Genomic DNA, 72,089 nt, shown 5'->3' with positions numbered 1-72,089 from the left:
AGAAAATACAAAGAGAAACTCATCAAAGAAATAATTCAAGAAAAATTTCCACAGTTTCTAGATTAAAAGGGCCTATTGAGGTCTCAGGACTATCCCTACAAGTATCACCAAGGCACATAACAGAGAAATTTCAGACCACTGTGGGAAAAGGAAATATTCCCAAAATTTTCCAGGAGGAAAAAGGCCACATGCAAAGGATCAAGAATCAGAATGGATTCAGAAGTCAGCTACAAAGTGTAACTTGAGAAATAGCTTCATATTTCTGAAGGAAAACTACTTCCAAAATGCTATTTTACTCACTGAAAACTATTTTTTCTGTGTACATTTTATTTTTACTGTTTATGTCTTTTTAAATTTATTTTTTATTGAAATATAGTTGAATCACAATATTGTTGATTACTGCTGTACAGCAAAGTGACTCAGTTACACATATATATACGTTCTTTTTTTCATATTCTTTTCCATTATGGTTTATCACAGGATATTAAATATAGTTCCCTGTGAAAACTATTAATTAAATGTGAGTGCAGAAAAACTAACTGCATTTTTCAGGGAAGCAAAGCTTCCAAACAATTAACCTCCATATATGGTTTCTTATGAAGCCACTGAAGGATGTATTTAGTCATCCTTTTCTTCTTTATTCACACAAAGACAAAACAAAAGCAAAACCCTAAACACCCCAGGCACTCAGGAACATCCTCAGGGCCAGCTGTTCCTCCTAGCAGCTGCAAAGTCTAATATTCATCCCAGGAGACCAACTCTGATTGTTCCTAGAACATTTGCCATGAAAAGCAACCTCAGGGCATTACTCTGTTTCTGACACAGCCCATCTATCACTACTCCGTGTTGGGGAAGCGACTCTTTTATCTAATTCCCCTCCCCCCCCCAAGACTGGTGAGAGAAGGCTGGAGGCGCTGCAGCCACAACCCCTTTCCAGAGGAAGCCTGAAATTGCAGGATCTCGGGAGATTTACCGGGCTGCAGAGGAGTCCTGGGATAAGAAACACCTGGGTGCCCCGGTACTAAAGGCTCTTCCTTCCTTATGCATCCTTAGGGAGTTTGGCTCACACCACAGAGCTCGCAATCCCCAGTGCTTGTGGACTTTTCACCACCCCCTCACTCAAATTAGAGTCACTTTGGGTGGCACCTAGTGCCATAGGCCCAGCGAGGTGCGGAGGAAACTGTGGTACAAATGCTGCTCGTGGGGCGGACCGCAAGGAGCCAGACCTGTGAATGAACTAGGCATGCACAGACCTAAAACTAGCCTTTCAGGAGCCTGGGAGGCCTGGCACCAGGACAGGGGCTTCTGGCCGGGAATCCTGGGGCCCCAATACAACGTCTGCCAAGGTCCTGGGCCTGAGTAATGCAAGCAAGCTGAACTATTTATGAGGAACTCAGCATCATATGTAAAATAACTTTTTTTTTAATTCACTCTACTATTTGTATCTATACTGTTAAAATACAGAATCAGTTATTTATCAAGATATATAAAAGAGATTGGTTCAGGCCATTGATGGCGAACAAGCAAACTTTCCCTTTTATTTAATTTTCAAAAGAGATTCACTAGAGATTTTACTAAAGTTACTAATCATTCTCTCATATATTGAGTGACTCATGTGCCAACTTAGGTCACAGACACCTGGAATGCGAAGGTAAATGATATAGATATACAGCATCTAAGAGTTTGGAGCATAGTAGGGGAGGCAGAATGTAGATGATTGTAAACATGGTATAGTAGATATAATAAAAAGATATATACAAATTATAGTGGATGCTTAAAGGAGGAAAGGACCCTCTCAAATTCAGGAGTAGGGAGTTTTTGGACACTTTACAGAGCAGTACTTGCATAGTTTAAAAAAAGACCAGCAATTTTCCAGACAGATGAGGTAGAGAATTTTAACTGGGAAAACAGAACCTACACAAAGGCATGAAACAACTAGTTTCCTTAGTCAAATGCAAGTAATTCCATATAGTGCTTACATACAAATTGTACATTGGTATGATTTGAGTAGGGCTTAGAACAAAGAAGCAGTGGAAGGCAGGTTTAGATGTATATATCAACCCTATGTCTGTGAAGTCCTGAAAAACTCAAGCATTCCATGATGAATAATCCTTAAACCAAGTCTTGGATAGCTAATGTTTCAATGTAGTTATATAATTTATCCAGACCTCTTTTGATTATTCCTAACTTGTACACATTTCACTCTTATCCTCCTTCAGTATTCTAGATTCTTGGTTCTGCTCTCTCATTTATAATTTTCATAACAACTGTTCCCATTTTAACTCTGCTGTTTTTTAAATTTTTTGTCTTTTATATATTTGACTGGATCTTCTGGATTCAGGGTATCTTGGGGCTGCCTTTGACCATCAGACGTTTAAACTAGGCGACCTGTCAATATTAAGCTACTTTTTTTGTTTGTTTGTTTTGGTTTGCTTTGGTTTGGTTTTTGGGTTTCTTTTTTAGAAGTCCAATGTGCTATCCATTGTGCCACAGAGCCACCTTGGGTTTCTTTTTTAGCATTAAAGCTGGCAAAGGCAACTTCCTGATCTATACAGGAACCATACAGAAACATTTAAAATTGCTACTGTGCTTTCATCTTGTGAATACCAGAAGCATACCTGGCCATTCTAATTGCATGAGAAATTACATTTCCAATTTACATACAGGACAGATGTTGATTTAGACGAGTGTTCTTGTTTTTCTATTTATCGCTATTTTCAAATTTTAAAAGCATATTGTGATTAAATTATGAGCTTTCCAAATTAAAACAAAGCTCGAAAGCTCTCAAATATTATTAGGCATAGTTCCAGTGTCAAAGCTGACATATAATGAACTTCATTTAGTGGTAATATATTTTATATGATTAAATAAAATAACTATCTAGCATTTTTAACACTCCACAGAATAAGGTATACATTATTTGCCAACTGAAAGCTAATAGGTGCCACTAATTAATTATTAGCTAATTGAGAAGTACAACAATCAGGAAATATCAATTTTGACAATATGCTTTAATTTAGCACAAAAACATAAAGAAGTCTTTTTAAAACAAAATAAAATATTTCAAAAGATAAAGGTTTTCTGCCATTTATATAATAATTCTCAATAAAGTCATTATCTTCACTGCTCTTCTGAGGAGAATATTCTTGTTTTAGGATCTGAAACCATGGGTGAAATTGGTGCAGTAGAGTACTCTGCATTTAGTGAAAACTCAATAAATAGTAATTGATTGATGGAGTGTCAAAGCAGCTTTCTTGCCTCATGTATCAGGTTGCATCTACATTAAAACAACCAATGGAAAATGCAACTATTTAGTCACTACATTATACCCATGCAAAAAATTAAATTCAAATAAATGTAGAAACCAATTATTTATCAGAATTGAGTCAAATTGATTTGTTTATGTAGATATCTCCAGAATATAGGACAACTTGTCTTTCATTAGGATGCATCTGGTTATTGGATCATTTTATTACTTCCCAAACTGCATCTTAGCTTTTTATCAAAGAATTACCATTTGGCAGGGGTTAAACTTTGCAGATCTTGAGAACAATGCATTGGAGATGATTGATTACTGTAATTCTTTTCATCAGAATTCTTTTTTATCTTTTATTTTTTTATAGGAGAAGGATCTTTTTTATTTTATTTTATTGTATTTTTTTAAAAATTTTATTTATTTTTTGGCTGCATTGTGTCTTGGTTGCTATGTGCGGGCTTTCTCTAGTTGTGGTGAGCAGGGGCTACTCTTCGTTGTGGTGTGCTGGCTTCTCATTGCAGTGGCTTCTCTTTTTGTGGAGCATGGGCTCTAGGGCACTTGGGCTTTAGTTGTTGTGGCACGTTGGGCTCAGTAGTTGTGTCCCACGGGCTTAGTTGCTCCGCAGCATGTGAGATCTTTCTGGACCAGGGATTGAACCCGTGTTCCCTGCATTTGCAGGCGGATTCTTAACCACTGTGCCACCAAGGAAGTCCCCATTGGAATTTTTAAATGCTGACCTTCCCTATTGTAGCTTTTTACATCACTTTTTAAAACTAAATCCTTTATTGAAATGGTTTATTAGCTTCATTTAAGTATAGGAGGTAGAGGTATAGTCTTTGGAGCCAGGTGCCTGGGTTCGGATCCTGGTTCTGCCACTTTCTACGTGTGTGACCTTCAGCAACATACTTAACCTCTCTGTACCTCATTTGTATACCATATATATCATTTGTAAGAAATGGATATAATAATAATAATATTTATAGTGTAGTTATGAAAATTGAGTTAATGTTTGTAAAGCACTTAGAATGGAACATAGTAAGCACTACATAAATGTTTTCCTTAAAATAAAATATATTAATTAATACATTCTCAGTGAAACAAATTGTTACTATACTGAAAACTGCAAAGAGGGGAGCAAAGAATTACATACACCAAAAAAACAAACAAACAAACAAAAAACAGAAAGAGAGAGACAGAACAAAATCTCATCACCAAGAAATAACTTGTTTACATCTTGTGAATATTAATATCAAATTCACTCTTTAAAAATGTATAAGAAGAATAATGGATAAATACCTATGAAAGAAAATAATTTTATAAGAAATATTATTTTACACGCTTTTTAAAAATAAAGTATTAGATATTAAGTTGGCAAATTTCATATAGATGTTTACTCAACACAAGTTAATACATTATAGAAGGACTGTTCTTTAAAGAAAAGAGATGATAAAAACCATTAAGATTTTAAAATTGTTATTTTTAATCTCACATTTTAAACTACTTGGCATGAGAGGTGAAGTGATTAACATTTTATACATTTTTATATTATATTTCCCTTCTTCAACCATACTTCATCCTTGTAATTCAATAATTTAATCAGAATTTATCTCAAAATCAATTAACATACCTTTGACTAGCACATTCTATTATCTTATATTTTGTAATTTCAGTTCTCCCTTGTTTCAATGGGCATCTCTGGTCGCTTTTCCTGTTAGATGTATTAGTGACCCTCTGTTTAAAGTACTATTGACCCTTGGACAAAGCAGGGGTAAGGGATCACTAAACCCCTGAACAGTTAAAAATCCATGTATAACTTTTGATCCCCCAAACTTAACTACTAATACCCTATTTCTCACCAGAAACCTTATCAATAATATATAGTAATATAAACCTTATCAATAGTCTATTAACACATATTTTGTTTGTTATATGTATTACATTCTGTATTTTTATAGTAATTTAGAGAAAAGAAAATATTAAGAAAATCATAAGGAAGATAAAATGCATTTGTAGTACTGAACTGTATTTATTGATACTGTAACTTTATGTCTTCTGTTTATAAGATGAATCGTCTGTTGGTACCTACATCAATAGTGTCTTATACGATATAAAATACTGTAGATGTTATACATATCCTGACACTAGACATCAAAAAAAAAAGGATAATGTGAAAAAGAAACATATTTATTTACAGGTATAACAATTCATGCATAGATAATGGAGAAGCAGCAATATAATTGCTTTATGATAGTCTAGGCTTTATACTAATGGATGAATCATTATAAAATTTTAATGGCATAGAGTATTATGGCCATATTCATAATACAGTATTGGAAACTCACATACAAAGATAGGCTGATATTCAGTTTCTCCAATTAAGAAAGAGGTAGGCATATTGTAGGTAATGTAATTATTTGAAAGTAAGGTTATAAAATGGTGAGAAAACTGATACATAATTAATTTTATGTTAAATATCGTCATTCACCTTATGCCTATGTAAGAATAGGCTTTCCACTTCAATGCAAGTTCTTATTGAATACTTAGTTAAAGATGATGATGATGTAAAATGTTTCATACAGTTTTTGCTGTACAGCCACTAAATTTTCACATGAAGACACACACATACCCAACAGAGAAATTTGTTAACAATACAGCATGATGATTACTTACTATTCATTAAGTGGAACTTGGATCATCATAAAGATCTTCATTCTCCCCCATCTTCACCTTGAGTAGGCCGAGGAGGAGAAGGAAGAGAAAGGGGTGGCCTTTCTGTGTCAGTATGGCAGAGGGGGAAGAGGCAGAGGAGGTGGAAGGGGAGGCAGGGGAGGCAGGGGAGGCAGGGGAGGCAGGCGAGGTAGGCACTCTCAGTGTATCTTTATGGAAATACATAGCAATTTTTTTTTGCAAGTTGCAACTTTTTATTAGATTCAACACACACCAATGTTTTAATAATCAGAACAAACAAAATATAGGGAAAGAAAATAAAAACTGTATACATGTTTCATTGCAAGTGTAAACAAAACTAGAGTGAAATAGCTATTTCCCTATGTTAAATGCCTAATACAGTTTTGAACAAACACCATATGTACCAATGTTTGTTTTGTACCAAGTATTTGATATAAATATATACCAATGTTTGTTATGTAGAAATAATAGGTTTTTAATGTGTTAAATAAACTTGTTTCTCATCTGTTAAAATTTATCTAATCTATTATAGATTGAATTGATGACAATGTTACTGACAGGGGTTAATGTATATGTAAACTGTTTCTATGTTTTGTTTTAATAACATATACAGAAACCAGTTTACAGGGACAGGTTCAAGATACTGATTTTTTTTAAAGCTCTTTATTGGAATGTAATTGCTTTACACTGTTGTGCCAGTTTTTGCTGTACAACAAAGTGAATCAGCTGAGGAAATACTTAGCAATTTCTGTCTGACTTCTTTGCTTTTTCATTTCTCTAGAAATGTTTCCATACAGTACCAATCCTTCTTCCACCATTTGCTTTCATTTCTGTGCTCATGTCATAGAAGGGTCTGCGTTGTAAAAGAAGTCAAAAAAAGTTTTGAATGATCAGAACCCTTCTGCCAGACTGTCTAATGTCACTTTGTTTTCTGGCACTGCTTCTTCTGCAACTTCTTCCTCACTGTCTGGTTTGAAAGCACTCATCTCCAACAAGTTGTCTTCTGTTAATTCCTCTGATGTGGGCACTATTAGCTCTTGAAATTCTCTAAGATCCATATCTTCAAATCCTTCACCCCCTACCTTTTTTGCCATAACCATAATGTCTTTCATGATTTCCTTGATTGGCTCTGTAGTAAATCCTGTGAAGTCATGAACAATATCTGGACCCAGTTTTCTCCAACAGAAATTTACTGTTTTGAGCTTGATTGCTTTTATGGCTTTTCCTATAGCAACAATGGCATGTTCAATAATAGTGTAATCCTTCCAGACTTTCATAATGTTCTGTCTACTGGGATTCCCTTCCGTTGTATTGACAGTCCTTTCCATAGAGTACCATGTGTAATGAGCCTTAAAGGTCCTTATGACCCACTGTTCTAGAGGCTGAATTAGAGACATTGTGTTTGGGGGCAAGCTGACCACTTAAACTCCTTTGGTATTGAATTCATGGGGTTCAGGGTGATCGGGGGTATTGTCCAATATTAAAAGAACTTTAAAAGGCAGTCCCTTACTAGGAAGATATTTCCTAACTTCAGGGACAAAGCATCAATGGAACCAATCCAGAAAAATATTTCTGGTTATCCAGATCTTCTTGTTGTACAACCAAAAGACTGGCAGCTTGTGTGTATCTTTTTCCTTCAAGCTCAAGGTTTAGCAGCTTTACAGATAAGGGCAGTGCTGATCATAAACCCAACTGCATTTGCACAGAACAGTAGAGTTAGCCTGTCCACTTCTTGCCTTAAATCCTAGTGCTTGCTTCTCTTTTTTACTGATAAATGTCCTTTGTGGCATTTTTTTCCCAAATAGGGCACTTTTGTCTTCATTAAAAGCCTGTTCAGGCAGATATTCATTCTCCTCAGTGATTTTCCTAATGGCCTCTGGGACATGTCTGTTGCTGCCTCTTGGACAGAGGAAGCTGTTTCTCCTATTATCCTGACATTTTTAAAGCCAAACCTCTTTCTAAAATTATCAGACCATTTTTGTTCCTATTTAACTCTCCAGCTTGCTATCCTTCACCTTCCCTTTGCTCTACGTTTTCATATAATGGGTTTGTTTTTTCTCAAATCATATTAGAGTCTATATAGGTATGTCTTTCTTATAGCAATCCTGCTAAAAGCTGCATTTTTAATATAAGATAAAAAATTATTTCACAAAAAGTGTGTTTTCACACCTCATGGTGTAGCTACAGCAACTGCTTCACACATTTTCTTTTCAAGTTCTTTTTTTTTTTAAATGAATTTATCTTGAAGTGGCAGGCAGCCACAGCTGCAGATCTCAAGCTACAAAACATATCTAGCAATTTAGCTTTTTCTTGTCACGCCATGATTTTTCTCAGCTTCTTGGAAACACTTCCAGCATCACTAGTGGCACTTCTATGGATTCCATGGTGTTATTCAAGGTTTACAGAATTGCACCAAACACGTGAAAAATATGGAAGAACTGCAAGAGATCACTTCACTGTGATATGCAATTTACTGGAGAGAGGAACTGCTCATGCAGTCACATGACATTTTAAGCAGATACAACACTTGAGCTCACCACAGTAGCAACAGGAGGAGGTTATTAAATTATTTCAGTAGTACCATATTTACTACAGTGCATTTTAGGAAGTTATGATTTAATACCTCATCTCTATATTTGCTTACATTCCTCTCAACTGCGAACGGTGCTGCATATGGTCTGTAAGTGTTTATGTGCATATGTTTGGAAAAATTTTAACTGTTTATAATAGATTTGTGTATATTTTATGATAGTATATGATAAAATAGACTAGTATCTACACATATTTTATACATCCATGACATACCTATCTTTCAAAATTTTTTTGATATTTCTAAGGTTTGTGGTTTGTCTGCAAGTTTTTTCAAATTGTCACGAATCAAAAAATTTTCCAATGTATTTATTGAAAAAATTCCTTGTACAAGTGGACCTGCACAGTTCAAACCCATAATGTTGAAGGGTCAAATGTGTATTAATTTTCTTCATGTTGAGTCATCCTGAGTCTGCCTGCCTTAGCAGTCTATCCAGCCTAGCAATTGTCATCTTTACAGTAGTTTTGTTTTTCTTTTTCTTTTTTTTGCCTCTGTAATCATTATTTACCCCTACCTATTCTCTATGTCATTTATTTGGATTTTAGAAGTATCTGTTGTTTCTTATTGTTTCTAACTTATTAGGTAAGACATGGTGCTGTGTTTTCAACATTTCACCTTAGTCTACAACTTACCTTGTCATTCCTGTTTTATTATTTTTTTTCTTTCTTGAGATCTATTTTTGCTTTATCTATATTTTTGAGAAATTGTCTAACATGAGGCAATTGCAAAATACCTACTTCTCTTGCTTGAGTTATTTTTCCTTCCAGACTGGTTCTTCATTTATTTATTTATATTTTTGCCTGCTATTTTATTTTGACTTACTTCTGCTGTGCCATGTGTGCAATTGGCATGCCACTTATTTTCATGTTGTTTATGCTTAATTTGGATGCTGATTCTAGACCATCTTCTCTGATAAAATCATAAGTTAGTTCTCCTTGACACAGTCCCCACCTGGGCTGTGATCAATTTACCATCCTCTTTTGAGCTGTAAGAGCAAGGGCTGAATGTTGCTTTCAAGACACTCTCCAGTAGTATGAGGGTATATGATTGGGGAAGGGAAGAGCTAGGCTGACTATCGATCTGGTATCTGCTCGCTCTTCTGAGATCCTGTTGGGTGTCACTCCACACAGTACTTCATGAGGGCACACAATTGGAAACATGGCCCTGGAAGCTGGCAAGTGCTGGTTATCATTCATTTACTACTAAGATGCTTCTTTAACTTGTAGTGGCTCCTAATGATAAGGGGCTTGCCTTATTTATTTATTTATATTTGGAATTTCCTATTTGTTCTCTTGGTTTGTTTCTCTACAGATTGGAGGATATTCATGAAAACTCTCAGGATTTTGTCAAACTTTTTTTTTTTTTGTTCAGCATTGCTTCTGGAAGCGGGGGTGAGATTGTTCAAATATGGCATAGCTGAGTTTTACCATTTCTTTTTATGGTCACAATTATAAACCTTTTGCCTGAAGATGCCTTCCCTTTCCTTGTTTAAATTGCTGCACATATTTTAAAAATAATTTTATCTATCTATCCATCTATCTATGTTTTAATGAAAGAATACTGATTTATTTCATTATTTTTAGGCTCATTTTGTTTCTTTTTAATTTACTTGTCCCCCCTTTACTTTTTCTTAATTGCCACTGTTATAAAATAACCTGTTGTCTGGCCTATTTGAAATAAACAATGTAGCCATGCTTCATATATCTTGACTCCAAAGATTTATTTACAATGATACAAAGATGCCACTTTTAGCCAAAACTTATAAACAACTTTGAACCTGGAACACCTGTGAATTATTAGTGATACCTCTGTGACATCAGTGTGATAATCCATTACAGTGGATTACCCAATTTGTATTGGGTACGAATCATGAGGGTACTGGGCTGCTAAGTTGTCCCTGACAGGTCTTTCCAGGGAGGTAGATTGCACCATCACTCACGCTTCAGAATATAGAAAGAACTACTTCAATTCATGACTTTAAACACAGATGATGATAACTTTTGGAGAACCATTACAGACTTTGTTCTGATGCTTTCAGTGTTTAGACTTCCAGATAAGCAGCAGTATTGTATAATTAAGTAATCAAAGATTTTTTCTTTTTTTGGAGTCTTATTGACCTGAATTTGAACCCAGAATTTATTAGCTATATAATCCTTTGTAAATGATTTGATCTTTATTTTTAAAATGTCATACACAACATAATGATAGCTATTTGTAAGGATTAAATTAATTAAATGTATATAGTACCTGAAACATCATAGGTGCCCAATAAATATTATCTTTATCACTATTTGTTCATTTATGACTCTTTTTAGGATTGTTAATGATTGTCTATCAGTTCTATTATAATGTGGTAGAGAAAAACAGAAATCGATCTTTTATCTCAAAACTGTATTAGGCTGTTTGAAAATAGATTCTACCATGAAGGATAATAAACACTTTAGCTCTGATCTGTTCTTCTGCCTAATCACCTTGCAGTTACAGAACTCAGGAACAATGTTGCCACTTATAGTTTGATGGAGTCTCCATATAAACTCTTGTTCTAAAGGTATAGTTAAGAAAATAGGAGTTAAGAGCTCAGATTCTGGAATTAGACTTCTTGGGTTTCAATCTAGGCCCCACCCCTTCATACTCTAGTAAATTAATCTTGCATTCCATACCTCAAATTTTTCAGCTATAAAATGGGCAACTAGTTCTTAATTCATTTGGTTTTTATGGGTACTAAATGACCTAATTCATGTGAAGAGCTTGGAATAGTGTGTGACATAGGGACACATTCAATAAATCTTATTGTCTTTTACTAAAGGCATACCTATATTAATAGGAGGACTTAGTTTGATGTTTAACTCAAGATTTTCTTGACCATCTCCATTTTATATAGGTGGAATGAACTGCTCTCTCCTTTGTAGCCCCATCTAACCTAGCATATACTGCTATGATAGCATATTTTACATTTTATCACACCTTAAACATTACCTACTGTCTCTTACTGTAAGACTGCGTATCCTTAAGGGCACATATTACATTTATTCTTCTGTGTATCCTTAATGCTTGACATAGCCTAGTACTTAATAGGTGATGTGTAATGATTTAAAAACTCTGGAGTCAGATTGCCTTGATTTAAATACTGATTTTATCATATACTAGCTGTATGACTATAGGCTAATTGTCTAATCTCCCTGTGCCTCAGTCCCTTCTTTGATAAAATAAGGATAATTATATGCCTATGATATAGAGTTTCTATAAAAATTAAATGAATGCGTACACATACAGTGATTAGAACAGGGCTTGGCCTATGGTGTGAGCTCAATAAATAATAGTAGTTTATAAAACGATTCTCCACTGCTGTTCTCTATTGTTGTAAAATTGAATTTATAAATGAAAAGAAAATGGTAAATGGTATCATGATCTTACCCACAAATACCAAAAGTTTCAAGTCCCTACTGTCATGGGACTATTAAAGAGAAGAGATTTCCCTATGACCAGAACAAATAAAGATTTCATTGAAAAGACTTTTTTTCATCTTTTTTTTTCTTTTTCTGGGAAGAAGCCATTTTTATCATTTAAAAATTATATGAACCAAGGCAAGTAAATTTCCTCGTATACTTTCTTTTGTCTACTCTCTGAATACCCTACTGAAAATTGTGTAATCACTCTGATTATATCTGGTTGCCTCTTCCTATCATTAGGCTCTCCTGATATCAAGACTTAAACATTTTCCTAGAAACATTACTTTTTCCCATTGCATTCTTTATTGACTTCACAGATTGGCCCTTACCCAACCAAGAGACCCATTGGCTGTTTCACTTTGCTGAGCTTTAATTTCATGGCCCACTAGGAAGGAGATTCTTTGATGTTATTCCTAGTAGCCATCGGAATAGAGTGAGGCAGGGTGAACAGAGCAATGGGGGAGACTTACATTGACTTGCAATTTCTAATAGCTGGCAGTTTGTGACAAACAATAATAGACAATTCCTTAGTGAAACAATTTTAATCAAAAGCCAGCTGTATTACCCTCTGATTTTTTTCCTCCTTGACTGTCTTCAATTTATATATGTTCTTGGCATCAATGAGTCAATTTAAAATATTGCAGTTTAAACACTCATTCATATTACAAACCTGTCTCTCTTATTTGTACACATATATAAATATACATGCATACCTTTTTTTTTAACTAAATGGGCCAAAAGAAGTGAATCATCTTGAGGGCAAAAATCATACCCTGGCATGTAGCACAGTACCTGGCAAAAAACAGGCACACTCAGTAAAAGCTTATTAACTCAATAAATACAAAATTTCTGTAAGGTAGTACATTCTTATTCACCTAACATTTATTCAACATTTTCTATGTTCCAATCTCAGTGGTAAGCAATATCTCACTCATTTACCCATTCAGTACCCATTATAATCTTCTCATGAATCAATAATGTTAGTCTTTTATAGAAAGGGAAAACTAGATCATATGGTTTAAAAGAACATCCCCAGAACATACACTAGGGCATATTCATAAATGAAAATGATGATAGAGCCCCAAATTTCTTATGTTCTTTCTATAACCTAAAACAACTTCAAATACATATAGGAAAGGAAGGCTCAATTAGAGCTTTCATATTGCATGATTTGATTAAACAAATGAACACATGAAAATTATGAAACATGCAATATACCAAAGTAATGGGAATTAGTGTGTGTGTCTATGTGCATGTGGGCGTGTTTGTACATGTTGGCATGTGTATGTATTTTAGATGAATGGGCTTTGGTAAGTAAATAATTTTGGTTGGACTAGAGGGAGGATCCAGTTGGATGTAATAAATTATGATGGATATACAGAAAGAATGTGAATAAAGATCTTAAGTTCTAGGTTGAAGAGTTGATATTTTATAAGAAAGAGTAGATTCATGATGGGTACTTTGGTAGCATTAACATAATGAATAATGTATCAGAAGAATGTTCTGATCCTTATGCACAGTAAATGTTATGAGGGGAAATTTTTTCCTTCTGCTACTGCTTGACCTTGGTTTGCTTCTGGCTCAGTGTAGTTCATAGCACTATGCTGACTTAGCATGGAGGTCTTTATTCTCTTGCATATCATTATTTCAAGTATTTGGTAAGCTTTTACATATGTTTGGCCCAGTATCTGCTGCAGCTTGCATTTCCAGAGCATAGTCATAAGCAATCAGCAATTCCTAAATGATTGTCTCGGGAACTTACAAGGATGCTCATAGCCCAGTGAACTGGAAGAATTTCCTTGAGGACTAGAAACATATTGTAAGACCAGCTTTCAGGATTCTTGTGGTTTGTCATGCATTCCTGAGTAATACAGATTGCATGAAATATTCACTTAATACAACTTTCCTTCACGCCTTTGGGGAGGTTATAACTCACTGTAATTACTATCAGCAGACTAAACATCATACCTCAAATTTGATAAACAAAAAGGCAATTATAGAAATAAAATATTTAAAATTAAAGCTCAAGGTTTGTCTCACCAAAACTAACAGTTGTCAGGCAGTAGTTTTGAGGCCACAGATAGCTGTTAACCCAACAAACCCTACCAAGGAAGACCTCTGTAATTTTTTTTTTTTCTGTTGATGTTGTAACTAAGTTCAGTCTATGCCCTAACATAATCTTGTAGTTCTCCCTGATTTAGTCTTTTCTGGTCCCATCACTTACCACCTTCTCTCACACTTTATGTCCGAGTAAAACCATATAGAGGTTTCCATAACTTCTGTTTCTTGCATTACTATTGATTACCATGCTGTCTTTATGCTGGGAATGTTCTCTCTTCTACTCATTATTTTAAATTCAACTCAGTTTGTTATCTTCTCCAGGAGCCTCTCATGGGCATAAAGATTGGGTATCTACTCTCCGGACCCAATAGTCAGTTCTCACTGATATACTTGTAATTCTGTACATTACTTTTCATGTGCTTTTCTCCTTTGCCAGGTCAGAATCTATATCTTATTCACATCCTAATTCTCAATGCCTCAAATAATCCAAGGCACAGTATTGGGGCTCAATAATTTTTATTGACTTATTAACTTTAGGCAGTCCCCAGTGCAGGTGGAATTCCAACTTGAATATTCAAAGAAACATTTCTGGAAAACATAATAGGTAAAGGAAGATTTTGTCCCATCTTAACCAATCAGATCCCAGAGGTCCATTAGAGAGACAGCAGGTTATGATGTTTGCATAGCAGAATAAGGCTGTTATAATTTGTTAGTTTTTAGAAGGGTATAGTAAAGACACATTGGCATAGGTGAGGGTCAGATACAAAAGAAGTTGGTCAAGGCACCAATATTTAGTCTGGAAAATAAGATATGAGTCTTTGGGATTCTGGGATTCATTTGTGCATGATAACTGTGAAAGTCAGACCCTTTTAAAAAATCGAAGATCAAAAATATGGCAGAAGTTAACTGGGAGACATGGATGGCAAGGCAGCAAACTGATACAAGGCAAAAGGAATACAGTTTTGTGGAGAGATGTTTTTTGAACATTTTTTAAAGAACTGGTGTCCCGATCCTGAAGCGCTGAATATTGTGCTGCTCCTTGAGCCTCAATGTGGCAGGATTATGGCAGGCCGGAATACGCCAGAGTATTCTCCTTCAGACCAAAGTACATTATAGGGTTCCATGGTTCAGGGCTCCAGGGCAGTAAGAATGCTAGCTTCTGAAGGCACACTTGAATGATTAGTGTGGTAAGGCTGCATTGGGGGTGGGGGGTGGGGTAGAAGAAAGGAACTGATATTCCAGATAAAATTCTTCAATGGTCATTTTCTTGGGATCTGTCCAACATCAATGTTGGGGATGTGACCATGAGTTAAGACTGGATAATACAAGCCATAAATAGGGAGACCAGAAGAAACACAACTGGAGAGGTTCATTCAGTATGTGTTAGAGACAGTGGCAACTGACGTGGACCTGCTTCATTGCTAAATTTTACAGTTGTAGATAAATTGTCTTTCCTTTTTTCAGAGCCAGGTTATAAAAGAAAGTCTTTAGCAAAACAATTCTATGATAGCACATGCAGATTATTTGAGAAGGCACCGTGACATATATCAGCTTTTATGATAAATGTCGGAAGGGACAATTCTTTTGAGCTCAAGGGTAACTCTAATAGGACAGGTAATTATTGCTTGACCGTGTGTCTGTTGAAAAGCGGGAGCGCCTCATCCGTATGATGCTCCTCTCTTACTGCTCTGGTTTTGACATCATCTTCACTTGCTTAGATCATTCAGGGACATTGTTTCTTCAGTCTATCTCCCTATTTCAATTCAAGCTCCAAATTTTCTTCACAACTTTTGGGAATCTAATTTTATTCTACTGTTTAAAACTTTTGATGACTACAGGGTGGCTTTTAATTCACTTAACAATACTCATTAAACACTACCTCTTCATCAATTTCTGCCACTCCCCTGCATCCTAGGACTACTTGTTTTGTGTAAGCTATCGTCCTTAGGCAGGATAGAAAATCATAAACTAAAGAGAATCTTGGGATGTTAGTGATTTGGTGAAATTTAGATTGATTCTGATGGTTAATATTTTGATAAGTTATGAGGAATTCTCTTGAACCATCCAAAATTTATGGAAAAATTAATGTAAATAGAAAGCGCAAAAAAAAAGAATTTTGTCTAAGTTTTTAAATCCTTTTTTAAAAGCTCTTTCTTCATGGAAAGCTCTGAGGCCTAGATTTGTTAATTGAGTTCTCCTGGACTGAGCAGTTAGTCAGAAGTAAAGGCAAACTGAGACAGCAGGTTCCTGTTTCCAAGTTCTGTAACCAAAGAGGTAGCCAGAGTCCCTTTATATGTGCTTTGTATGTTTGAACTGCTAGAGTGAAAGAAATTTCATTCTTCTAAATGAAAGAGTTTGTTTCTTTTGTGTGATGTTACAATTCCTTTGCAGCTCTAAGAATCAGTTGTAGAAAATATATCATTCCCAACAGCAGGAGTATAAAAGATAAAATACATTTCATTGTAGTGAAAAGCTGCACTTTTTCTAGGTTACCTGAACAGCTGATGTGCACAACTGGAGTGGACTTGATCTTTGGGTTTAAAACCTGGGTTTTATAACATTCTTGGATTGCATGTGTCTAACTGAGCTTTAAAGTATGCAGTGTATATACTGAGATGCATTTCTGTTCCTCTTATAGAGGCCTTTTAGAAAATTTTGGAGACATTAATTCAGTAATTTAGGAAGCACAGTAGTACTTTTGAAGATAGATTTGAAGATCATTAGAAATTTGATTTGTCATTAATTCACGTATGTGAAAAAAATCTGGAAAAAAATAATGCCCAAATAATCACACATACTAGTTGCTAAGTCATTTTAATTTTCAGTTTTATATTATTCTTAACTCAAAAGCTGTCTATCTTATGATTCAACCTATTTCTTTAAATGCCTTTCATAATTTTTTATTCCTGTTTTCAAAGGTTGGGCAAAAGAAACACTAAGTAGGCGGATAGACTGTCTTATTTGTTAAGCTTTATTAAGCTTTACGGCTTAATAAAACTTAATATATCTTATTTTATGCCTTAGCCCGAAGCAAACGTTAATGTGGGACTTTGTTCTTTTATTGATAATATACAAATGGTATGTCTACAGGATCCACATATCATCACAAATAATGTTGCATTATGCAAAAAAAGTAAAAATATAAATTTTACATGTCTGCTGCTGTGGGACACAAAATAACCACTTATATTGCTTTCAATACCTGCACCTTTGATTATAAAACCATATTTGATAGAAATGATTTAACTGAAAAAATAATTTTTACAGTTGAATGGCAAATTAGTTTAGGACACATGTTTTGTTAATTAAACAAAAACTCCCAGGAGGTAAGTGCAGAGCTTGCCTTCTTTTATCCTCAACCTTTCTTGTGATTCTCCAAAAACCTTCAATCTTGCCTTCCTAATCCCACAACTACCCTTCACTTCTGTGACTGAACTAGGGTGACTGTATTACCTCAAATATGGATGATTTGGGAGATACTTTCAAGAAAATATTTTCTGTATAGCTTATTTAACCAAAATGTTACTTCTCCATCATAGATTGTTTAAATTTTTACATATCAAAACAACAATAAAATGAACTATTAGGATCACAACCCTATGCTACTTATTTCTTCTAAGTATTTTAATACCGTAATAACATGGAAATAATTTTATATACTGCCTAGTCTACTAAAGTGCATTTAAAAAAATTCAGCTTGACCTATTCAGATATGACTATTTCAGTTATTTCTTCAGTATGTCCTAGTTTAGTTGTCTATTTTGACATGTGAAATAACTTCTTATTGTTTCCATTAATTATTTTACAAAGAAGCCCTAAAATAAAAGTATCAATGGAGATTTCCGTTGAATGGAAAAAAATGCTAATCTTCATAGGAATGAGAAAAGAAGAAGTAAAGTCTGTGATATTCATCCTAAAGACAATTATAAAGTAAAACAACAAATTTTATAGCACACTTCACCAGATTATTTTGAAGGCTTTAACAATTTAAATATAATTAGGTATTTCCCTGTGTCTATAAGCATGTCCATGGTTCACAGATTTTACACACCCACTCCTGCTGTATCTGGAAATAACTTTTCACTTCAGATTGTATTCTAATCCCCTATCAAATTGTTTGACTTTAAGATAAATTATGAAAGTAATAAAAACAGCAGCTGCATTACAAAATCAATTTTTCTTCTTGAAGAGAAGTGGACATATGTACAGGGAGTTATGCCAGTCATATGCGGATTTTAAAATTATGGGATATAGACAAAGTTGATTGGCTGTAACTTCTTAACCTAATTGATGATCCTGTTACTTTGCTTCTAGTGCCTCTTCTTCAGGCTGGACTACTCCGCCAGCCCAAGCTAGGAAGCAACTCCAAACACTCTATCTAGCTTGCCCCTTCATGCTAACCAAAGATATTTTCAATGTTTTATTGTAAAATATTGTAATGGTTAGTGATATGTCAAGTATAGCAATAATAATTGAGTAAGCAAATATCATGTGTGGTCATTGTACCAATCACTATGTATTATTTTAATTAATCATCACAAAAATTCTGAGATGGTTGCATTATTCTCATTTCTCAATGAGGAATCTTAGGAAAGGTAAAACAACTGGCCCAAGATCATAAGACAATGAACTCCAGAGCTGGGATCTGAATTCAGAACTGTGTACGCCAAAGTCCATATTCTCTTGATTTGTGATTACTGAAACTCTAGGCTAATTAAATCATCTAACGGCTATATGAATTGCTGTATGAAATAAACATAAAATGACAGTTTCGGTCTCAGATGGTGATTTGTAGACATGTGGATTGCTTTTTGCTTGCGACAATGATTATGAGGGATGCATCTGACATTTGGTGCTGTTGGTGGTTGTGGAGATAGAAGGGAGTGTTTGGCAAGGATGCTAGAATTTCCGTAATCTTTGGGACAATTTTACACAACAAAGAACTTCCATGTGACCTGCTGAATTTTGAAAATCAGATGTAACATGAATGTGAAAACTGTTTTCTCTTATTATCCGAGCCTAAAGCTTAATTCCACTTTACATATGTGTGCCCAATGTTTTTGTTTTTTGCATGGCTTTGATATACACTAAATTTTCAAGGATGCAATCACCATACAAATTGAAGGGAGAGTGTACTCTTTTTGAGAGGTTGGAGTATTGCCAAGAATTGTCCATGGATAGGAAGCCACTTGTGGCATTTGAGTTGTCAATAAGACTCATTTATATTATTCTGTGTTTGGAGCTGTCACTTCCCTGTGACTCTGTGTATAGGTACAGGAATCTGACTATTCCACAGTTTGTCTAGGATAGTCATTCCCGATAATTTATACAATGTAATGCATATTATTTTTTCTAAATGGTTTTTATTTATTTCTCCTGTAGGTTGCAATAAAAGCAAAGTATTTATTTTCTTAAAAAAACAAAGTAGTTAGTTAGATTATATTATCTACTAACTTTATTTCAGCACAGGAAAAGAGGTTATATGGATTATTTGATGTGGTAAAGGGTGCCACGTCTTATTAGGCTGAGAACCACCCATTTCTTCATCAGTCCTTCCATAGGAGGACCTGGCAATCAGGTAGTACTGGCCTGTGGTTATAAAAGCAGTCTCTGTCTTGTCTTCAGCTTTCTAGAGTCTACATTGTTGTCTTTATCTCTATTCCTCTTAGGAATGTCTCAGGGCCCTTCAATACTCCTGCTGCTTACGCATTGTGCAGTTGTTTTCTAGTGATTGTGATGGTCTGAAGCCTGAGAAATGAAATTTACGTCCTGGTTCTCACCCTTCACTTGGGAAGCTGTACAATACCTTTTGCTCTGACAAAGCTTGTGTTTTTCATTTAAAAGCTAGAAGTCAATTACTTAGATGACAAGATTGTGGTAAACAATAACTGAGGAGCTCTCTCCCTTTCTCTTTCTCCATGTATATCTATGTAACCTGACACAATGTATGTTTTTATATACACATATACTCATATATATGCATACGTTCACTCTGAAAGCTCTAGTTGGTTCATTGTAAGTTAATTACATTACACAATCTCTTCTGAATCCAAGGAATGGTTCTATGTTTTCTCAGCTCTGAATAGCATGAATATGTATGGATTTTTCCTTTTTTCCTATTCCATTCTGCAGGCTGTGATCGGCTTTTGGCTCTCATGAGTTACCTGTCTTTATTACTTTGGTGTGGCCAGCCTGTGCATTTGATTCCATCCCTTTTGCAGTTCTTCTGATACTCAGGCGTTTGCTAACATTTAGGCGACAAGCCCAAAAGTTTTCCCTAAAACTTTGACATTTGGAAGAGGGGGTGGGGGGGTGTTTCGTCCTCCTGACAAAAGAGCAGGATACCCTCTTCCTTATTCTCCATTCCCAGGCTGAAAGGCCATTTCCTCAGGATTCAAGGTAGGCTAACTGTGTCAAATGTAATTGATACTCCAGTGGCCTAGCCCCAGGAAAGCAGACATCATTTGCAGTCATTTATTGGATGTGGAAGGAAGATATAGAAGTGGGGGCAGTGTACAGCAATTTTACTTTCTTTAGTGCCATTTCATATGAGGAGAATATACATAAAATACCAATCAGCAATAATAATGATGACAGTAATAATAATGACAAAGCATGTGATCCTTTACTGAGTCTAAGTGTCAGGCAGTTTGCTAATCACTATAAATGTGTTAGCTCAGTTACTGTTTAAAATAATTAATATATAAGGCAATGCCATTGCCCTCAGTCTACAAGTAAGGAAATGTGCCTAAGGTCACTAGGTTTATAAACTACAAAACTGAGATTTGAACCCTGGTCTGTCTGATTCACTTTGAAACCCATGCTTGTCACAATTACAGTGAAAACACAGAAGTTGTTTTCTCTATTGTATAAAAATTTCAAATCTATAACTTTGGTCACATCACTTACAAATGAATGAATTCTTCCAGTTACTGAGTTTGGGAAATAAATTGTTCACTGACCTTTCATTGATGTCTCACGGTGACATTACAGACATTTCCCAAAAAACAGCTTTAAGTGAACAAAATTTCAAATGTCTCAGAAAAACGCAGTGATAAAGCAGCACTTCCAAAACTCAGTGCACTGACATAACAGAAAATAAAAAAGAAAATATCAATTTTGATTATAAAAGCATAAAGAAATTGAATTCAGCTTCAAAATGATGTTGCGAAGGACTTTAAGAGTACAACTTTGATTTTATTAGACCACAGTGATCTGCTTTAGAAATCTTTGAGGTTAAATACCCCTAAAAAAGTTAAAAATAATGTAACTTAGAACCCAGAATAAGCTACTTGGGGCCTCTAATCATCTACTTATATGAATTTTTGAATCACAAAGGAAAATTATATGTGGACCTTAGCACGTGCATTGCTCAGAACAAACCAAGAACTGAGAAACTGTTGAAACTTAAACTGAGTCTCTCCATAAACAAGCTAGTCTTCGTTAGATAAAACATCTTTATCTCCTTAAAAATGAATACACGTGCCTGAAAAGCATGGGCTTAAGCCTTGACTCTACAGAGAATAGGCTGTATGTCTTGGGCAAATTACTTCAAGTCTTAGAATCTATAAATTCACATCTTTAAACCAGGGTACTTAGTCCCTACCTTCCAGTATGGATAAAGATTAAGTGATATTGATAACACCAAGTGCTTGTGATTGTGAAGAGCACACGGTGTATCTTCAATAAATTGCCATTGATACAAAGTATGCTCTTTCAGATCCAAAAATTCAGCAATAAAATCAGAAAATTAGAGATGCATCTGAGTCCAAAGAAAACTCCCAAGTGTCATTTCTTATGATTTTATTCTTAGAATTCTTCCTTACTTAAGAATTGTTTTTCATCCTAACATATTGCATCATAGAATGACTTTCATTTATTTTTTTTTCTTGCACTCCCTCCTTTATTTGGGAGATTAGCTCATATATATTTTGAGACACAAAGTATATTTTTGTATTACAAGCTCTTGCTATGGAAACTTGAAAAAATTGGAAAATACAGAAAAAAGTAGAAAAAAATCCTATTCCCATTACTTCAAAATAACTCTTTTTAAATACTTTTGTGTACTTCTTTTCAATTCTTTTTCTGTATATATTTGCACATGGTTAACTCAATAAATATGTTATTAGCCATTTAATAAGCACTAACCATTAACCTAGGAGAAATCATTCAATGCCTTGTTTTCACTTCCCATTTTCACACTGTAAGTCAAGCTTCCCTTGTAATCGATGTAGTTGCTGACAATGTAGGAACATAGATTTAGCACATTCCTTACAAGTTGTTCATATAGTTTCTTTGGATTCCTTGCTTCTTCCATCCAAATGGGATTAATTTCCTTTGACTCTTTTTGGAAATTTCACATAAACTGTCTTTTAGCTGTGATTCTGTGCTGCCTCCAGGTTTCTGTTGACCTGGGGACTCCGGAATGTGTATCTTTGATCTGGCCAGCCCACCTCTTTCTGTCAACCAGCTCAGGTACTAGCAAAAAACATTATTTGCTTAGTGAAGGCCTGATTCAACCCCCCTTAATGCTACTGCAAAACCTGAAAGATCTCTGAGATTCTTGACCACAGCTGGAAATTTCACAGTTGCTTTTTATGTTTCTTCTATGGTCTGTTCATGATTTACCTTATTTTATTATGATATATGAAAATAATTTCATTCCAATAACATTGATCTAGCCAAATTGATTTTTCCCCCCGAAATTTTTTTACCTGAGCATTGAGCTGTGCCTTAGGAAATCTTTTATTCTGATCAAGCTAGTAATTCCCCTGTTTGTAGCCAAATAAAATCTTCCTTCTGGAATTATATTATAGATCTCTATCCTCCTGGTATCAAAATCAAGGCACTTTATAGGACATGAAAAGGAGCAGCTGTGAGATCATAAATGCCACGTTTAATTAAAAACCTTTTCATTTTCTAGTACTCTATATACATGATTGTGGATTCTGTGGAAATTGAGTGGTTTCCTAATTACTTTGCTAAGTAATGTCAGGGCAGGATTAGTTTCCACCTGGAAGTGTAGGCACCAACCCAATTACTGTTGTTCTGCCAGTAAGAATTATTAATCTACTGTATGATAGTTCTGCAAGCTAAATGTTTGGCTCAAAAATTTGATTTCCATATAGGTTTCACATTTATAGTCTTGTTTACTGAAAACACAGCATATTTAAGAAATATGTCACAGCAAATAGACTTGGGTTATAACTTGGTAAGCAAAGTTCAATTATAGGAGCCCCAGTTGTTCAGATTTTGTAGAATGCTGGTGTTGTAAAGCACCATAGAGATCATCTATTAGAGTCCCACTATCAGATTGCTTAATGATATTGAATTCCAGGTCCAATGTACATTCCTCCAGTTTCATTTACTTTGATTATACTTTAGTGTAAAGATTCTGGGCATTGTGGTTGCTTGCATATTACTGGTAGGCCAGGAAAATATGTATGACTGCATTCTATATCAGAATTTCAGAGAGCTAGAGTAGCGTTTTGTATTTGATTTGTATTAATGTGGCACAATTGCATAGTGAAAAATAAAAGGGTGGTAACTGAAAAAGATTTAGTGTTCTTGAAATGTCTTTCAAATTTTCTTCACAATACCATAAATGAACCATTTGCCCTTTGTTTGTGATAAAATTATGCAATTTGCATTATAACAGCCTTATAAGTGAGGCAGCTGAAAGGTGTGATCACTTTGATATTTCAGCTACTCAACACTACACATGTTCTTGTAAATTCCACTTATTAAGTGAACAGCAGTCAGACACACTTACTGTATTTGGCCTTGACACAGGTAAGTCACAGCTGCTTTAAAGGTATTTTTTTGATGACAAGAATTATACTTTTATTTACAGAGTAACTATAAGAGAGACAAACATACATTTTCTGATTTCTTCCAAAATTGGATCTTCATGCAGTGGAAGAGTGAATATTGACATAGTTTTCTTGGTTGAAATTGAAGCCTTGTACCACTAGATCACTCTTACCTTGTAGGTAGGCAGGATTGGTTTAGTTTTCAGGGACTTTGTTAGATTCATCAACCTAGAACAATTTCTGTTGATTTTCCCGCTTTCTCATTATGGTATTCACTAATATAACCCTCTTAAGAAAGTCCTAATTGACTTAGCACAGTAAGGAACATGAGTTATAGGAGGAGAAGGGAGTCATATGGCATTGCCTAATTGGGGTCCCTGCCTTCCTGTGACCATCACTCAGGTTTAGACTCTGGAGGGATATTGCACATGGGCTAAATAGGCAAATATCCTAGCATTGTTCTAAAGCAAAGTTTATGCCTTAAATCCCTAGTACTTTCTTAACACTGTGACAGATTCTATGATCTAGAAAGAAGCCAGTGTGATGTAGATGTCAAGCAACAGAAGTTGAATCCCAGGTGGAGAGTCTGAATTCCAATTCTATTTTGTTTTTACCATTTGACTTGCATGTGTTAACTAACCCCTTGAGCCCAAAATAATAATATAACAACTTCCTCAAGTTGTTATGAGAATTAAATGCAATAATCTATGCAAAATGCTTAGCATCTACATGGAACATGGTAAATGAGCAATCACAGTAAGTTATAATGGGATGATCATGATGCCTAAGGAAACCCTCCTACATTTAAGCATTAAATTTCAGGGAACTTGTTGGGTAAAACCACCATTTTGCTCTTGGAAGTGGCCCTAGTATGTGTCCTAAACTGATTTCCTGGACCAAAAATAAAAGGGGCATGATAGGAGAGGGAAAGGTGAGACTGGTGAGAGAGAGAGAGAGAGAGAGAGAGAGAGATTTATCAAGATCTATAAAACAAAACTTCTTACTTGAGTCTTGATATAAATATTCTTTATCCTACCTGTGAGAGTTACATTTCTCTAGGGAATACTGTGGTGAATGAAGATCTTAAAAATTATATTGAGTGACCTTTCTACTTCTAAAGAAAACTGGGGAGAGAAAAATAAAAGAAAACCTCCATTCATCAATAGGACCTTGATGATTAGTAGCAAATAGTAACTCACTGTACCTCTCAGTCAAATTGAAAAAATGCAATTTAAAAAGCTTTGAAAGGCTTCCAAAAAGCAAAAAGATAAATCCTAAAATTTAGTTTTAAGAGGGACAAAGATTAGTATGTATATATATTTTTTAAAAATGTACTTTTATTGTTCATAATCTCAACAAGGGCATGGAGTTATGTATATACACTTTACATAGTTTGGTTTATTTGAACATATAAACTGGATTCAGCCAACCAAGATTTTGTTGTATATCATTTGTTATATCATAAGGCTTACCAGGAGGGAAACCTACAGATTTGTTAAATGCTCAAACATTTATTGAGAAAGATGTGTTACAGGCACTGTTAGATGCCTGAATCCAAAAACATATAAGCAATTTACCTTCTAGAAGGAGCAACACATATTATGTTCCCACAGAGTTTTGTACAAGCTTATTTCAGAGCATTTAACGTATAATATTTTCAGGAACTATTTGTGTGTCTGTTACACACAATGAACTCTGTGTTTCTTAAGGCAAGGTGTTGTGCTTTTCTCATTGTCATTTCCCAGAACCTGGCACAAAAGAGCTTCTTGGTAAATTTTTGTTAAGTACTGAGCTGTGCACTTGTAAGAATAAGAAGAGTTGAAAACTCTGAATTCCTCGTTCTTCTCCTATCTAAAATGGAGTAACAGGAATCAGATTTACCCTCCTATAAGGAACAACTGAAAAAAAGACAAAATATATGAAGCCATAGTTTTCCAAACATTGGATGTCAGGCATTGAAGAATAGTGATCCCTGAGAGATAAGAAACAAATAACGTATGCCCTAAAATTGTCACAGGTGAATGCCAGAAGAAAGTTCTCAGGCCACAGAATGGGGAGACAGAACTTCCCTGGACAGAACTTTCTTCTCCCTAAGTTGAGGAGAGGAAGCAGGAGGATGTGGAGACCAAATCACCTCCTTGCAGCGGTAGACTTCTAGAGTCCAGGGCACAGTGAAGAAGAGAGAGCTGCGTAGACAGAAGACTTCGGCAGTCTGCAGAGAATCCCCCTTGAGTCTTTGGCAGAATTCTGATCAGTGCTCTGTGTAAAGATATTACCTGGGACCAGGCCAAAAGTTTAGCGGAAACAGTACATACTTCCCCCACAGGTGTAATAATACCTATTCCCACCACTCAGAGTGGAACCTCATATTCATGGGGCATCAAGTATAAAGCTCCAAAGGGTCTTGCCCCACTAGGAGGGTAAATTAATACTAGATTAAAGGACACCCAGTTTCCTCCTTATAAGTCTTGAAAAGAAGACCCCAAAGAACCAACCTGTTTCCAAGGAACTTAATTTCATCTCAGTTAAAGCTATCTACCATCTATCTATCTATCTACCTACCTATCATCTAGCTATCTACCTATCATCTATCTATCTATCTATCTATCATCATCTATCTGTAATCTATAAGCTGTTTATATTTATGTATATATGTATGTGCATGCATATATAATTCTACAACGTGCTAATAAAATTATATCAGTAGCTATTGTGCTTCCCTTTCTAGTCAAACTCCACATTTTAAATGTCTGTAATTATCATGGGAAAAATATTTTCCCAATGTAAACTGAAACATTCTAAGAGAGAGAAAAAATTTTTGGATGAATATTGCATAAGATTTTATAAACTTTAGTTGTGCCAATAATATGATACAGATACAGAGTTTCCTCATCTGTAAATTGAAGAAAGTATGTGGTGTGATCATTTCTAAGGTACTTTCTAAAAGTTGGTAACACTTTTGTGTTCTTTTCATTTGGAGCTCATTTTTAGACACATTTACTCCAGAAAGTTGCTTTTGAGGGTGCATGACAATGGGATTAAATCTACCTATATATATGGTGTCTTTTGCTGGTGGTGTTGATGTTTTCTCTTTGAACACTGGAAAAAGCAAATGAAACATGAGCAAGCAATAGCAGAAAATGGTTCTTGATTATGTGACCTCAAATAAATAGGTTTGCAAACCATGAAGCCCTGAAAAATGTAGACTCTTGAATAAAAATATTTCCAGGTAAGGAGTTTTTTGTCTTGTTTTGTTTTGTTTTGTTTTTTCTGTAAGTGAATATAAGGATTGACTGGGCAATGCAGTGTTTAGCACAGTGACTTGAGTATAGTAACTGTTTCTTGTAGATGTATCCTACAAACAAAATCATTATTAGTCATGACTTAAAGTTATTTTATAGACTAGCAAACTTTAATTAGAGATTTGCAATTAAAAATTGATTTCTCAAATAAGAAACTTTCACAATAGTTTTTATTTTCTATTAGAACCATGTATTTATCACTGAATAAGCAAAAATGTATATATAAATAGGTAAATAAATGAAATTAATACCTGGTTATGAATGATATTTAACCAAATTTTTCCAAAACTTTAAAAAATATTTTCTCTAAATGGATATTATCTAATTTGTCCGTAATGTTTTGCATTTGGAGTATTTACTAAATCAGTTTCATGGTTCTCTTCTTAGTGTGATCTGAGTTGACTTAATCTAGAATTTATACATTTCTCATGCAATGAACTATCCAATATCAATATTAGCTTTGCGGAGGAATGAGCCTTAATCCATCCAAAGCTAATACGAATACTTTTAGAAACTTCTTATGCAAAAAAAAAATTCAATTATTTAATTACTTACCCTAGTTCTGCTCTAAATGTTTGTACTGCTCCCACTGAGATTAATGATCTGGTAAAGAAAATTTGCACTTAAGGAACTAGCAGTAGAAGGAGAAAATGTAAAAGCAAACTTTGGGTCAAACTATCTTTAGTCATAGTCAAATATGACATGGGTAGCAAAGGATCTGTGGTGAGAGTCAAAGACTGATAAGTTCTTTTCAGTAATCATCATGAGGTATCCTAAAAGCCCATGGACCCTCCTACCAAGAAAACTAAATGTCTTGCAAAATACAAATACGAAAGAAAGAAAAAAATTAAGGTTTTTTTTCTTTTTTTCTTTTTAAGAAATTTTATTGATATACAATTGACATACAATAAACTGTGTATGTCCAAAGCGGACAATTTGATATTTTTTCTTATTAGTAATGTATATATGGCAATGTCAATCTCCCAATTCATCCCCCCAACCTCTCGCCCCCCCCAACCGTTTTCCCCACATAATGTCCATATGTTTGTTCTTCAAATCTGTGTCTCTATTTCTGCCTTGCAAACCAGTTGATTTATACCATTTTTCTATACTCTGCATATATGTGTTAATATACAATATTTGTTTTTCTCTTTCTGATTCACTTCACTCTGTATGACAGTCTCTAGGTCCATCCATGTCTCTACAAATGTCCCAATTTTGTTCTTTTTTACAGCTGAGTAATATTCCATTGTATATATGTACCACATCTTCTTTATCCATTCATCTGTTGATGGACATTTAGGTTGCTTCCATGTCCTGGCTATTGTAAATAGTGCTGCAATGAACATTGGAGTTCATGTGTCTTTTTGAATTATGGTGTTCCCTGGGTATATGCCCAGTAGTGGGATTGCTGGGTCATTTGGTAACTCTATTTTTAGTTTTGCAAGGAACCTCCATACTGTTCTCCATAGTGGCTATATCACTTTACATTCTCACCAACAGTGCAAGAGCATTCCCTTTTCTCCACACCCTCTCCAGCATTTACTTTTACTGTTTGTAGATTTTCTCATGATGCCCATTCTAACTGGTGTGAGTTGATATCTCATTGTCATTTTGATTTGCACTTCTCTAATAATTAGTGATTTTGAGCAGATTTTCATATGCCTCGTGGCCATCTGTATGTCTTCTTTGGAGAAATGCCTGTTTAGGTCTTCTGCCCATTTTTTGATTGGGTTGTTTGCTTTTTTTGATATTGAGGTGCATGAACTGTTTATATATTTTGGAGATTAATCCTTTGTTGATTCATTTGCAAATATTTTCTCCCATTCTGGGGGTTGTCTTTTCATCTTGCTTATAGTTTCCTTTGCTGTGCAGAAGCTTTGAAGTTTCATTAGGTCCCACTTATTTATTTTTGTTTTTATTTCCATTACTCTAGGAGGTGGATCTGAAAAGATCTTGCTGTGATTTACATTGAAGAGTGTCCTTCCTATGTTTTCCTCTAGGAGTTTTATAGTGTCTGGCCTTACATTTAAGTCTTTAATCCATTTTGAGTTTCTGTTTGTGTGTAGTGTTAAGGAGTGTTCTAATTTCATTCTTTTCCATGTAGCTGTCCAGTTTTCCCAGCACCACTTATTGAAGAGGCTGCCTTTTCTCCATTGTATATCCTTGGCTCCTTTGTCATAGATTAGTTGACCATAGTTTATCTTTAGGCTTTCTATCCTGCTCCATTGATCTATATTTCTGTTTTGTGCCAGTACCATACTGTCTTGATCACTGTAGCTTTGTAGTATAGTCTGAAATCAGTGAGTCTGATTCCTCCAGCTCCAGTTTTTTCCCTCAAGATTGCTTTGTCTATTTAGGGTATTTTGTAAGGTATTTTTAAATATTGCTTTTACTTTTGTTTTTAAGGGTCTTGAGTTTTAATGATTAAGCCTGAACAGTCAATGTTTAGTTTTTAGATTAGGAAATAATTTCTAAGTCTGTCTCCATTACCTAATGAATTCAATGAATATTTATTAAACATTTACACTATGTTTGGTACATTTTAGCCTGGTTTAGGTGAAAGATGAATGCAGTGGATCCAAGAAGATAGCTGAGAAATATTTCTAGGTATGTTTGATAGCAATTAAAATTTATGTTAAGGTAGTGGGACTACAGTTTTATTCCAGGAAAATGCAATTTCCCTCAAAACAGGACTCTAGTTGTACAATAATGTCCCTTTTCATTTAGGTCTTTCAGTAACTTCTTCCATGTGTGTGTACAATCAAAGATTGGAATTTGATGATGTAAAATTTCTGATTTTAAACATTTATAGATGGGAAGTTTTTTGTATGTAGGCCCCTGTACAGGGAAAGTAACACTTATCTTGTAGTATTCTTTCAGGAAATAAAGATCTAGTGCATGCAAATGACTGAACATTTTACTAGCAGGTTTTCCAATGGTTAAATACATTGGTCAAATAAAAACTCATAATAGAATTTTTGAAAATACTTAGAATTTCATGACACCAAAAACAATACATTGAAAACTGAGATGATACAACAAATGCAGAATATAAATATTGATATAGATGTAGATATATCACTAATGACTATATTAGAAAACATAAAGATTGAAAATTTATAGACTAATGGTTCACATTATTTTTACTGAGATGAAATCCAGATAACAAAAAATTAATTATTTAAAAGTTAACAGCCCAGTGGCATTCAGTGTATTCACAGTGTTGTGTAACCACTCCTCTTTCTAGTTGCAAATTATTTTCACTACCCTAAAAGAAACCCTGTACCCATTAAGAACTTACTTGCCATTCTCCCCTCCACCTAGGCCCTGGCCCCCACCAATCTACTTACCTATTCTAGATGTTTCATGCAAATATAATTTATAAAATATGTCATCTTTTATGTCTGTCAAATTAAGTTATTTTTACAAGAATAATACAGTATCATAAACCCAGAGAGATTAGAAGAAAATAATAAAGCTGAAGATTGAAATTGATGAAATTGAAATGCATGGTAAATGGTAAAATGAACTGAGGTGTGGGAGAGAGAGAGAAAGAGACAGAGAAACAACATTAACAATAATTACTGATGAAATAGAAATTTAAAAGTTAAAAGTTAATAAGATTCTATGAAAAACTTTATGGTAAACAAATGTGACATATATGAAAGGATACTAAGCTCATTAGGCCTGAGGGATATGAAATTAAAACCAATGTAAGGAACACTCAATAAGCAAAACTGAAAACATCTGACTTTGTTAGTCAGTGTGTGAATTAGCCTAACCAATTTGGAAAATACTTGGTATTATTTTGAAAAATTGAACATGCATATTTTTCACTCTCTGGTTGCTCCTTTACCAGAAGCAGAACATAAATTTACTGTCACATTTATGTACTGAAAAATATCCAAAAATGTTAATATCAGCACTAACTGTAATAGAAAAAAATGGAAGCATAAAAAAAATGGGAAAAAATTCCTCTTGGTACATACAACCACATGTATTATATAGCATCAAATAAATGAGTCATATATGTATGTAAAATGATTATGGGAACATAATCTTAAGTGAAAGACAAGTCACAGAAGTCTACACATAGCATGCTAGCAGATAAACCTAAACACAGTATTCAAAAATACACATATATGTATTTTAGAGATGGCACAGTAATTATTAACACTAAATTTCTTGATGGAGATTAACTCTGGGATCTGAGGCAAAGGGAGGAACATAATGGTGGCTTAAAAGTTATGTGTAGCATTCTTTTTCTTAGGTTTTGTGTTCATGAATGTTAATTGCATTGTAATTCATAACATCTAATCGGTACAAATGTGATTACATTGTATCACATTTTATATATTTTAAACACAAAGTGATAATATGTGTAGAAATTCATAAGGATGAAGAACATGGGGAAATTATTCTATGGTATCATGTAGTATGTGACCAGTAAATGTTAACCATTACTATCACTTTTTTCTCAGAGGTCTAAAAGTTCTTTATCAAAAAGCAACTTTTACACACAACCATAACATATATATCTCTCAGTCATGTTAGTACCACTAATGTAAAAATTATGCTATAGTAATGCACTACATACATTATAAATACATAAAAATATAAATAAAATATATAAAAGAGATGAACAATATTTTAAATGATTAAGTTTTACATATTAATGGTACATAATACTAGTGAGTGTAAATCTATATTTCCAGTGGTGCCCTAAATATGTTAGAATCTTTTTCTTTATAGAGTGGTTAGATAGTTATTGTTTTTATTCCATAATGTGGCTGACAGAAGACTTATTTTAGGACAAAAAGAAGCATCAACTCTTCCTCTTGTTTATTTTTGTTTGCATTATTGGGAATTGTTTTTAATGTGTAGTTTATTGTAAAATCATTTTAAAGCTAATCATCCATTTTTGGTTGATTAATTTTATTAAACCTGATAAAAGGATACATAAGTCTATTTAATGGTTTGCAATGTGTGGCAATATACAAAAAATATGTGACAGTATGAGGGCACCCACATATTCAGGAGTGACCACTTTTCCTGAAACCAACGGGACATGTGTTTATTTCAAATACAAAGGAGGAGTCAAGTTTAATTAGATCATTAAATGTCAGCAAACTTTCTTTTTAAAAGTCTGGATGAAAAAAAATGTAACGTTCTACTATTTTCTTCCTCACCTTGTGTTCACAAATTTCATAAATGAGGAAGACTGGCTGACCCCTCCAGCATCCAAATTTCAGTAGTGGTGGCATGATAAATTTTATTTTGGAATATAATTTGGTATTCTTTTAAAATTTCAATAGCCTGCTATGTAATACTTGCTTGGTTAAAGTTTTTGTTTGTTTGTTTGTTTTTTACTCAGTAACTATTTATCAAACCTCCTACTATGTTTCAGGCAATGTGTTGGGATAGAAAGAAGCATCAGGTGTAATCCCTGAGCTTAGAAAATTTTCCGCTTATTGGGGAAGTCAGGTAAGTAAATGAATACAATGCAGTAGGCTAAGCACTGGTTTGGATATACTCCCATAATGCTATGAAGTCCATTTTTCTTCACAACACTGTGAGGTCAGTAGGATGCTAACACTACCTCCATTATACAGATAAGAACACTGAGAGGTTACAGGAATCACATAAGTCCACGGTATTGTCAAATGACTCACAACCCCAGAACCCAGTCTCATGGTTTCTGGTTTGATGTTCCTTCCGCTGCATGGTGCTCACTATGTTAATTTACTAAACCTGAGCACAGTGGGTGTGTGGAGAGAGTGGCAGGATTGGAGGGAGTGGGGCAGGTAGAAGAAAGAGAAATTGAGAAATGTTCTGCCTTTCTTTCAAAATCCTATTTATTCTTTTCTTCATGATGATCAAAGTGTAAAGTTTCATATTTAAAGAAAAATCTTGATGGAAGGAATTGTGTTGATAATCTGTGATGGGTGCATGGGAACTCATTAGAAAGTTGTTACTTTGTATTTGTAAGACATTTTTACAGCAAAATGTTTCAAATTATCATCTCAAGCTAATATTCATTACCTCTTTTCAAATTGTAGTCAGGTCATCATAAAGAGCTGAATTCAGATATTAAAGCGTTATTAGAAATCCCTTTTACACCAGCAGAGAGAGAAAAAAGAAAAACTTCTTAGGCTATTTTAAATCTTAACTTTTATGATATTACAATGGGCATTGTCAGTATTTTCCACTATTGCATTGCATGCTAGTCAGAACAATATAACCATATTTTCAGAAACACTCAAGTTAGCCAGAATTTTTAAAAAGAACTGTTAATCACCCAAAAGAAATTGTAATCATTAATTAGCAAAGAAAGATTATAGTTATGAAATTATCATAACATTTAAAGAGCATGAAAATCATTTCAAAAACACATTTTATAAATTAATTTGAAGTGTAGTGATTTCCTATTAAAATCTAAAGCACTCTCAATTTGAGTATAATTCTTTGTCATGAGCTATTGCTTTTCAGTCATTATAAAAGAGATTTTTAGGAGAGAATATTTCGCTGGAAGTGTTTTAGCATTGAAATTTCCAAACCATCAATCTCTTCTTCATTTTCTCACATCTTTGGTTATATTCGTAAATCATGTAAAATGTTAAGCTTAGGTTATTATGATCTAATGTGAAATAAATCACTACCGAAATATTTTTTTCAAAAATTCCATGAGTTTTTGCTGAAAGAAAGGATATGGGAAAATTCAAAAACCATCTTCCATTAGGTTGATTAGGATTTAAATAAAATATTAAGGCTCTCTGTTTCTTCCCCTACTCTGACTAGAAAGGAAGTTAAGAACTTAACTAAAAAGTCTTTGAGGTCAATTGAAGTGGATGTGAAATGGTGGCTATTTCTGGGCTCTTCACTTGTGGTTAGCCTGTTGAGGTAAATTTTTCCTATTTGACTGTCACTTATCCTTTCTCAGCCAAAGTGTGAAATATGTGAGTTTCATCAAATTTCCTGTGTAAAAACTCTTATCTTGAGCCCAAACGCATGAAGAAATATCTGGGTGCTCACAATATAGTAGTGTCAGAGTACTTTAGAAACCATCTCTAGGCTGCTTTATATTTCAGATTAGGGAAGTTGACCCTAAGAAGCAACATGTTGCAAAATTCCATTGATATTTGAGGGAAGAACTGGGGTTAGAACCCAGGACATTCTTAAGTCAGGAAACTTTCTCCTGCATTTTATTTCTTTCATTGGTCCTCCTCTTATTCACCATTGAACAAATGTTCTTTAAGAGCCTGTTTATAAAAAGAATAGAATATGAAAATATGTAATTTTTGTCCTTCTCTTTCAAGTCTTCCACATCTTTTTTCTTCCTTATCATAAATAGATGATCCTTTACATATTATATTGATATGTTCATCCAGGCTGATCATTACCTATCAGTAGGAAACTAACATGGGTTAACACACTACACAGTAACCTTCTCTTTCTCTTTCTTCTACCTGCCCCACCCCCTCCAACCCTGCCCCTCCCTCCACACACACTGATTCACTGTAACCAAAACCCTACATGTCAATAAAAAACCTATTCAAACAACCAGAATCCTCAGAAAGGGCCTAAATATCCAAACTTTCTAAAGTTCCTTTAGGTAATGAGAGACATGAAGCAAAGCCAGAGGACCGTGATCAGATTACAAAATTATGAACAGGTATGTTTGTTAGATGACTAAAGATCCAACGTGTGAAAAAATATTCCTGCCAAAGTAGCAGAAACAGAGATGTCTTCTGCTAAGCCACAAATTTAACTCCTGCATCTTTAATCCCCTTCAGAAATCCAAAATTGCACAGCAGCTTCATATTCCTTTTGTCTTATCACTGTTTTTCAATGTCATTCTCATTAAACTTCTGTTGACTAGTTACTACCACTTGTAAGTCTTATACTGCCATTGACAGGTATGTGAGGACTTGCTTAATGGGAGAGGCTAAACCGCAGATAATTATGCATCAAAGCTCTTTAGCTGTCATGGCATAGTTAATGTCATAAAAAATTATAAATATAACTTTTACAAGGCATTTTGTTTTGTATTTAAATCTAGTCATCTCTAGACTTTGTATTCCAATATTGGCTTACTTTTCAAGAAAACTAAACAGCACTCTTCGGTCCAGCAGTCATTTTTTAAATAATAATGTAATTCTGATTCTTTCCATTATGAAGCTAATAACACACGTTTCACGATGTGAAGTCTTTTTAAAATATCAGCATGCAGAAAGTGTTCTTCACCATTTTAATTAGTTTACCTGTCATATTCTGAATACTCTGAAATACTTTCAAGGGGTGTGAACTATTAGTAACATAAATAAATAAAAATATTCATTGTTGCATTTCATTAGCGCTCAGGCAATGAATAGCAAAGAAAATTTCCATAAATTGATGTGTTGAGTTTTAAGGTCATTTATTTTACTGAAGCCTGCAATTTTCCATCTTGAATAGTCCCTTGTTCAAATAACTTACTTATTTCTTAATAAGGACCATGTAGAAACACTGAGAACTACAGAAATTAGTAAGGGACAAGTACACATGTATGTCTATGTTGGTTTATGGGTCTGAGTGTGTTTGGAATAACCTCTATCCAACATGAGAAGTTTTCTTTATGAATTTGCAGGAGAGGTTATGGTATGGCTGCTATTCCAACAACTTTGGCTGGGGGTGAGCATGACTTGTTCTGTGACGGCTGGAGGCTCCCTGCTTCTACGTAGAACTGGGAAAGTGGAAAGAAGTTTGAAACAGGAGTCCTGCTCAGATCCTCTGCTGCTGAAGACATGCAGGCTTCACCTCAAAGCAGGAAGCATAGTTCCTTCCCCCTTCCTCCTCCTTTCCAAATGTTTCGCCAGTTTCTCATGTAGGCAGAAACTAAGGGGAAGCCAGCAGGCAAGGGAGCCTGGATTCCCAACTTCAGAACTATAAGACTCCAGGTTGTGTCAGGTCTTTGAAGGATCAGGGAAGTGTATAGCTCAGTGATTTCATCCCATCTACAAGCAGAGACGTGTATGAACATTTACCTTGCCATTGTTTACAATTATTAAACATTGAAATTAACTATGTTCAACAGGTTAATAAATACAGGAAAAAATGAGTAGAATACAGCCTCAAGTATTAAGTGGATAATCATAAAAATATGAAGTTGAAAAAATACAGCGTACTAAAGAATGCATAAAGCATAATTCACTTATACAATGTCACAAAACACAAATGACACTGTATACAGGTTTACGGAACAATATAACAAAGACTGGTGGTTGCCTCTAGGTAAGGTGACAGTGAATATAATTCAGGAGAAATTCAGAGGGTTTCACCTGTGTCTATGTTTGTTTCTTACTAAAAAATGTAACTGTGGCAAACAGCAAAATATTATGATTTATTATAGTTGGTACATTCATGCTTACTGTATTATTCTCTAATATTTTTGAATTTTATCTCACAGTTATCCCATGGTTTTAAAAAAGTTATCCCATAGTTTTTAAAAAGGCACTCAAAAAAGTCAGCCAGAGTTTAGTCTCACTAATTTTCAGCAGTTATAGCTGGGGCAGTCACCTGTTCTCTCTGAACCTCAGTTTTCTTAATGTAAATCTCCTACAGTGCCCTTGTGAAGACTAGAGGTGTTGAATGTAAAGTGCCTGTCACTTGAAGGTCCACAGTAACAGTGACACTTTGTTGTTATGATTATTAATAATAAACTTTCCCACATACAGTACACATTTATTAAATAAATGAAAGTCAGTTGCCAGGTGAGATTCTTTTGCCTATTAATACCATACCTCTCATGAACTAAGAAGGCTAATGAAAGATTAAAGACATATAGAATGGGGATTAATAGGGGAAGAGACATAGATTCCTGTTTGAAAAAGACAGACACATTTTATTTCTGCTGTCCCACCATAGCTATTGGTAACACCTCCTTTCACTCTTAAAAGTATAACAGTATGAATGATTAACTGTATGTTTAACCTCAGATTCAGTAGAGCAATAGATTAGGTCTTAGTCCACGCTGAGCAAAACAGTTGCTAATTGCTGTCCAAGTTTGGTAACCATTATAAGAACTATTTGAAGATTCAGTCACCCTCCTGGAAAAGATCAGACTTTGGCGAATGGTGAAGAATTTTTGTCAAATTCATAAGAAAGTATCATGTGAAAGAATATTCAGACTTATCCTATGTGGCTTCACAGAGCGAAATAAAGACCACCACTAATTGTTAAGGAGACACAATTTTTTCTCAATATAAAGATGATGTTACTAACAATAATAATGAACATTCATTTTTTCTGTTTGACAGGTCTCTTGGGGTTTTTCCAGGTATAGGATCATAACACCTGCAAGTAGGGATAGTTTTTCTTTACTTCCTTTCCAATACAAAGCACAGTGCTCTGGTTGTTTTCTCTTAACTGATCTCTTTGGCTAAATCTCTAATAAAATATCCTTAAAAAGTAGTGTTATCAGGAGGCTCACAGGAGCCTAACACTATGTTTCTCCTGGGAGCCATGGTTCAGTATTTGCTAATTTGATACTCGTGGTGACTTTATAGAACATAACTCTACAAATAACAAGAATTAGCTTTAATTCACTGACAAATCAAAAGTCTCCATTCCAGAAGGACGTTCTCTGACCTCTTTATTTAAACCAGTGTCACTCCTCCCAGAGGCACTTCCCATTCCCTTTCTCACCATTGGTTTTCTCCTTGGCACTAATCACCTTCCAATTAGTATGGGTTCTATTGTTTATTTTCTGCCTCTATCACCTAGAAAGTAAGTATACACACTGCTATATATAAAATAGAACCTACTGTATAACACAGGGAACTCTATAACTCTGTAATGATATAATGGAAAAAGAATCTAAAAAAGAGTAGATATATGTATATGTATAACTGAATCATTTTGCTGAATGTATATCTAAACGTTCTTGTCTTATTCCTCATTTTAGCATAAATTCAGTCTTTGTTTCACCATTAAATAAGGAAATTTGTTTGTTTTTAATTAAGATTGTGTTGAATTTTTTGAATGTTTTTGAATATGGTAATCATTATTTTTTAATTTAGAAACATATTAATGGGTTTCTTAATATTGAGTCAAAGCAATCTACAGATTCAACGCAATCCTTATCAGATTACCAATTATTTGTTCCAGTTCTGTCATTTTTCATAGAACTGGAACCAATAATTTTAAATTTTGTATGGAAACACAAAAGACCTTGAATAGCCAAAGCAATCTTGAGAAAGAAAGATGAAGCTGGAGGAATTAGGCTCCCTGACTTCAAATTATACTACAAAGCTATAGTAATCAAGACAATATGGTACTGGCACAAAAACAGAAATATAGATCAATGCCACAGGATAGAAAGCCCAGAGATAACCCATGCACCTAGGGATACCTAATCTATGACAAAGAGGCAAGAATATACAATGGAGAAAAGACAGTCTCTTTGATAAGTAGTGCTGGGAAAACTGGACAGCTATATGTAAAAGAATGAAATTATAACACTCCCTAACACCATACATAAAAATAAACTCAAAATGGATTAAAGACCTAAACGTAACTCTTAGAGGAAAATCTAGGCAGAACACTGACATAAATCACAGCAAGATCTTTTTTGACCCACCTCCTATATTAATGAAAATAAAAACAAAAATAAGTGAATGAAACCTAATGAAACTTAAAAGCTTTTGCACAGCTAAGGAAACCTTAAACAAGGCAAAAAGACAACCCTCAGGATGAAAGAAAATATTTGCAAAAGAAGCAACTAACAAAGAATTAATCTCTAAAATATACAAACAGCTCATGCAGCTCAATATTGAAACAACAAACAACCCAATCAAAAAAATGGGCAGAAGATATAAATAGACATCTCTCCAAAGAGAATATACAGATAGCCAAGGGCCACCTGAAAGGATGTTCAACATCACTAATTATTAGAGAAACGCAAATCAAAACTACACCTCACATCAGTCACAATGGCCAGCATCAAAAAATCTATAAGCAATAAATGCTGGAGAGGGTATGGAGAAAAGGGAATCCTCTTGCACTGTTAGTGGGAATGTAAGTTGATACAGCCACTATGGAGAACAGTATGGAAGTTCATTAAAAAACAAAAATATAACTACCATATGACCCAACAACTCCACTACTGGGCATATACTCTGAGAAAACCATAATTCAAAAGGACACATGTACCCCAGTGTTCATTGCAGCACTATTTACTATAGCCAGGACATGGAAACAATCTAAATGTCCATCAACAGATGAATGGATAAAGAAAATGTGGTACATATATACAATGGAATATTAGCCATAAAAAAGAACAAAACTGGGTCATTTGTCGAGATGTGGATGGACGTAGTGTGTCATACAGAGTAAAGTAAGCCAGAAAGAGAAAAACAAATATTGTATATTAGTGCATATGTGCAGAATCTAGAAAAATGGTATAGATGAACCTATTTGCAGGGCAGGAATAGAGACGTAGAAGTAGAGAATGGACATGTGGACACGGTGGAGGGAAGGGGAGGATTGGATGAATTGGGAGATTAGGATTGTCCTACTTGTACACTACCATGTGTAAAATAGATAGCTAGTGGGAACATGCTATAAAGCACAGGAAGCTCAGCTCTGTGCTCTGTGACAACCTACATGGGTGGGATGGGAGGGAAGTCCAAGTGGGAGGGGATAAAAGTATAAGTATAGCTGATTCACTTCATTGTACAGCAGAAACGAACACAACATTTTAAAGCAATTATACTCCAATTAAAAAAAAGAGATATATTAATGGGTTTCTTAATATTGAGTCAACCTTGTAATCTTGGAATAAACCCCACATGGTAAAGATGTATTATTGTGTAATGTAGCCTTGTACACTATTGGGTTATATTTGCTCATCTTTTAATTAGAATTTTACATATTTTTTTTATAATTGCATAGGCATTTATATGGGTTTTTAATTTTTTCTTTTATTTATATTTAGCAATATTTGTCAGTTTTGAGTATTGGTGGTATAGTTAGCTACCACAAAAAGACTTTTGGAAATTTTTCTTTTCTTTTTGTCAGAAGAGTTTAAAGAGCACTGCACTTGTCTGGTAATCAGAGATTTCATAGAATTCCACTGTGAAATTCTCTGGGCCAGGTGTTGCAGTGCATTTTTAGAAAATTCCATTTTTTTCTATAGAAATTAGTGTTTATACTTTCCTCTACACTTGGGTCAATTCTGGTAAACTATAATTTTCTATAATATTACCCATTTCATCTAAGGTTTCAAATACAGTTGAATTGATAAATGGATTATAGACTTTTAAATCTCTTTTCAATGGTTCTTTTCCTTGTCATTTTTCCTCTTAAACATGAATCTTTTCCATTTATTATTAATTTACCTGCCTATCTGTTCAGTTCAATGATTTTTCAGAAAACAGTTTTGCTGTTTAATTATTTTACGGTACTTTTTTATTTTTAACTCAGTTTCTGCTTTCTATCTAGTTATATCTTTTTTTCTTTTTCTTCTTTCTTTATTCTTATTTTATGTATTTATTTTTTAAATAGCTGGTTACTTATTTTCATCTCTTCCCAATTTCTCTTGATTTAAACATTTAAAATTATGACTCGTATATAACTGCTTTAATTTTATTCCATAAATTATGATTTATGTTATCTTTATCATTATATTTTAAAACTTCTTCAATATCAATTTTGCATTGACTTGTATTTACTTGACTCTGTTGACTCAAACTGATACTCACACACTCACATGCATACACAAATACACACATATAAATTTCTAGGAAAGGTGATTTCTTTGGTTTTTGTTTCTTTCTTTGAATTAGCTTTCTATAATGTTTAATTTATGGTACTTACTGAGGTTTGTTTTATGACCCTAAAAATTATGTTTGATTTTTAAGATATTTAGTATGGATTTGAAAATGTATATATTTGTCATAGGGATACATTTCATATATGTTCATAATATCTATCCCACTGATTATATACTTTAGATCTTCAATATCTTTTATTATCTTTGTCCATGTGATGTGTCTTAGTCTGAGTGGCAGATTAACTCCAATTATTGGTGCTATTCTGCATATTTCCTTGCATCTCATAATTTCTGCTTTATAAAAGTTGTGTTTTGGCTCATAGATATTGATAACTGTTATATCTTTATTGTGTATTGTGTTTTTTAGCATTATAAAATGACATTTTTCTGGTTAAATGTCTTTGGCCTGTGTTCTAACTTGTTAGAAAGCAGAATAACAACACTGATTCCTTGCTTCAAAAAATGTCTATAAATCAACTTTACTGAGGTATAACTTAGTTACAATAAAATGCATCCATGTTAAGTTTATATTTTGATGTGTTTTGACAAATGTATGCACTTGCTAACAACCACCACATGGAAAATACAGAACATTTCTATCATCTACACAAATTTCCTGTTCCCCTGTATTGATTTCAGCCCTCACCAACCACCAATCTACTTCTGGTCACTATTGATCAGTTTTGCCATTTTTAGAATTTCATGTAAATGGAATAATATTCTATGTAGCCTTTTGAGCCTGCCTCTTTTTCCACTGACTATATTATTTTTGAGATTTATTAATAATTTTGCATGTGTAAGTAGGTTCCTCCCTCCCCTGTAGTGCTAAATAGTATTTCATTGTATGGAAATACTCCAATTTGTTTATCTATTTACCTATTGGTGGACGTTTGGGTTATTTTCAGGGTTTAATTATTGTAGATAAAATTGATATGCACATCCATATGTATATCTTTATGTGTCTTTTCATTTCTCTTGGTTAAAAAGAATGAAATTTCTGGGCTATATAGTAAGTGTATGTTTAACTTCTAAGAAACGGTAAAACTTGTAATCCAAGTGGTTGAAGTCTTTTATATTTCTCCCAATGTAAGAAAATTATCATGATTCATGTTTGGATCAACATGTATTGTTATCAAGCCTTTAAATTTTAGTCATTCTAACAAATGTGTGGTAGCATCACACTGTGGTTTAAATTTTCATCTTCTCAATGACCAATGATATTGTGTGGCTTTCTGTGTTTATTGATTATTAATATATCTTCTTTAATGAAATATTTGTTGAAATCTTTGCTCATGTTATATTGGATTGCCTTCTTATCAATTTATTCATATTCTGAATTTAACCTTTCCACAGATATTTATATTTGTAGATATATATATCTATTTCACCATCTCTGAACTGCTTTTTCAGTTTTATCACAGTATCTTATGAAGAGCAGCAGTTTCATATTTTAACCATTCAGTATGTCACCATCTGCTTCTGGGTGTAAACTCTACTTAGTGTTTCTCATAAAATCATAAGCTTGCCACTCTTTCCCTTTTGAAAAGAAAGTCCTACCTGAGTTTCTGCTCTGCTGTAATCTCTTAAACCTGCTCTGTTGTTTGGGGGCTTCTATATCCCCAGTTACATGTAAATTTATTATCACAGTAAACTCTTTCCTAATTATACTAGAGGTATGAGCTATGGGTGATTTAAAGATTTTAATTGCTCTTGTTTACACATACACACATATAAACACGCTCATGAAGTGAAGAAATTGGAATTTAGTTTGCCTCTATTATTAAACCTCTTTCCAAAATTTGAATTACAACTAAAAATTTACTAGCACACTGATGTTCACAAGGAAATTATATCATTTGTGCTTACTACAATTTCCATAAGATAAGCGGGAAGCTTTCATTTTAGCTTCAATTTAGAGATGAAGAAATAGAGATTCGCCAATTTTACTTGACTGCCGGTGGTCATAAAGTGAAAGTAAAGTGTGTGGAATTAATCATACATTCCTCCATTCCACTATGTTGATTCTTGGTAGCTATTTTTTCTTCAGACAATTCTAACCTATGTTAATTAAAGTAAAAGAAATAGTAATATTGTAAAAAGTGGAGAGATTATCTATACTGGAACCTGGCCCAGAAATACCAAGTAGAAAGTTAGAATCAAAGAAAGAAAATCAAATGTGCGTGTGACTGTGTGTGTGAGAGAGAGAGAGAGCTGGAGGAGAGGAGAAATTGTGTGGGGACTGAGAGGTTGAGAGAGGGTTTTAATTGGTGAATCAGATTTCAAAACCTCAACAATGCTTTCTAATTCATAAAATTTATTCTTTTAGTTATAAGCCACAAAAGTACAATAGCTTTAGCAACAGTGGTATAGAATACTAATGCACAAATTCTATAAAGATTTTTTTTTTCGTATTAAAACGTCATTATCCCAAGGGAGACTTTGCTAAGGGCTTCTATGACTTTTATTTTCTGTAAGTCATTCAAAAAAAAAGAAGAAAAAAATTTAAAGGATAGTTTTAGTGCTATAATATATTTACTCCTCCAGATATGTTAATATATACATGTAGATTATAAGAATTAATGAGATAAAATAAAGATAAGAATCATAGGAAATTAGTTCCTTCTCTATGATTTCACATATTTATTGGTGTTTAGTAGCCCATCACATAGGAATGTTTACATTCATGGGCACTTAAATTTTGATGCTGAATTGTCATTACAAATCCTAGCAAAATGGATTTTACCTTGCTTAACTGTGATTTAGAGAGAAACATAGAAGTGACAAGTAGATCAATGATTTCACCTGTAATCATTTTGATCTGCTAGGAATGCTTTATGTCTCTAGGTCAGTGGTTATCAAACCTGTCTGCACTTATTATCCCCTGGGGAGCAATTTAAAAATAACAACACCAGGGCTTCATGCCTACAGATTTTTGGATTTGTCTGAAATAGGTCCATGTCATTTAAATTAACTCCTTGGGTGTATCTAATATGCAGACAGGATTGAGACCACAGTTCTTTTTAATAAGAGTGGTCATGTTAAAAAGAAAAGCAACATACACACATGTGCCCACACACACACAAACCTTCCCAGCACCCCCCAGCAAAAATTTACTTTTTACTTTAGCATTGCTGCTCAATTTTAATAGTGGTTCTCTTAGAAAAATCAGATGTTTTTAGTAAAAGATTTTGTGATAGAAAAAGGAGATTAGGTTTAATTCTACCCCGTTCAAAAATGGGAGGGAGAGAAGCTCTGCACATTTGTAGAGAAGTAGTGTAGAGAAAAGGAAGGTACATTCATTATAAAAGGAGAAAAATCTATTTTCAGGTTGTGGGGTAATACTACAAATAATGAAAAGATAAAAAAACCCACCTGTCTTTATAATTACTTTACATATTCTTAGTTTACTCAAACTCCCTTCATAAGGGAGGTTGTCTTGTAAATTGAACGTGTGCATCTATTGAAGGGCTACTTCATAAAGGTTTCTTTCTACCACCAAACTATAGAATCAAACAAAGTTTGCCACTACATATTTCGACTTTTAAGATATAGTGATTTCATACATTATTTTTACATAATCATTATTAAAAAAAAATAAAACCATGCTCATTCCTAGAGAATAGACAAATAATATACAAGCATTTAATCCAGACTTGACAATGTGACTGAAAAAACACAAGTCAAGGTAAATAATAACTTTTCAGAAACTAGTAAGTCTGGAGTCAAGAAATATTTTCCTTTTGTGATTCATTTCTTTTTCTTGAAGTACTTAAGGGTAATTGCATTAAAAAATCCTACATCTAAGCTATCTTTATAGGGCAGGATCATTGCTACAAGTTATCCTCGTTTTTTGAATATTGCCATAAAAATCTTGATTTTTTCTTCACGTTGGTACTTTTAGAAAATGTCTCTATTTCTGTGTTTCTGTGTTGAAACCCTTAAAAAGAAAAAAAAAAGTGTGATATTTAATGAGGTATATAAAGCCTTCACTTAGGTCATATCTAATGCACTAAAAATACTATTCCTCTACCCATCCACATGACAAGATGTCCAGATCAATATGACTCAAGGAGCTTGTTGTCAAAAAGATTCACGCGACGCAGTAGCTGGTTCTCTATTCATATACGTAGTTCCTTTCTCAGGTTAGCATAAAGTGAAGGAATAAGTTAGCCATTGTGTTTTGATTGTTTGCTATCACACAACAAGCTAATTTAGAGAATAATAGAAAAATACAAGCACAAAATACTCATATTTAGGTCTTTTAAAAAGTTGTCTAAACTGATCATGTGAAGCAGCTGATTCTCTTTATGTTTTGTGCTGAACAGATGTACCTTTAGAGAAAAATATAAACCATTTTTATCTTTCAAATTTTTACAGTCAAAATGAGATTGCGTCATGAGAATAGCTAAAATCAGGTTATCTCTTGCCAGAATCAAATGTACCTTAGAAATATAGAACCCATTTTGTTGATAAGGTTTAAATAAAGGAGTAAAAAATAAATTTTAACTTAGTCTAATACAGAATAGATCAAATGATCAGAGACCATAGCACTTTTTTCTCACCAGGTTCCCTGTGGATTTTCTTTGTTGTGAAGTCAAGTGCGTAGGAAGGAGGTGCACAGAACTAAAATGAGCTGTGGCAACCCTGTCAGGCTGTATTTTACAGCTTCCTTTCCGGTCTGCCATTTAAGTTGGCCCAGCCAAATATAGTTTTCTTAGGCTTTATCTTCAGAGAAATAAAGAAAGATGACCTCGTTTAGAGAAAAATGCTGGCTAGAAAGTGAATTTTCCCTATATATCAGCCTATTTGCAAACTACATAAACCTTATACAGAAAGAGCTGTGCAAAAGCAATTAAATCTGAATGTAGCATTCTAGTATTTGAACACTTGGAAACTTTTTGACAACAGAAGATTGGAAGAAAAAAATTTAATATATATTTTTAAGAGTGGTTCAGAGAAATGCTATAATTGCTATTTCTATTAAAAAAGGTCTTAGCAGAAGTTTTATTTTTAACTCTTTTAAAAATTCTCTTCATGTGTTTTAGGTAAAAAAGCTGAGACAGATACACTCATGTGTATTGATTCACACCAACTTTTAAATGCACAAATAGTATTTGAAACACTATACTTTGAAAGCATCATAAAAATATTTTTTTTCCTGCATTCATTTTTGTGAACTAGAACACAGAGTCATCATGTGTAAATTAGGAATAATAGTACCTACCTTGCAAGGTGGTTATTAACATTAAATGAGTTGGTTCATGTAAAACACTTGGAATTGTACCTGACATAGGATAAGGACTCAGGCAATATCGGCAATTATTATTATTTTAAAGTGTCACTTGAAATTATAACTTTAATGGGTGAGAATGGGATAAAGAGGAATCTTAATTTTGAACCATGAGACAACATTCTGAGAGGGTCAAGCTTTAGTTTAGTATAATGATGGTATTTCCCAAACCGCTAACAATGGAGGAGCCGCAGATAGAGGATTGGCCTCACACTAGCATCAAATTACTTTCCACCTTATGATTTTGTCTGGGTCCACTTTTCTCTTTTTCTATCAGGATTTTTGTTTAGGAAAGATGAAAGAAAATTATTAAAGTCAAATTAATGTTCTATTGATGTCCTTCCTGTTGAAATAAGCATTTTTATAATTAGATAGGAAAGTAAAAAAAGGATTGGAAGGTAAGTGGAAAATAATAAATGAAGAGATGAAAAAGGCCATCATCTTCCTCTTGGAGAAGACTGAAAGCAGATATTCATTCAAGAATGACTTAAGAGATCATGATTGAAGACTGAATGAATTTTACTGAGGACGGCTGGTGACAGCACCACTACACTAAAGTGGAGTGTATGCCTATCACATTTTTTCAAACCTTTAAATTGGGTGAATAAAATATGATAAAAATTTTTTCCAAATGAGCTTGTAATCCCACAGTCTCAATTACTCAAGAGCCGAGATCCTGAAATTATTCCCTATTTTTTCCTGCATTATCATTATTTTCCCTGCCTTGCAGGGCATTTGCTCCTGTGCAAACGTACATAAGACATTTGGTCCATGCCAAAAAGTCCTTGATATTTGGTCATTTTTGATCCTCTTCAAAACATGCATGAAGACATTTGGTCTGTTCCAAAAGGTCAGTGACATTTGGTCCTTCCAAAACCATTTGGCATGGACCAAATATGCTCAAGACGTTTTGGATAGGATGAAATTTTAAGGACATTTCAGCGTGGACTACCAAATGTCTATGGACAGAACAAAATTTCAAGAACCTCTTGGCTTAAACCAAATGACTTACAAAGCAAATGTCCTATGGACATTTTGGACAGGACCAAATGTCTGGTAACATTTTCCCTGAATTGGATAATGGCCATCATTGTACAAATATATTCTAATATTTATGAGAGATATTAAAACAAAACAAAAACTAATCTGTTGACTACACATCCAATTGAACAACATGCTACCCTAGTTCTCTGTCCACCCCTCCCCCCGCCTCCTTTTTTTTTTTAACTCCTTGAAAACCTGCCACTATTTGCTGTATCCACTTTATCTCCTCCCTGCCTTTTCATTTCATTCCAGTGAGGTTTTCCTCTCCACCCTCTATGAAACTACTCCTTTTGTATTACCTAAATGACCTACATTTTATCTAATCCAATCACCAATAATCTGTCCTTGTCTTGCTCAAGCTATCCACAGCATTTGATAAAGTTGATCAGTTGTTGACCCATTTTTGTACTTTAGCTTTGATTTTTCTCCTCCTCATGGGCCACTCTGCCTCTTTTTCTCCATTCTTCCCATCATGCCAAACTCTAAATATTGTAAACCTCTGATACTCAGTCCTTGAATGGCTGTCTTCTCTATCTACTCTCAATTCCTTGGAGATCTCATCCAATCTCAAACATTTATGTACCATAACTATGTTATTGAGTTTCCTCTACTCCTAGTCTCTAGTCATACACTTCTGTTCTTCCCACATTTCTTGTTTTAGTAATATCTTCTCCATTCTACCACTGGCTCAAGTCAAAACCTTTTTAGTTTCTCTTGACTTTCATTTTTCATTCACACTCCAAACTCAAACCATCAAGGAAAAATATATTTTAATTGCCTTGAAAATATATTCAGCATTTTACTGTTTCTAGCTACCTCCATTACTGCCATCTCTGACCAAGCTACCTTCGTTTCTCAACCTAGAGCTTCCAATAGCCTTCTAGAGTTGCTTGCTTCTATCCTTACCACAATACAGAACACGTTACAAGAGAGATCTTTGAAACTGTAAGTGAGGTCATGCTACTCCTCAGTTTAGAATCTTCCAATGTCTTTTTATATCATTCAGAATGAAATAAAGATCCTCACCAGACCTGTACTACTGTAAGAGCTCTGGCTCTCTGTTAGCGCTCTGATTTATCATTCTGTCATTTTCCACCCCACCACCATTTGCACTCTAGCCACAACAGCCTCCTTACTATCTTACAAACATGTCAATCCACTTGTATAACAGAGTCATAGCATGGCTGTTATCTTTTCTGGAATTACCTCTGTGTTCTCCTACCCATCTCACCCTTTTCATACATGTCTGCACAATTTTCTCTCTTCCTTCTTTCAGGTTTTCACTCCAATGCCATCTTATCAGATGATCTTTCCCTGATGAATATTTCAAAAAGCAAACACCGCCATTCCTTGACCCCAGCACTCTTTGTCCTCTTACCCTGCTCTATTCTTATGAGAGACCACTCCCTAACATATAGGAAAGAAACTCTATGAGAGCAGGGGCTTTGTGTTTTCTTTTCTTCGCTGTTGCATTTCTTCACTAGCCAGCACCTAAAACAGTGGATAGATAAATGTTTATTCAGTGAATGATGCTGGTGGCAGTCAAATCAATACATATCAGCTATATCTAATGTAGTATTAAAAATTATTTCCTTATGAATTGTTGCCAACTAAAAAAATACCCCCAAAAGCTGGGAACTCAGAACTATACTTATGTAATCAAGTAGGTAGACACTTAACATGAAAGTCAAAGTTAATTATGTAATATTTTTTAAGCTGTACACTCTCAAGAATAAAGATTCTTTGCATATCACATGAAAAACCTAGTTATCTGCTCTATCCTTATTCTGTGAACACTTATTGAACCAAGAATGCAGTTGCATTCATGCCACAGAAACAGATATTTCACGGTAATGTGATATGGTTCCCCAAAATAAATAGCTTTTCAGGCTTTTCTTTTGTTCTGTTTTCAGGAATCCTGAATCAATTTTTTAAAATTTGAAATTATAGATTCTAAAATGAGGCAACTTGAACTTAAAGCATTATGAAGAAAGGAAATCCTTAGTAGCGTTATTAATCACATGTACTACTGAAACCACGCAATGTAGAAGGCACTGTGTTATAGAGTTTTAGCTAGCTCCTAGAGAAGCACTTAATGAAATAAATATTTTTACACACCTAGTAGTTTAGTTACTGTGGTAAATACTGAAAGGGACTTTAATATTAAAATGAAATAAGCATTCCTGGAATGCTACAAGGATCTGGGCACATGTTAAATGCCTAGGTGATTCAAAGTTGATCAGAAAACAAAACAAACACAAGATTGTAAATCAACTATATTTCAATAAAACAAAACAGAACAAAATATTTCTTGATCTTATGAAACATATATAAAACAACAATCCTTTCTCTTAAGTGAGTTTATACATGAAGGAGAGACAGATATGTATCTATTTATTATAGATGTGATGACAAGATTAATAATGAAAAGACTAAGGGATTCAAAGGAGAGTGAGATCAATTCTAACCATGTGACAAGGGAAAGCTTCATGGAGGAAGTGTTATAACTATTTTTAAAAAGAACAAGTTGGAATTTGGTAGGTTGAGATAGAGAAGGTGGGGATTCAGTTAGAAAAAAAGGAAAGGGAAATTTCTGACTATATTTTTTAGAAGCAACTAAAGATTAAAGAAGTTAGTGCAAAGACTGTACTATAATGGGAGGAGCCTTTATCAGTAACACCTAGTTTACTCAAATTTTATTAAATATTTGTACGCATATATTTATTTATAATATATTGCACATATGCACACAATTATATACTGTTCTGAGTTAGCTTGTCGAGAAATACAATAAAGATTTGTATTCATTTTGGGTTAGCATTGAGCTAGTACTAATTATTAACTAATCAATAATTAATTAGTTACTAATATTGTATCAGTTGGCAGTGAAACATAAAGTAATACACAGGGAGATTTTATTGTATTGCTATTAAAAAAGGAAGTACACCTAGCTTAAATTTTAATATTATATGCTAAAGGTTTCTTTTAATTATTGTTATTGTTTTAATATGTAGAAAGTTAGATTCTTATTCTCAGGATTATTAGCATAGTTTTCAAATGTAAATGGAAAATCTATCTTTTTATAAATTTATTCAACAATAATTTATTGAGTATCTATTAATGTAGGACATTATAACTTTTAAAATGTGTTATGTTTGAAAATTGCTTCTTGAAATAAATTGAAATTCTCCAAAATGCTTCTTGAATAAATTAATTGATTAGCATGACCATATACTTCATGTTCATATATGTTCATGAAGTAAAGGGGTAGTAATCTTCAGAATATGTTCTTAGATTTTTGACAAAATTAAACCTAAAAACTGACACTAACAAGAAGCTCCTATTCAAAACTCTTCTCTCATTTTTCCCTCTCGTTTCCCGCTGAATCTCTTTCTTTTCCTTTGCCAACTGAGTTCTTGATTCAGTGCCATCTCTCTTTAATGGACTAGTCTTCTTTGTTAGCTATATTAGGGAGCCCTCATGACTCACCCATGCTGAGTGCTAATAGGTAGTAGACTTTAACTTAGTAAAGCTAATTGACAGGAGTCCTAATTATGATTGCAGATTCTTTGTTAGAACACATGACAGAACAATAAGCTATTCTTGTTTAATTAGTTTTAACTTAACAACCTTAAAGGCAAATATCTTAAGATTCAAGAGAGTAGAAGACCACGGCTACTTGTTGCCATTTACTATCCTGTTACTTACTGTGACTCATATTTATGACTTTTGGATGCTGCCATGATAATAGAGTGCCAGAGAGAGTGTCTAGGTATAAGCATGTCTGTGTTCTCCCTGGTAGGTGTGATCACTCTCATTTATTCTCTAATAAACATATGAATTTTATTGCTCCTTGTTCCTATTTATTTCCTTTTCAAAATTCTTTTTACTAAAATACTGTTCATACTAATGATGGTACTATTATTAAATTGTATTTATCTTTTTTGCAATCTATGATGCTATTCTAAAATCCAATACATAACACTGAAAACATTTATGATGCATTATAAAAGAATGAAGTTTTCCACTATGAATCAAAAAGTGTAACTAAGTTAATCTGATTGAACACTTAAGTGACTTCTCTAAAATTTGAAAATGAACTAACTGCCTTTCAGAAAGTTCTCCGAAGCCTTAAAGCCTTCTTCCTAGTGGAACTATGGCTGAGGGTATTTTCAAGTTTTTTCCCAGTTTAGTATTGTCTATTGTCCTATGTTGGTGTCACAGTGATGTCTAAGAGAAAAGACAGCACAGACAAGAATTTAGAGCAGTGATGGGGACTTTATTCACTTGGATAGCTACTAGTGATATTAGTTTGTGAAAATTACATGTTTACTTATGAATTGCCTAATATTACCCATCACTGCTGGGGTATTATTTACACACCATTAACATGTTTGTGCAATTATTTCAATTCTTGTCTCAAAGGCATTTATGGTTTCATATGCTTGAAAACTCAGGAATTTTCTTTCTTTCTTGTTTACCTATATGTTTATTTAATGTGACTGAGCTTTCTAAACTGGATATCAAGTGGATCTTTTAAGCTCTTTCTTAAAAATGCAATGAAATTTGTCCTGATTAAAGGGGAAAAAACAACTGTGAAGACTAACTAGATATATAGTCATGATTTATTTTATTCTAGGTTATGCCAAATGAAGCACACAACCTGAACTAAAAGATATCTGTCACTGTAATACATAGCAAGACATTTTTTCTATTGGAAAATTCCGAGGCAGTAGAAAAAGTTAGAGGGGATCCTACTTTAACAATAGTCTGCAGAGTTGGAAAAAAGATGCTGTAATCCATTTTCATTATAGTTTATCTTATGATTTGATTTCCTCAAAGTTTTATAGACCTCTGAGGGAAAACTTACCATGTTATAAAACCAAATTGAGCTGAAGTTATATTTTCCATGAGAATATGCCAGAATGACCATTTGGGGCCTCTTTCTCAGAATAACACAAATCAAAATAGCTTTCTAAATCTATATTTTTAATAGACATCAAATGTTATTATAATACAACAAAACTATACACCTGTGAAACTTAATGTTCAAATCAAATAACAGGATGTTTAGAAAAAATTTAAAAAAGAGAAAAAAGAAAACAAACAAACAAAAAAACCAGGATGTTTACTTGCATTCATAGTTTTAGGTCCTATTAGAGGACCTAACATAGATTAATGTTATTCCTTAATTTAAGTTTTACTTCAAAATACAATTGATTTCGCTTCCTCTTATTTCTGAATTTTATGTGCGGTCAAGCCTTTTCTTAGTTAACACCCTTAAGGACATAAAAAGAGAAACAAATGAGAAGCCGATGTGGCAGAGTCACACATTCACTTCATGATTTGTGATTGCATTGTTCTTCCCAGAACCTCCTGGCTTAAAAGGGAGAAACTTTTTCCACTTATGAAAAAATTTTGCGTTCCTTCTTCTTCATATCTTCCCAACTGAGTAGGTGGTAGAATGAGGGTGTTATTTCCATGTTGACAATAAACTTCTCATTAGAATGATCTGTACTCACTCTTTCCACTTCTTTCTACTCCCTTCTTAACTCACAATAATCATGGTTTTGTCCTCACAATTACACTCTCTTTTTTGAATGCTCCCGATGGATTCCAAATTAATGGTTGATGTATCGGTTGTATTTTGCTCCCATATTGTCCATTACTTGATCCTTCTGTACAGTAGTCTGTGCTCAGATGACACCTTCTCAGAGAGGACTTCCCCTAAAAGAGATCCCACTCCCATTGCTCCTTATTAGGTAACATTTCCATATTTGAGATTATATTATCTTTGCTCTCCTCCTTCCCTCCCTCCCTTCCTTTCTCCATTACTTCCTTCCTTCGTTTCTTCCTTCCATTGTTTATTTGTTTATATGTGTACGTATGTATGTATGTATGCATGTATGTATTTTTATCTGTCCTCTCCTATTAGCAAGCAAGAGAGGAGGAAGGCTTTGTTTATTTTATTCTTGGCTGTATATTTGTCAGCATGATGTGAACATAGTAGGTCCTTAGTAAATATGCTTTCAATGAATAAACATGGATATGAACATGAACACACTCATGCTGTGGAATTTTATGTCAGCTAATGCTTTCCTGATTCATTTTGTGTAAAAATATAGCTTTAGTAGAAGATTTCTTAATAGACACAATTAGAAATTCTTGTTAAATGAGGGATTATAAAAATCTTTTAAAACACACACATATCTTGTATTAATATGTAATCATTCAGTAGAAGAAGTTTTTGTTGGGAGTTCTATAGATTTTCTTTGAATGTTTTCCTATGATTGGATTTTTTTTTTGGGGGGGGTACACCAGGTTCAATCATCTGTTTTTAAACACATATCCCCGTATTCCCTCCCTTCCTTGACTCCCCCGCCTCGAGTCCCCCCCCACCCTCCCTGCCCCAGTCCTCTAAGGCATCTTCCATCCTCGAGTTGGACTCCCTTTGTTATACAATAATTTCCCACTGACTATTTTACAGTTGGTAGTATATATATGTCTGTGCTACTCTCTCCTTCATCTCAGTTTCCCCTTCACCCCCCACCCCCTCCCATACCTTGAGTTCTCCAGTCCATTCTCTGCATCTGCGTCCTTGTTCTTGTCACTGAGTTCATCAGTACCATTTTTAGATTCCATATATGTGAGTTAGCATACAATATTTGTCCTTCTCTTTCTGACTTACTTCACTCTGTATGACAGATTGTAGTTCTATCCACCTCATTACATATAGCTCCATCTCATCCCTTTTTAGAGCTGAGTAATATTCCATTGTATATATATGCCACATCTTCTGTATCCATTCATTTGTTGATGGGCATTTAGGTTGCTTCCATGTCCTGGCTATTGTAAATAGTGCTGCAATAAACATGATGATACAAGTTTCTTTTGGGATTATGGTTTTCTTTGAGTATATGCCCAGGGGTGGGATTACTGGATCATATGGTAGTTCTATTTGTAGGTTTTTAAGGAACCTCCAAATTGTTTTCCATAGTGGCTGTACCAACTTACATTCCCACCAACAGTGCAGGAGAGTTCCCTTTTCTCCACACCCTCTCCAACATTTGTGGTTTCCAGACTTTGTGATGATGGCCATTCTGATTGGTGTGAGGTGATACCTCATTGTGTCTTTGACTTGCATTTCTCTGATGATGAGTGATGTTGAGCATCTTTTCATGTGTTTGTTGGCCATCTGTATGTCTTCTTTGGAGAAATGTCTGTTTAGGTCTTCTGCCCATTTGTGGATTGGGTTATTTGCTTTTTTGGTATGAAGCTGCATGAGCTGCTTGTATATTTTGGAGGTTAATCCTTTGTCCGTTGTTTCATAGGCAATTATTTTTTCCCATTCTGAGGGTTGCCTTTTAGACTTGTTTATGGTTTCTTTTGCTGTGCAAAAGCTTTTAAGTTTCATGAGGTCCCATTTGTTTATTCTTGATTTTATTTCCATGATTCTAGGAGGTGGGTCAAAAAGGATGTTGCTTTGATGTATGTCATAGAGTGTTCTGCCTATATTTTCCTCTAGGAGTTTTATAGTGTCTGGCCTTGGAGTTTATTTTTGTGTATGGTGTTAGGAAGTGTTCTAATTTAATTCTTTGACATGTTGCTGTCCAATTTTCCCAGCACCACTTATTGAAGAGGCTGTCTTTTTTCCATTGTATACTCGTGCCTCGTTTGTCAAAGATAAGGTGCCCATATGTGTTTGGGCTTACTTCTGAGTTCTCTATTCTATTCCACTGATCATCCTTTCTGTTTTTGTGCCAGTACCATACTGTCTTGATCACTATGGCCTTGTAGTATAGTTTGAAGTCAGGAAGCCTGATTCCACCAACTCCATTTTTCCTTCTCAAGATTGCTTTGGCTATTAGGGGTCTTCTGTGTTTCCATACAAATCGTACGATTTCTTGCTCTAGTTCTGTGAAAAATGCCATTGGTAATTTGATCAGGATTGCATTGAATCTGTAAATTGCTTTGGGTAGTACAGACATTTTCACGATGTTGATTCTTCCAATCCAGGAACATGGTATGTCCCTCCATCTGTTGGTGTCGTCTTTGATTTCTTTCATCAATGTCTTAAAGTTTTCTGCATACAGATCTTTTGCCTCCTTAGGCAGGTTTATTCCTAGGTATTTTACTCTTTTGGTTGCAATGGTGAATGGGAGAGTTTCCTTCATTTCTCTTTCTGATCTTCCGTTGTTAGTGTATAGGAATGCAAGAGATTTCTGTGCATTAATTTTGTATCCTGCTACTTTACTAAACTCATCAATTAGTGCTAGCAGTTTTCTGGTAGAGTCTTTAGGGTTTTCTATATATAATATCATGTCATCTGCAAAGAGTGACAATTTTACTTCTTCTTTTCCAATTTGGATTCTTTTGATTTCTTTTTCTTTTCTGATTGCTGTGGCTAAAACTTCCAAAACTATGTTGAATAATAGTGGTGAGAGTGGACACCCTTGTGTTGTTCCTGTTCTTAGAGGGAATTCTTCCAGTTTTTCCCCATTGAGAACGATGTTGGCTTTTGGTTTGTCATATATGGCTTTTATTATGTTGAGGTAATTTCCTTCTATGCCCATTTTCTGGAGAGCTTTTATCATAAATGGATGTTGAACTTTGTCAAAAGCTTTTTCTGCATCTATTGAAATGATCATATGGTTTTTATCCTTCAATTTGTTGATATGATGGATCACACTGATTGATTTGTGTATATTGAAGAATCCTTGCATCCCAGGGATAAACCCCACTTGATCATGGTGTATGATTTTTTTTAATGTGCTGTTGCAGTCTGTTAGCTAGTATTTTGTTGAGGATTTTTGCATCTCTATTCATCAGTGATATTGTTCTGTAGTTTTCTTTTTTTGTGACATCTTTGCCTGGTTTTGGTATCAGGGTGATGGTAGCCTCGTAGAATGAGTTTGGGAGTGCTCCGCCTTCTGCAATATTTTGGAAGAGTTTGAGAAGGATAGGTGTTAACTCTTCTCAAAATGTTTGATAGAATTCGCCCGTGAACCCATCTGGTCCTGGGCTTCTGTGTGTTGGGAGATTTTTAATCACTGCCTCAATTTCCATACTTGTGATTGGTCTGTTCATGGTTTCTATTTCTTCCTGGTTCAGTCTTGGAAGATTGTATTTTTCTAAGAATGTATCCATTTCTTCCAGGTTATCCAGTTGATTGGCATATAGTTGCTTGTAGTAGTCTCTCATGATTTTTTGTATCGGAGGTGTCCGTTGTTACTTCTCCTTTTTCATTTCTAATTCTGTTGATTTGCATCATCTCCCTTTTTTTCTTGATGAGTCTGGCTAATGGTTTATCAATTTTGTTAATCTTCTCAAAGAACCAGCTTTTAGTTTTATTTATTTTTCTTATGGTTTCTTTCCTTTCTTTTTCATCTATTTCTGCTCTGATCTTTATGATTTCTTTCCTTCTGCTCACTTTGGGGTTTCTTTGTTCTTCTTTCTCTAGTTGTTTGAGGTGTAAGGCTAGGTTGTTTATTCGATCATTTTCTTGTTTCTTAAGGTAGGACTGTATTGCTATAAACTTCCCTCTTAGAACTGCTTTTGCTGCATCCCATAGGTTTTGGGTTGTTGTATTTTTGTTGTCATTTGTTTCTAGATATTTTTTGATTTCCTCTTTGATTTCTTTAGTGATTTCTTGGTTGTTTAAGAGTGAATTGTTTAGCCTCCATGTGTTTGTATTTTTTGCAGTTTTTTTCCTGTAATTGATATCTAGTCTCATGGCATTGTGGTCTGAGAAGATGCTTGATATGATTTCAATTTTCTCGAATTTGCTGAGGTTTGATTTGTGACACAAGATGTGATCTATCCTGGAAAATGTTCCGTGTGCACTTGAGAAGAAAGTGTAGTCTGTCGTTTTTGGATGGAATGTCCTATAAATATCAATTAAGTCGAGATGGTCTAATGTGTCATTTAAAGCTTGTGTGTCTTTATTTATTTTCTGTTTGGATGATCTGTCCATTGATGTAAGTGGGATGTTCAAGTCTCCCACTATTATTGTGTTACTGTTGATGTCCCCTTTTATAGCTGTTAGCATCTGCCTTATGTATTGAGGTGCTCCTATATTGGGGGCATAGATGTTTACCATTGTGATATGTTCTTCTTGGATGGATCCCTTGATCATTATGTAGTGTCCTTCCTTGTCTCTTGTAATAGTCTTTACTTTCAAGTCTAATTTGTCTGATATGAGTATTGCTACTCCAGCTTTCTTTTGACTTCCATTTGTGTGGAATATCTTTTTCCATCCCTTTACTTTCAGTCTATATGTATCGCTTGGTCTGAAGGGGATTTCTTGTAGGCAGCATATAGAAGGGTCTTGTTTTTGGATCCATTCAGCCAGTCTGTGTCTTTTGGTTGGAGCATTTAATCCATTGACATTTAAAGTGATTATGGACATGTGTGTTCCAATGACCATTTTCTGAATTGTTTTGGGTTTGTATTTGTAGGTGTTTTCCTTTTCTTGTGTTTCCTACTTAGAGAAGTTCCTTTAGCACTTGTTGTAAGGCTGGTTTGGTGGTGCTGAATTCTCTGAACTTTTGCTTGTCTGGAAAGCTTTTGATTTCTCCATGGAATCTGAATGAGATTCTTGCTGGGTAGAGTATTCTTGGCTGTAGGTTTCTCTCTTTCAGGACTTTCAGTATATCCTGCCATTCCCTTCTGGCCTGCAGAGTTTTTGTAGAAAGGTCAGCTGTTATCCTTATGGGTTTTCCCTTATATGTTGTTTGTTGCTTTTCTCTTGCTGCTTTTAATATGTTTTCTTTGTGTTTAATTGTCATTAGTTTGATTAATATGTGCCTTGGTGTATTTCTCCTTGGGTTTATTCTGTATGGGACTCTCTGTGCTTCTTGGACTTGGCTAATTATTTCCTTTCCCATGTTGGGGAAGTTTTCCACTAGGACCTCTTCAAATATTTTCTCAGACCCTTTCTTGTTTTCTTCTTCTTCTGGGATGCCTATAATTCGAATGTTGGTATGCTTAATGTTATCACTGAGGTCTCTGAGACTGTATTCTAATCTTTTTATTCTTTTTTCTTTTTCCTGCTCTTTGGCAGTTATTTCTCCCATTCTATCTTCCAACTCACTTATTTGTTCTTCTGCCTCAGTCATTCTGCTGGTGAGAGCATCTAGAGTATTTTTAATTTCAGTTATTTTGTTATCCATTGCTGTTCGTTTTCCTGAGTTCTTATGAACTGTTTCTTGTACTTTCTCTATTTTGTTATCGAGATTTTGTATCATTTTTACTATCATTACTCTAAAATCTTTTTCAGGCATTTTTCCTATTTCCTCTTCATTTATTTGGTCTTGTGGGTTTTTTTCCTGCTCCTTTGCCTGCATGGTGTTTCTTTGTTTCCTCATGGTTGTCCAAACTTTTGGGGTTGCTTGTCCTGGTGATAGAGGTGTTTATAAAAGACTGTCCAAGCCTCAGACTAATGTCCAAGTATTGGATTAAACGCATATTAAGTCTAGGAAACACATACATGTATAAGACACACAATTACTGAAACCGTTAGGACATAAGGCTCTAGAAAGACCTGACAGAACCCCAGTGTGCTATCAGATATTCAAAGAGAAACCCAGCAGGAATTGACAACTGAAACAGAACAAATCAGAGAAAAAAGCAAAAGCAAAAGCAAACAACCAACAAATAACACCTTACACATACAAACATCAATCCAGGGAGATTTTGTAAGCTAGGATCAAATATAGAAAAGAGCTGGAGTACCACCAGAGAGAATGGAGATTCTCAGAATGTAATTAGACAATTGTACTAAGAACTAAGATAAAGACAAAAGCCTAATATTAAATACCAAGGCAGTGCGTCATCTGGAGAATAGAGCAAGGAGTCTGAGCAGACCGATAGTGTTGCTTATAAGTATGTTAAGATAAAATAAACTTAAAATGGCTGGAAGAAAGGGGAACAGAAGAGCGTAATGTGGTTGGAAATATGCAAAGAAAAAGAAAGGAATAGAAATGTATAAAAGATAGGGATGAAAGGAAAGTATGAGAGATATTTTGTCCATACTACCAAAAACTTAGCTAGATATAGAAGTATATAAAAAGGCAAAAGAAAAAAAAATCATTAAAAAATTATTTTATAAAACTTGTAGATCCCTTAGGGCTAAGATCGTATTTAATAAACCAAAAAGAAAAGAGAGAGGGAGAGAGAAAGAAAAAAAAAAAAAATCCAGAACTGATCCCAGAATGGACCAGTTCAATAGGTATTGATACTACTATTTCTGTTTCCTTAGCGTCTCAGCTCTAAGTGTCCTTCTCCTTGCCTTGGGTTTTTTTTGCGTTATTCTGTGACCAGCAGAGGTTCCTTTATTGTTCGTCTGTAAGTGTTGGTGTTTGGGGAGGGAGAGGGTACAATAGTGGCTCCTTCTCCTGGGAGTGAGTGAGCAGTGGCGCACTGTTGTTTCAGTCAGGCTTGGAGGTGCCTGTTGCAGAGGGCGCTGGTGGCTCAGGCATAAACAGAAAGTCTTAGAGTTGGACCTCTCTCGGGGTTTTTTCTTTTGTTTTTTTTTTTTTTTTTTTCCTCTGGGCAGCCTCCCTGCTGCTGGCGTTGCAAGGGGTTTTAATCTAGCCCCGCCCGAGTGCCTGAGGGTGCTTGTTATCCCTGAGCACCTTAGGTGGCCCGCAGGGCGTCTCTCCACTGCCTGTTGCAGAGGCACCGAAAGAGAGGGAGAGGCTACTCGCGTGGCTCCTCCCCGCCGCCTGTGAGCCTGCAGCCTCCAGCCGCCATCATGGCCGGGCAGCTCTCAGGGATCGGCACTCCTCGCCGCGGACCTCCTCCCTCCTGTCCTCTCGGTCCGTCACCCTACCGGCAACAATGTTTCTCACCCTGAACCAGCTCTCCGGTTCCCACGCTCCCGCTCCTGGACCCTCTGTTCAGCCGCAGATCGATGTCTCGGTCCGGGAACGCTGAGCTGCGCTGCGGACCCTCCATATGTTTCTCACTCCCTCCCGTCTGCCACAGCTCCGCCGCTTCACCCTCTTTGAGCCCTCGTAGATGCCTCCCTACCGGCTATGTCGGGCTCCCCGCAGCCCTTTCTGGTGTCCAAGGCCGTCTGCTGGTGTTCAGCTGGTTCTCTGTGGGAATTACTGCATCCTTCCGTGCATTCCCAATGCATCTGTGGAGAGGGATGCACTCCAGGTCTCTCTACTTCGCCGTCATCTTTTCTCCCAGTCTATGATTGGATTTTGATATCACCATTTGGCATAAATCACCTCCAGACTGTATCGTCAATGATCAGTGATCTTTAGCCTAAATGTATTTAAAATGGAACAAACACTTAAAAATACACTTGAAAAGCAACATAAATGTGGTGACATCTGGATTTTTATTATTTTTCTACACCCAATTCAATACCTTATTTTGTGACTCAGTTTCATTTTTTCCCAGCATTCAACCTAGGCTTAATTTAAAAAACCCTCTTCTTTTGTATTATATATAATGTTTACATATATTTAAATCAAGTGATATACTGACAAGTACAACAGGATTTGCAGGCAAATATCAGACTCTTGGTGAATTCAGATTCAACTGGGGAAGCAGAAGTGGTGCTGTCCATCAGGATGTGCCACAGGCAGCAGGGTCTGTGTTTCCAGGGGGAAAGGAGAGCTTTATGAGAAGAGATTCAGTTAATTATAGATCTGTTAAGAAAGCACCTGATGTAGTACTTTCAAAAAATAAATTTCTATTAATTTGTGTTTACTTAGATGCAAAGAATTTACTAGATTAGACATTTTAATATAAACCCTTTAACAAATTAATTAGGCAATTATATGGAGTGTAAATGGAAAATATTTGCAGATAGGAATGCTTTTGTAAATTTTAATTTTAACCAAATGTCCACTGCATGTTTCTTTTAATTTAATTGTGCATGTATTTATTCAGCAATACTTTCGGCAGTATTGTAGGCAATAGGAATACAATAAAAAAGCAAACACAGGAAGTCCCCAACCCCTTGGAAAGATGTGCTGAGTATCTTCCTTTGCCTGTTCATAACTGCTCTTCATCTCCATTTCTACTCTGCTGACTGTCTCAGGAAGCTGACCTCTGTAGACTACACCAACAGCTCCTGTGCTCTCTAGCCTCTAGTTGGTTTCCCTGAGGGGTTACTTCAAGCCCATTGTGTCTCCTAACACACAGGCTTCTCTAGGTGGCCTGCTCTACATGACTTTCTCTTTCCTGGTCCTTCCCTGCCCTCATCCTTTTGAGCCTTGGAAGTAGGAAATAATCCACTGCTACTAGTCCTGGGCATCTTCAACTCTTCCATGTGGTTCCTATACCTCACTCTCAGCCTTTTAATAAGTCCTTTATAAAGAAAATCTCCATAAATTATACTAATTTAAGTGTGCCATATGTTTTTTATTGGGACTTTTTAAAAAAATTTATTTATTTATTTATTGGCTGCATTGGATCTTTGTTGCTGCACACGGGCTTTCTCTAGTTGTGGCGAGCGGGGGCTACGCTTCATTGCGGTGCACGAGCTTCTCATTGCAGTGGCTTCTCTTGTTGCAGAGCTTGGGCTCTAGGTGCACATGGGCTCAACAGTTGTAGCTTATGGACTCCAGAGCACAGGCTCGATAGTTGTGGCACACGGGCTTGGTTGCTCTGTGGCATATGGGTTCTTCCTGCAGCAGGGATAGAACCTGTGTCCTCTGCATTGTCAGGCTGATTCTTAACCACTGCACCGCCTGGAAAGTCCCTATTAGAACCCTTTTAACATAAGATTCTTGGAAAATATTGACATGTTCTCTCTGTCATTAAGAAAGGTTGAAAACATTTCAGTAATTTTTAGTACTGACTTTATTTTTAGGTAGTTTTGATTGTGCTTTGAAAGCTTGATGACAATGAAATATTAACTTGGTTAATGCACAATTAACAAGAGTATTTGCTGATAATTCCCACAGTTAAAATTAAACTTGCAGAATTTTAAGAGGCTTACTAGAGCATTTTTAGAGCAAATGGAAAAATAACGTTTAACTGTTTAGGCAAGGACAAAGAAGTATAGGTCAGAGTCACCCATGAGTATAGATTCAAAGTGTTAAATAAAATTTTAAAAAAGTGTATTTAGCTCCTATAGCTAATTAAGTATTGATAAATCATAACTATGTTTTATCAGTGGATGCAAAGATGGTTCAACGTTAAGAAACCTATTAATGTGATTTATTACATTAAGTTAAAAATAAAGTCCATACCAATGTAAATTGTTACAACCACTATGGAAAACAGTATGGAGATTCCTTAAAAAACTAAAAATAGAAATACCATATCATCCAGCAATTCTGCTCCTGGGTGTATATCAAGAAAAAACAAAAAATACTAATTTGAAAAGTTATGGTCACTCCAATGTTCATAGTAGCACTATTTATAGTAGCCAAGATACTGAAGAAACCCAAATGCTGATCAACAGATGACTGGATTAAGAAGATGTGAGATAGATATATATATATAAACATACACACATTTATAGAATATTAATTAGCCATAAAAATAGTGAAATATTGTCATTTGCCTCAATGTGGATGGACCTAGAGAACAGTATACTTAGTGAAATAAGCCAGACAGAGAAAGACAAATACTGTATGATATCACTTATATGTTGAATCTAAAAAATAATACAAATGAATGTATGTACAAAACAGAAACAGACTCACAGACATAGAAGATAGACTTATGGTGACCAAAGGGAAGAAGACCAAAGGGGAGGGGCAAATTAGGGGTATGGGATTAACAGATACAAGCTACTATCCATAAAATAAATAAGCAAAAAGAATCTGCTGTAGAGTACAGGGAATTATACCCGATATTTTACAGTAACCTATAATGGAATATAATTTACAAAAATACTGAATCACCATGCTGTATACCTGAAACTAACACAATATTGTAAATCAACTATATTTCAATTAAAAAAATAAAATCCATACCAACACATATATGCTCAAAAGCAATTGAAAAATCAAATCCCACTCTATTCTTAAGCTAGAAAGAATAGAAGCATCCTCGGTGATGGTATGAACAGAACAACAATGTCCACTGGTACTGCTATTGTCTAACCTTGTAATGAAAGTCTAGTTACCTTTCTGTCTTGTTCTTCTAAACCCTATAATCATGAACAACTCAGTAATGTTTAATTGAAATTTATCAGCTAATATCAAATATCCATTCTGATAGATTATGACACAAAAATACAGGTATTTTGACAATGTATTGATGTTAAGTGTGTATTACACACCAGGAATTACACTTTACACATCATCTCACAATGAGACTGAGGGCTAAGTGCTATTGTTTTGTTTTTATCAATAAAGAAACTAAAATCAGAAAGTCAAGTAGTAATTTTTGAGGACTATCAGGAGAGGAATTAAAATCTTATCTAACTTGTTAAGAAGTCAACCTTTAAAAAAGATTTCTATTTCAGAGAAAATAGTGATCTAAAAACCTTTTTTAAATAAAATACACTACTTAAAAAAATTTTTTTTAATATCTTGTCTAACCCTAAAGTATATGTTTTTAACTATTAAGTTGTAACCCCTGAAACAGGAAAGCAGTTTGGAGAAATACATATATTTATGTGTGCAGACTCCACCCTTCTTAACCACAGAGCATTCACCCATCAATCAAAAACCAAAGTTATAGAAACTACTAGGTAATTTCCTTGGATTCTTCTCACATTTTCTCCACGCTGCATTTTCTCTGTCCAGTGTTCATCTGACTATGAACCTTGATTTAGTACTGAGAGCTGCTATATTAGAAGTAAAAAAATAATATGCTTTTAACAAAATAGTTTTTACAGAGCCTCATAAATCATACCATAGGAACGCCGAGCATCTTCGCTTACCTTTATACCGCATGCTCTACAGTAATGGTATTTTAAAAATAAAAATGAAAAATCTCCCAGTATTACCAGTTTCTTTTCTTTTCTACTAAAGACCAATTGTCAATCCCCTTTCGTATCTTCATATTTTTGTCCTTAACTCCAGTAATTTTAATAATATTCTGTTGTTTGGGGAATGACCATGTCTTCAAGGTTTAATATTCTGGGAAAATTGAAAACTATTTTAAATCAAAGTATGAAATGTCAACTCAAAGTTTCTTTATAAATTTTCATTTAAAAACTCTTAACCCTCAGCTATTAGAATAATCCTGCACTCAAACCAAGGAGTAACAATATTTAAAAGCATTCAGAACACCTCTCTCTCTTATATTATTGACAAAGCTATATGATAATATATGATAATACCTTGGCTAGCTAGAACTGTATAGGAGTATGTTTTTAAAATGCTATAAGTTTTGTTTTCCTGAATCATTATCCTTCTTTTCTCTTCATACTGCCAGAAGAACTTACTGTTCCTACCAAAGGAATCATTTTAATTGAGAATATAAATTTGACTAGAGACAGGCCACTGTGGGTATGCCAAAAGAGTGCCAGTAAATGTTATATAAAAATCAGTTGTAAGAAATCTGTCTTCTTTGTTCATAACACAGTCATTTTCTTTACCTTCACCATTGGCCAGTGAAATGGGGGAGAACAATGAATAGAGAACTGTCTTCTGGTGGTTTTCATAAATAGGTTTAATATTCTATTAAATTTTATATCCATAGGTTGAATATCCTACCACTTCTTGACAGGGCTCAGCTTTTCCTCCCATATTCTAGTCAATTCATGCAACCACCATTCCATTGTTTTGATTTCTTTTTGATTTCCTCTCTACTCCTATTATCATTCTATTTTTCCTTTTTCTTATGGTTGATCTCAGGTGGACTTGGCCTGCACCTGCTTGAAGCAGGATTTTGGTTCCCCAGCCAGAGACTGAAGTCAGGCTACAATAGTGAGAGCACTGAATCCTAGCCACTAAACCACCAGGGACCAGTAGCCAGTGACAAGGCCCTGGCCCATCAGCTGTGTAGAAATGAATTTCCACATAGAAACAGGAAGTAGTAAAAAAAGTAAAGTGTTTATTAGGAGGAAAAGAGTACATGTGGATAGACACACTGGCGGGTTCAGAGAGACAGAGTCATGCCCTCATGGTAGTTTGAATCACTTTTATGGGGCATTTCTTTTTGGTTTTCTTTGGCCAACCATCTTGCTTTGCTTCTTTGGCTAATCATCTTGGTTCTGAGTCCACATTTGGTATATCTCAGAGTCTTCCCATGTGTGCGTGCGCATCTCTTAGCCAAGATGGATTCTAGTGAAGAGGCCTACAGGTAGGTTGACATCACCTACTATACGGTGGTACCTCTTCCCTTTTTGACCTCAAGGAGTTTTTCTACACATGTGTAGTTGGGGAGGTCTCTTTGACCTTGAGAATGAAAAATATGTGGGTTTTAAAAAAATTTTATTTATTTATTTGTTTATTTTAATATGTGGTTTTTATCTCTTATCTGGGCAGGTCTCAGCTCCTCTCTCCTGCTCTTTTGGAGTATCTGTCCACAAGGAGAAACTGCTCAGCCTGGGGCCCATCTCTCTCCTGCCACATGCTGAGCTTTCTGTTAGCCAAGAAATACAATCAGTTTGAAGGGTACATTTATTCTGATTGTAAGCTTTTAGTCTACAGCATTCTTGAGTCAGGTGACCTTAATATTTTTAAAATTTCTTGAGATCCCTATGAAATAGATACTGTTATTATTCCAATTTCATAATAAAAATTGAGACTCAGGAATGATCAAGATGGTGGAGAAGAGGATGTGAAGCTTATCTCCTCCCACAAGCACATAAAAAATATATCTACACATGGAACAATTCTCACAGAATATCTACTGACGCTGGCAGAAGACCTCAGACTTCTAAAAGGGCAAAAAATCTCCACATAACTAGTTAGACAAAAGGAAAAAGAAAAGAGAGAAAGGAATCTGGATGGGACCTGCACCCCTGACAGGGAGCTGTGAAAGAGGAAATGTTCCTGTACACTGGGAAGCCCCCTCACTGGTGGGGAGATCAGTGAATACAGAAGGGGAGCTTTGGAGTTTCAGAGTAGATTGCGACAACCAGTTTGCAGCAGCCAGAACAGAGAGAAAACTGCATAGTCAGTCAGTGCCACTGCCTGGTGGTCCCCAGCCTGAGATGTGGGAACAGGGTGCTGCAACTTGGGCTTCGGAGATTAGACCTGAGGAGAGGACTGGGGTTGGCTGTGTGGAGACAGCCTGAAGGGGATGGAGTCTGATGTGACCACAAATGAGAGTGTACATGAAAGAAGCCAGGGCCCACCTAAAAGGCCAGGTGCCATTGTTTGGGGGGTGCATGAGGCAAGAGGTGGGACCCGCCATTGTAGCCTTTTTCCCTGTGCATTCTTAGGTGCCAGGACACTGCCTACACAAGCTCTAGGAGCAGACACAAGTCACTGCCTGCCTTGCAGGCTCCAGCAGTGATGTTGCACTGCCTCTGCTGTTATTGTGGGCTCCAGGGTATGTGCAAGCCGCCAACGCTGCCTAGACCCCTGGGAGCAGGCACCAGCCACCACATCTGCACACCCCCTACCAAGGGGATAATGGGCCCTTGCACACAAAATATTAAACCCACACAGCTATGTAGGGACTCTCCCATATGTAAACAGCCCTCCAAGACCACAGTAGATAATGGTTTACCCGAGACTCACAGAGTAAGACAAATAAGTAAAATGAATAAGCAAAGGAAACATTCCCAGTTGAAAGACCAAGAGAATTCCCCTGAAAAAACAAACAATGAAAGAGGCCTCTTCAGTCTAACAGACACTGATTTCAACAAACAGATTTTGAAAATACTGAAGGTATTAAGAAAGGCTATCAGTAGAAATGCAGATTACTGTAAAAATGAAGTGGAAACTATAAAGAGGAGCCAAGGAAAATTAGAAAACTCATTTGCCAAGAGTAAAGCTGAGCTAAAGGCAATGAATAATGCAGAAGAATGAATAAGTCATCTGGGTCATAGAATAACGGAAATCACCCAATCAGAACAGCAGACAGAAAGCCAAATTACAAAAAAAAAAAAAAAAAAAAAAGGCAATATAAGACACCTATGAGATAATATAAATTTATGCATAATAGAGATACCAGAAGGAGAAGAAGGAGAAAATGGGATCAAATATGTATTTGAAGAAATAATGGCTGAAAACTTCACAAACCTAATGAGGGAACAGAAATTGAGGTATAGGAATCACAGAGGGTCCCAAACAAGATAAACCCAAACACTATGACATATCATAATTAGAATGGCAAAAGTTAAAGAGAGGACTGTAAAGGCAGAAAGAGAAAAACAGAGTTAATTAAAATGGAACCCCCATAAAGTTGTCAGCAGCTTTCTCTACAGAAAACTTGCAGGCCAGAAGGGAGTGGCAAGATATATTCAAAATCCTAAAAGGAAAAATATGTGACCTAGAATAATCTAACCAGCAAGAATATCATCTCAAAAAACAAGGTAATCACAAATTAACCACAAATCAAAAACATATAATAGATTCACAAAAACCAAAAATATAAAAACACAAGCATAAAATAAAAGGAAATCATTAAACTACGAAAAGAAAAACGAAAAGAGAAAAGAAAGGAACAAAGAAGAAACATAGAGTCAACTGGAAAACAAAGTTTAAAATGGCAATAAATACACATCTACCAATAATTACCTTAAATGTGAAAGGGCTAAACACTCCAATCCAAAGACATATAGTGGCAGATTGGATTAAAAAAAAAAAGCTTACAATATGCTACATACAAGAGATCAACTTTAGGGCAAAGGGCACACATAGATTGAAAGTGAGGGGATGGAAAAAGATGTTGCATGCAAATGGAAATGACAAGAAAGTGGGGATTGCAATATTCATATCAGATACTTTAAAACAAAGGTCACAAAGAAAGATAAAGAAAGACACTATATAATGATAAAAGGATCAATTCAAGAAGCGGAATTTACACTCATCAACATATATGCACCTAATATAGTAGGGCACTCCAGTACATAAAACAAATACTAGCAGACATAAAGGGAGGAATTGACAGGAATACAATAATAGTGGGAGACAGTAACACCTCACTCATGTCAGTGGACACATCTTCTAGACAGAAAATCAATAAGGCAACAGAGATTCTAAATGACAAAATAAAACAGACTTAATTGATATTTTCAGGACATAAAATCCCCCCAAAAACCAGAATACACATTCAAGTGCACATACAAATTCTCTAGGATTGATCACATACTGGGGCACAAAACCAAAAAAAGTCTCAACAAATTTAAGAAAGTATCTCAGCATCTTTTCTGACCATAACACCATGAAACTAGAAATCAACCACAGAAAAAGAAATGAGGAAAATAAACGATTACATGGAGAATAAAAAACATGTTACTAAAAAACCAACAGGTCAACAATGAAATCAAAGAGGAAATTAAAAAAATACCTTGAGACAAATGATAATAAAAACACAATTAGACAAAATCTATGGGATGCAGAAAAAGCAGTTCTTAAGGGAGAAATTCATAGCGATACAGGTCTTCCTCAGAAAATAAGAAAAATCTCAAATAAACAAACAAACCTACCATTTAAAATAATTACAAAAAGGATAAACAAAATCTAAAGTAAGCAGAGGAAAGAAATAATAAAGATCAGAGAGGAAATAAAATAGAGATTACAATTGAACCAAGAAAAAATAGATAATTTGAACAGACCGACAACTAGAAGCTAAATAGAATCTGTAAAAAAAAAAAAAAAAAAAAAAAAACAACTCCCTACAAACAAAAGTCCAGGACCAGATGGCTTCACAGGCGAATTCTACCAAACATACAAAGAAGGGCTTACACTGAGCTTTCTCAAACTCTTCCGAAAGATTGAAGATGAAGGAACACACCCAAAGACATTCTATGAAGCCACCATCACCCTGTTACCAAAACCAGACAAAGATGTCACCAAAAAAGAAAATTACAGGCCAATATACATGCAAAAATTCTCAACAAAACATTAGCAAGCCAAATTCAATAACACATAAAAAAATCATACACCGTGACCAAGTAGGTTTCATCCCAAGTTCACAAGGATGGTTCAACATACACAAATCAATCAATGTGATACACCACATAAAAAAAGAAGATAAAAACCACATGATCATCTCAATAGATGCAAAAAAAAGCGTTTGATAATATTCAACTTACATTCATGATAAAAACCCTTATGAAAGTGGGTATATGGGACTTCCCTGGTGGCATAATGGTTAAGAATCTGCCTGCCAATGCAGGGGTCAGGGTTCAATCCCTGGTGCAGGAAGATCCCACATGCCATGGAACAACTAAGCCCATGTGCCATAACGACAGAGCCTGTGCTCTAGAGCCCACAAGCCACAACTACCGAAGCCTGCATGCCTAGAGCTCATGCTCTACAACAAGAGAAGCCACTGCAATGAGAAGCCACTGCAATGAAGAGTAGTCCCCACTCACCACAACTAGAGAAAGCCCAAGCACAGCAGTGAAGAACCAATGCAGCCTAAATAAATAAATAAAGCTAAAAAAAAAAAAAAAAAGAAAGAAAGAAAATAAGATCTCTGAAACTTAAAAAAAAAAAAAAAGGAAGTGGGTATAGAGGGGACACATCTCAACATAATGAAAGCTATTTATAACAAACTCACAGCCAGTATAATAGTCAATGGTGAAATGCTGAAAGCCTTCTTCCTAAAATCTGGAATAAGACAAGGATACTCACTCTTATCTCTTCTATTGAACATAGTATTGGAAGTCCTAGCCACAGCAATCAGACAAAAAAATAAATAAATAAAAATAAATAAAGTAACCAAATTGGAAGAGGTAAAATTGTTGTTATATGCAGATGACATAATACTGTATATAAAAAAACCTAAAGACTCCACACAAAAACTACAGAATTGATAGCAAATTCAGCAAAGTAGCAGGATACAAGATTCACATCCAGAAATCAGTTGCATTTATTTTTAGTAACAATGAAATATCAGAAAGGGAATGTAAAAAACAACACCTTTTAAAATCACACCCCCAAAATAAAATACTTAGGAGTAAACCTGACCTAAGAGGTGAAAGACTTGCTGAGAACTATAAAACATTAATAAATGGAAATATATATGATTCAAACAAATAGAATGATCCCATGCTCTTGGGTTGGAAGAATTAATATTATTAAGATGGCCATACTGCCCAAAGCAATCTACAGATTTAATGCAATCCCTATCAAATTACCCATGACATTTTTCACATAAATAGGATAAATAATCCTAAAATATATATGGAACCATAAGAGACTAAGAACTGCAAAAGCAATCCTGAAGATAAAGAACAAAGCAGGAGACATACCCCTCCCTGACTTCAGACAGTACTACAAAGCCATATTAGTCAAAACAGCATGGTTCTGGCACAAAACAGACATATGGATCAATGGAACAGAATAGAGAGCCCAGAAGTAAACCCATGCACCTATGGTCAATTAATTTTTGACAAAGGAGGCAAGAATATACAGTGGGAAAAAGTCTCTTCAGCAAGTGGTGTTGAGAAAGTTAGACAGTCATATGTAAATCAATGAAGTTAGAACACACCCTCACCTGATACACAAAAAATAAACCCAAAATGACCTAAAGACTTAAACATAAAATATGACACTATAAAAATCATACAAGAGATCATAGGCAAAACATTTTCTGGCAAAAATCATACCAATATTTTCTTAGGTCATTCTCCTAAGGCAATAGAAATAAAAACAAAAATAAACAAATGGGATCTAATCAAACTTACAAGCTTTTGCACAGCAAAAGAAATCAAAATGAAAAGACAACCTACAGAATGGGAGAAAATACTTGCAAATGATGTGACAGACAAGGGCTTAATTTTCAAAATATACAAATAGCTCATACAACTCAACAACAAAAAAACAAATAATTGAAAAATGGGCAGACAAATGGGAAGAAAGATATTTTTCCAAAGAAGAAAGATAGGTGGACAATAGGCACATAAAAAGATGCTCAACATCACTAATTATTACAGATGCAAATCAAAACTACAATGAGGTACTACCTCACACCAGACAAAATGACCATCATTAAAAAGTCTACAAAAAAATTTAGAAAGAGAGATACAGAAAGTGTCTAAGGAATCTATGTCATAAAAGAAAAGTTACTCTCCTAAAGAGAAAATGGAGGATAAAAATATATGCCCATAAGATACCTGAGAGAGCATTTTGAAAATCAGGGTGGAAATAATTTGTATTCCGTGACTGTAATCATAAAAAATGTAAGCATGATTATATAGACTAGAAATATATTACACAGGAATGGTACTACATATATTTAAATTTTTAAAAAAGTCTACAAATAACAAGTGCTGTAGAATGTATGGTGGGAAATGTATTGGTTCAGCTACTGTGGAAAACAGTATGAAGGTTCCTCAGGAGACTAAAAATAGGATTACCATATGATCCAGCAAGCCCACTCCTGGGCATATATTAAGACAAAACTATATTTCAAAAAGATACATGCAACCCTATGTTCACAGCAGCACCATTCACAATAGCCAAGACATGGAAACAACCTAAATGTCGAAACAACCTAAATGTGCATTGAATGGATAAAGAAGATTTGGTGCATATATACAATGGAGACTACTCAGCCATAAAAAAACAATGAAATAACGCCATTTGCAACAACATGGATTCAACTAGAGAGTATCATGCTAAGTGAAGTAAGTCAGAAACAGAAAGACACATATCATGATATCACTTATATGTGGAATCTAAAATATGAAACAAATGAACATATCTATGAAACAGAAATAGACTCAGGAACA

Source organism: Hippopotamus amphibius, chromosome 9, assembly GCF_030028045.1.
Source record: "Hippopotamus amphibius kiboko isolate mHipAmp2 chromosome 9, mHipAmp2.hap2, whole genome shotgun sequence".
NCBI lineage: Eukaryota > Metazoa > Chordata > Mammalia > Artiodactyla > Hippopotamidae > Hippopotamus > Hippopotamus amphibius.
This window is presented reverse-complemented; position numbering follows the sequence as displayed.